The 71,811-nt window shown below is 41.8% G+C and overlaps 2 protein-coding genes across 4 annotated transcripts; both read right to left on the bottom strand.

The window, feature by feature from the left end:
* Positions 1 to 24,747: 24,747 nt before the first annotated feature.
* ASB9 (ankyrin repeat and SOCS box containing 9) lies at positions 24,748 to 40,367 on the bottom strand. 2 transcript variants are annotated; one of them, XM_008494772.2, is made up of 8 exons: positions 40,034 to 40,367; positions 35,212 to 35,291; positions 33,990 to 34,097; positions 32,922 to 33,072; positions 32,230 to 32,364; positions 30,737 to 30,928; positions 27,974 to 28,139; positions 24,749 to 26,387 (listed from the first exon to the last, which is right to left on the bottom strand). In XM_008494772.2, the coding sequence occupies exons 1-7, from the start codon at positions 40,125 to 40,127 to the stop codon at positions 28,015 to 28,017; spliced, it is 885 nt and encodes a 294-aa protein (XP_008492994.2). In that variant the 5' UTR covers positions 40,128 to 40,367; the 3' UTR covers positions 24,749 to 26,387; positions 27,974 to 28,014. The 2 variants fall into 2 exon arrangements, with proteins under 2 accessions (XP_030308429.1, XP_008492994.2); XM_030452569.1 differs by lacking the exon at positions 27,974 to 28,139 and having other exon boundaries at positions 24,748 to 26,387.
* Positions 40,368 to 56,584: 16,217 nt separating this feature from the next.
* On the bottom strand, positions 56,585 to 71,410 carry ASB11 (ankyrin repeat and SOCS box containing 11). 2 transcript variants are annotated; one of them, XM_008494773.2, is made up of 7 exons: positions 71,161 to 71,410; positions 68,047 to 68,126; positions 64,809 to 64,916; positions 62,027 to 62,177; positions 61,655 to 61,789; positions 60,570 to 60,761; positions 56,585 to 57,573 (listed from the first exon to the last, which is right to left on the bottom strand). In XM_008494773.2, the coding sequence occupies exons 1-7, from the start codon at positions 71,408 to 71,410 to the stop codon at positions 57,449 to 57,451; spliced, it is 1,041 nt and encodes a 346-aa protein (XP_008492995.2). In that variant the 3' UTR covers positions 56,585 to 57,448. The 2 variants fall into 2 exon arrangements, with proteins under 2 accessions (XP_008492995.2, XP_008492996.1); XM_008494774.2 differs by lacking the exon at positions 71,161 to 71,410 and adding an exon at positions 69,768 to 69,887.
* Positions 71,411 to 71,811: the final 401 nt, after the last annotated feature.

Below are 71,811 nucleotides of genomic sequence, written 5' to 3'. Positions count from 1 at the left end.
GGCATCGCAATCCCTTCCTGTATAAACATTCACCCATCACTGAATCCCATCTCCTGAATCATTCAGCCAAAGGTCATAATATAAATGGGCTCCTTCACCCATGAAAAGCTGTGCCTGTACATATTGTTTTGAGCTATGCACCCTAATCATAATTCCTGCTGTCAACTAAGATTTTCATAACCCAATACAAGCATTTTGGATTTGCTTTGACAGTGTGCCCTGGACATAACAACATGTTGCCAACCTTGCCAGCATCACTGACTGGAGAAACCAAGTATTAGGGCAGGAGTTTGGGAGCACTTTTTGGGCTTCCTACACCAGAGGGGACACCATTACTGATGCAGAATGGACATGGAAGCTGGAATAACCTGTCATGTAATGAACATGTCCTCAAGCAACAAGGTGTCTCCTGTCCAAGCCTGTGAATAAGCCGATGATTTCTTAGTTCTATAAACACAGCTGAGCCCTCAGGTACAGACAAAGTTGTCCTTTGCTGGCTTCTGTTGGTCATCCAAGTGTGCCCAACAAAAATTACCTTCAGACATGGAAGTATCATGGGGATGTCAGGAGACCTATTGTTACTAACCTTTCTCTGCCCTCTTACATGCTCTCCAGACTCTCCCTCCCCATGAAAACCACGGAGAAACATCTCATACATAAATGTATATAGATATATGTGCTCTCTGGGCCAGAGCCCAGAACCCTGCTGAGCTGAAGAAGCCAGACTGAAATCTTTACTGTGAATCCCCTGACTGAGAGCTGTGGATTCATTCTCCTCAAGGTCAAGGAAAATGAATGTAGCTTTTCTCCTTCAGCAGACCAAAAGATAGCATTTAATATGATATAATGCAGGAAATTGAGTATGAAAACCGTTAGTCAATAAATAAGAGTATGAGTAGTTTAACATTAAAGTTTTCCTTTAACTTCTAGGGGAAGCATACATCAACCTAGCTATACTTCGACTAAGTGATGATTACAGGATGAATATATTATAGAGGCATGAGACAATGATGAGCAGGGGTTGTTTCTGGGTGGTAGATTAAAATAAATGTTCTGAATGCCAAATAGTCAATAAGAATGCTTTTCACCTTTGTAGACTAAAGCAAAATGGCTTGATCATATCCAGTTACCTTACAGAAATGTTTCTCACTGTTGAATGAAAAAATGAGAGGACCAGTACACATTTTGATTCCTCTGTCCTTGAACATGTTTTCATGCAAGGTTCTGATCTGCAGACATCATCACCCATATTAGCTGGTGAAATTAAGTAAAAGGCACAAGGTTTCTGCCCAAATATATACCATCATAGAATATCTTGAGCTGGAAGGGACTCATAATGGTCCAACACGGTGTCCATCGCAGGCCTACCTAAAACTAAACCATATGACTGTGTTGTCCAGACACTTCTTGAACTCTGACAGGTTTGGTGATGTTACCAATTTCTTGGGAAGTCTGTTTCAGTGAAGAACCTGTCCCTAATGTTCAATCTGAACTTCCATTGATGCAGTTTCATTCGATTTCCTCCTGCCTGTCACTGGTCACTCAAGAGAGGAGATCAGCACTTCCCCCACTGCTGCCCTCCTTGAGGAAGGTGTAGACTGCCATGAGGTGACCTCTTAGCTTTCCCTTCTTCAAGCTGAATAAGTCAAGTGACCTCAGCTGCTCCTCGTAAGTTTTTCCCTCAAGGTCTTTCACCATTTTGGTCACCCTTCTCTTGACACAGTTTGATGTCCTTCTTATATTGGGGTACCCAAGACTGCACACTGAGCTCCAGGTGGGGCCACACCAGTGCAGGATAAAGTGGGACAAGCACCTCCCTCAGCTTGCTGGCAATGCTGTGCTTGAAGAACATAAAGACATGGTTGAGCCTTTTGACTGCCAGGGCACACATTGCCACCAACCCAAACTCCAGATCTCTTTCCAGGGGGCTGCTCTGCATCCTATGGACCTCTAGTTTGTATGTATAACTGGGATTAGATCATGCAAGCTGCAGAATCTAACACTTGCTCTTGTCAACTTTGATATGGTTGGTAGTTGCCCAGCTCTCCAGTCTATCCAGATCCCTCTGCAAGGCCTTTGTATCCTTAAGGGTGTCCACAGATCTTCCTAGTTGAGTATCATTGACTGACTTATTTAATGTATATCCAATGCCTGAATCCAGATAATTTACAAAAATGATAAATATATTTTCTTCTTTTTTATTTCTAAAAAACATTGGGTATCCCTGATTTTATAGATCTACTTTTCTCCTTTTAGAACTGCTTTCATTGCCATTCTTTAGGTACATAATTATGTTTGAACATTTTCTGCATATCATTATAGCACCTGAATTTGCCACATCAATACCAGTGTTATATTATTCTTCATTTACTTTTTGAGCCATATGAATAAAATGCAAACTTATTGTTTTCCTGTCATAAAAGCCTTATCTCTATTGGGTGATCCAACTCATCACTAATATTTGGGAGTCAGTACAGAAGAAATATGCTTCAAAAACCTTCAAGTGTTGTGGGTGACAAAATAATTTCTTTTCTAGCACTATCTGTAATTACTAATCATTTAATCTCCAGTTGTTCACTACACACATAAAAGTCTTCAAAGTCCAAGTAAGATGCCAGTAATATGGAAAATAATTTGTAATTCTGCCACACATTCAAGAATTATGTATACATGTATCATGTGTGTTTTTCCAGGTGAGGTTAAAGGAGTTGACATAGTTTTGAACATATTTATTTAAGCCTTTTTAAGGACATTTGGAACAGTTATTATGTGTTATTATTCTAAGCTTCTTTCATATCATAAGTGGGAATACTATCAAGTAGTTTAAAAATTCCTTTCCAAGGTTATACTTTTTACTTTATCACACAGAGATGAATTAAAACAAGTCCAACCAGAGAAGTGAAGAAAAAATAGAACAGAAAGCTATAAACTAGTTTTTTTAACTCCATTAACAAAGCAGTTCAGGAAAAGCCAGAGGGGCCTCACGTTAGTTGACAGTCATGAGAGGGATGGAGTATACTGAGAACAAGATGTTATATAGTATAAGTCAGAGGGGCAGCTTGAGGGGTAGAAAACTCATTTATTCTCCAACAACAGTGTGTAGTGCTTATAAAATATAAACACACTTATTTTTACAATAAGTTATCTTATTACCAGCTTCACATGAATCCCAGGTCACTAAATTATCACATCCCTTTATTGTTCAATAGCTCAAATCTTTCCCACTTCCTTCTTGTGCAGCTGTAAGTCAACATTTTTGACAGCTGCAAAATAAGCTTTATCTAAGAAGAAAAGAGGATGTCACTCATCTATGCACACACACGTATTCGTGCAAACATGAACACGCTTTTCACTGTGGCAAGTTGTAGTGAAATGAGGCAACCAGGTGCCACTAATTGCCAGGGAGTGAGCATGAGCTTGTGTCAAGCCCACCTGTGCCTAATTAGGGCAGGCCCCCACTGCGCATGAGCAGGACCAGGGGGCCAATAAAAGGTGAGGCCTGAGACACAGGCTCAGCTCAGTCCTGGGCTAGCCAGCAGAGAGGCTGGTTGCTCTTGGAGCAATAGCACCGATCTGGGCTAGTCAACTCTGAGAGCCATAGGCTTAGGGCATTGCTCGTGGGTCTCTGCTGGAACACCTGGTTGGACCTTGAAGCGCTGTTCCCTAAGAGAGGTTTGTCTTGCTACAGCAAGTTTGTATAGTAGCTCTATCTTTTAATTAAGAATTAAGAACTTTTGAGAGACTGGGTCACAATCTGCCTATTACATCAATTTATTGACCTGATTGTCAGCACACCAGATATTAGCTGTAAGGACCAAGAAGGCAGAATTTGGTTCTTCCTATTGTCTGTGCTGAATTGTTAATGGGATACAATATAACAATATAAGAATAACTTTCAGCTTCCAGAGTGAAATTTCAGACAGAAAAACCACTGAGAGCTGGGTCAAAAAACCCCACCATTGTCTCAGTAACCCTTGATAATCATCAGCACAGGACTGACTTATGATCAACCTCTAACAAAATCATTCTCCAAAAAGGATACAATTTAAGAGGGTGTCTTGTAGGAAAACAGTCTGTGGAGGCTTAAGGATTCCATATGCACATCAATATGATTGTATGAAATTGTTTATTAACAACTTGCACTCACTTTATATAGAGAAGTCTTGTTTACACCATCTTATCATGCAGGTGGCTTTGTATTCCAATTACACATACCATTCTCATGGAACCTTCTTCTCACCTTCTTCTCATAATTATTTTCCTCTTCTGTTGCCAATTAAGTTATCTCTTTCCCATTAGCTCATTCTCAGAAAGCCTCTAACTAGGCCTCAATAACCATTAACCCAATGTGGCCTAAATTGAAGTAAGTCAGGATTGCTCACAACCTGGATATTTCTGAACTGTTTCCCCAACAGTGTCTGATGGAACTGGTTTTCAACAGGGGCATCTACCTTCCCCCCAGACCACTAAATATGATAAATGAGAGAATTCCAAGTAACAGGAATAAGAAAATTGCATATATTCTTCTGGTTGGTGTCACAATTGTAATCAAGTAATCAGCAAGCAACAGTAAGCAATCAGTTACCCACTTTGTAAGAGTAAGAAGGCCAAGGAATAGAATTCTTACTGAGATTAAGAATAAGGCTTTCAAAATGATTTAAAGGGATTTAGATTTAGTGGTTCTGGGAAAGGGATTATGTGTATTGAGAAAAATAGAGAAGCTTTCCCCATACACATACAAGCTGCAGTGATCAGTTCAGGGACTCGTCACAGATTCTGTGAATCAGGGGACACAAATCTCTCTTTACTCCTCAGTGGCAACAGATTTTGAGGGGATGGATTACAACTCTGATTACAAATATGCCCTGTCACCATTTGCCACCTTCCAGTTTCATAGAAAAACAATGAGAAAGGAGAATTGAAGTTACCAAGATCAGAACCTCAGTCTAGGTTTTAAATAGGTTGGTCCAGATTAATTGTAGCAAAAATTTTAAATTTAAACTACTTTGCAACTACTACAAAATATGTGTTTAACAGAAGTACATTGTAACAGATTCAGCTGAGTTTTTTTGTTGTTGTGGCTATCATTGCAATTTGGGATGGAAGAGAGCCTTCCTTTGCAGTACCCAGGAATGAGAGCAGCACTGTTCTCCCATATTTGCTTTTCCAAGGGAAGGGATGACAGTGAGTTCAAGTTTGTTTATCTGAGTGCATATCTGAATTCAAGCCCTCAGTGGATGTCCCATGTAGACCTTGTGATCTCCCATCTACAAAAACTTCCATTGCCATTGAAGATCACTGATCAGCAGCCTGAAGTTCAGTGGTGATGGATCAGAGTTCTACTCAAGCTCTGATCACAGATGCATAGGAGATAAAATCAGGCTCCTTTACAGACTTTTCCTCCAGCTGTGAACTCAGCTGTTTCCAAGAACTTGATAACTCTGGAGGTACTTTAGCTTTTGTGTCACAAAACCTTTGTAAAAATCCTTTTAACAGAACTAACATCTTAATGTAATTAATGGCAGTTTGATGAAGTCATCTAAGAGTGGTATCTGCAAGCTATTATTGCATCTGAAGGAACATCACACCATAAATTAGAATGAGTATTGTGGTAAAATCACTTGAATAACAGTCTCAGTGACTGTTTTTTTCTTCCATCTTAATCCAGAACCCTTAAAAACTGCATGTTCTTTAGTATATAATGAGATTTACTGCATAAAACACTTTCAGCTGGGACTGCATGATTTGTCTACTTAATATAGCTTCCAGTGCCTTAATTCAGAGCAGTCCTTTAAAATAACTTGAAACAATGCAAACTTCCTACTTATATTTTATTTAGCAAATTTATTTCTACTTGTTGCCCTCTCCATATCTCACTCTTCTGCAATCACAGTGTACAAAAGTTTACTTGAAGCCTGAGAAAGCAGCTGGAAAAGTATTTCATTACATTTACTTGAGTCTCTTGTGAAATAATAGACATGCTTACACAGGAGTATTTATATTGATGCTCAGTTGAGCATAACTTGGTTAAAACAATTTTGAAAGGATACCTTAGCCTACCCACTGATCAAAACTCAAGCTGGAAGTGGTTTAGCTGATTAATTTATGAAAAATAACAACATCTTTCGATTAAAGTTAAGGCCTCAGGATATAATGAACAAGGAAGTTATAAGTACTAGAAACAAATATTTTAAAACATTTTTTTTTCTTTTTTAGGGTTACAGTAATAATTTGAACAGGAGAGAAAAAAAATATTAATTTGAACAAATTTTGGGCTTCACTCCCCTTTATTTCTTCTGCACTAGTGAACATTCTGCTGACCAGGCATCTGGAATGTTGGGTACCAGAATATGTTGCTATGAGGCACTCTCATTTTCTCATGGATTTCATGGTTTACATTTTCACAAGATGAAAATTGAGATGGAGACATCAGCTCTGTTCACCCATGACCTCAGATGCAATTTGATTGAATATTAGCTAATAAAACAGCCTCTGATGAACACAGGCTCACAAAGCATTAGACTGCTGTGATAACTGAAATAGAAAAGGAAAAGATAGAAAAGGAATTTTCTGAATCTACACAAAGATGGAGGGAAAAAACAGAAGGATTCTCCTTTGTCCGGCAGTTAAAAAATAAAACTAACTCTGTTTTTAAAATGACTACACAAAACAAGAAAATTTGGTTTAAAATTCAGTGCATGCTGCAAGGTACTTGTGAAGATTTTCTATAACTCTATATGCCTGGAGGCAAAGGGGTCATCATGTCAAACTATAAAATAGACAGTGTGGGAAGGGAGAGGGGAAAGGGTGCTATATGGTGGCAGCTGTTAAATCTTCCATGTATAAAGTTACCTGCTTTCTATCTGGAGACATGCAATCCTTTTAAATAAAAAGCCCAAGAGTCATTTGTTCTCATAGTGAACACAAGGCTGCTCTTTCCTGGGGGATAACCCTTAACAAAATCTTCCTGAGCCTTATTTCCATCCTCTGCCAAGTCCTGGCAATGCACTTGCCAGCTCCAAGGCAGGCACTTGTATGTGATGGAAGGGGATGTACACAGAAGAGAAAGGACTTGTGTGTATGCACATCAGCCCTTGGTGGGGATTTCACTGGCTATTTCCAGCCTGGCAGACATGGCCAACTCAGGTTAAGCCTGAAAAGAGACACACAGGGGAAAGTTACAAGGTCCTTCACAAGTTATTGTGCTTGTTTTCTGTTACTCAGTATGTAAGTAGAATGATCTAATCTTCTTAGGCTCATAATATCTTCATGACAAATAAACTACACTATTCTTTTTCTCAAGATATAATACCCTCAAACCTCTTCTGTGTGCACACACAAAGATCTACAAGCCAGCTTATCTTCACCAGCTAATATACATGAGGGACACTACAGACTGAATAAATTACATAGCCTCCAGGAAAAATAGACTATACTCAGAAAAAGTTATTATCTTAGATACCAGAGCTTCATACTATCTATTTGGTACAAACAGCTACTCCATCCCCCATCTTCCTGAAAATTCTGTTTAAAAGATAACATCCCTGAACTGGAAAAGGGGCTTTCATATCTCTTCCTGGATGGTGGCATCTTGCCTGGTATGTCACACTACGTGCCACAGGAATTAATCCTCTAATAGACTGGAAAAAACCACTGCATTGTATTATTTAGCAAGAACTGCATACCATGCATCCAGTTCCCCCTAATGAACTTTGGTGATGGGAAAGGGAAGGGCATGACAAAACAAACTGGAAAAAAGAAGAAAGATACAGACAACCCCAAGTGAAATATTCTTTGCCAAGCTCTTCTGATGAATACACAGCTGAATTAATTCACATATAGATTCATCCACTTAATAAGGCAAGCAGCTCTACATATACTTTCACTGGGGATTATTGAAGGGCAGATTGTCATTGATAATGATGACAATGTAAGAAGGCAACTGAGAACTTTTAGCAACAGCTAAAAGTGAAAAATGCATTTCCCAGATCAAGAAGAAGGGTTACTATGGTAGTTAGACTGCAGGTCAATCCTTGATGTACTGTCAAATGCATAGGTCCCTGCTGGGAACTGAATGGCAGAAATGATCAGGCTTGCCCTCTAGAGTCTACTTTTCCTTTTTAATGTTGGCATGAAAAGCTCCCTAAGGAGACTGATTCAGAGCACTTGCTCATGCACTGTTTTTCCTCTCCAGCATGAGCCATGGGGCCTGAGCCACCCATCCTGGTACCAGTGTGGAAAATGTCCGTGGTCAAAGTTACTCAAGGCATCCCAGAGGTGGGGAGGGGATGGATCCTTGGTTGGCTGCAGTGTGAATGTCCCTGTGCCCACCAAACCATGGGTGCTGCCATAGCCTGCTGCTCTGGATGCAAGGACCCTTTGGTGCCTTGACTAGAGATATGAAGAGATACTCGGCTTACCTCCACAGGGTAATCTAATCCTGATAAAACACTGTGCTATCAATGAACACTGGCCATTGAATTAGCAGTGAATTATGAAATGTATCACTAAGATCAAAGGTATCAAGATGATTTGTCAGCTTAATTTTGTACATACTCAATGAAATCCAGTCTTCTTTGGGTTAATCTCTACAGAAGCTTCCCTATTTTCCTCCCTGTTTAGCCTGGAGGGTGAGTGAATCAGCCATCCAGAAGATCATGTCCTCCCTCTCTTCTTTCTTTTTCCCTGGGAGAGGGAGGAAAGAGAGGTCTGAGTAAGCCTGTCACCCTAAGGTTGTGCAGGCAGTGGTTTTTCACAAGAGAGACAGAGAGTAGCCACTTTATACATAAAACTCCGTGGCTTTGTTTGCAGTGTCTCTTAGTAGTACCCTGGAGCTGCTGGACCCCCCATCACTGGTGGGGCAGAGAAGCAGTGCCATAGGCTGGCCCCAAAGAGCTGGGTCAGGCTGGTGGGCACAGCAAGCACTTCTTGGGATGCTCTGGGCTTTGTGGACTCTCTCCAAGTCCTTACAGAGACAAGTATGTGGGAGGCTGCTTCAGGTATGTGCTGCCTACCAGGGCTAAACTCTCTCCAAGGTGCCTGATTTAAAGCAGTAGGCTTGGTGCTTCTTGCATGTGAAACCAGAGAGTGCAATAGACCTGCACCTGCCAGGAAAATCAGATGGTCATGACCAGACCTTTGTAAGTAAGTGCTATATATGCTTTAGACAAAATCCACAAAAATCACCAAAAAGTAGATGTGTGGGGGTTTTTTCCCTTATTCTCTGGTATCTTAATATCTGTCAGAGGTTTTTCTCATCCTGGCTGAATGGCTGGTTTTGCACACTTGATGATGTTTATTGCTAAAGGCAAAGGTGAGCAAGGCTGTAAATAGGAAAAAAAATTAAAGCTGCAACTTGCAACTTTGCTATGGTAATAGTTTACCTAGGGAGGCTTCAGAGCTGAGACTGCAATTTGCTGTGCCATCCCTGAGGTCAGAGATCACTCCCAAAGCACACAGTATTGATTGCTCCTTGTCCTCTTCAAATACCATCATCCTGAATAAGTATTTTGCATTGGCTACTGAAATAAATTATCAAGGGTTTCTCAAAAGAACAGGGGGATATGGCCTTGAAAAAACAGATTCTTCTGGAAGCAGAAACTAAACAAATTCTATTTGAAATTGAAGTGCAATTGATCATCAGCAAGGCATTGCGACCACTCAGCTAGAGATATGGTAGATTCCCTGTCATTTGAATTTTTTTTCCCCTCTATGTCACATCCCTCCGGAAGGGATAGTTTGGTGAAACCAATTTTTCATTCAGGAATTACTGAGCACATCCTCAGTGTGGTTTCTGCAGATAAATGACCATGGTAAAGCTTTTGTAGATTTAAAAATTACTCTTTTTTGAAAAACAGTGCCTGGTACCCCATAAAGATTTACTTTGCAAATCAGAGAAGCACGTGAGCAGAGGATATTTCTCTATCAGGAATAGAGAACAGTACACAGTCCAATGTGTATATACAATCAGTCAGCTCTGAATTGCAGCTACAGATGTGTAAAGGACTCCACTCATGCATTCTTGCCTCCCTTGTTAGCCTGGACTAAAAACATGTAGCTTGCAACCTTTTTTGATCTGCAAACCCCTAAATATTTCCCAATAAGCCTCTCAGTAGTTTTCATGGCAGCTTGCTGAGAAATTATTTGCTTTTCCTAATTACCATATCTGTATGCTGTAAAAATAGCCATGGGAACAGATTTATGGATCTGAGTCCTAAAAACCATTACATTGAATACCTTTTATTCTGATTGCATGACTGTTGTGATTTCATGGACTGTCATGCTTCTGCTACCCTCTTTAGCCTTCAGCAGGCATCCACGTTTGCTCACATACTACAATTTTCACCCTGTTTTTTCCTGTTGGATTCTCCAGAGTCCCAAAGTTTTATTAACACAGCAAAAATGGTTTGTACACAGGGAGAAAAAAAAAAGCTACAATAAGCCTAAAGAAAATAAGATCAGTTAATTTCATTCAAGTTGAAGGAAAAAATCAGTCTACTTTAACTCTGCTTATCATATTTCATACCTTTCATTTGCTAAATCTATGAAACACCTACTGGGTTCTTACTTTGTTGTTATATTGTCTGCTTGATGTAAACAAAACCCCATTCACTGATGACTTTCTTGTTTTAGTGTAACCTCTGCCAAGACAGTAGGATGCTCTCCTACTGACTTGTGCCTTATGCCTGGTTATTTATGTCTATGTAGGCAGTTGATATTCAAGGTGAGCATGATGTAGCAAAAGCATAAAGCAATTTAAAAAAATGTTATCCAGTATCTCTCCTAGTTTTTGCTAGGGACCCAATACTTATCGAAGCTTAGCATTATCTGACAGCCCTTCAACTTTTCTGAAATTAACATGAAGCACTTCAAAAAGAAGGTTTAGAGATGGTGGGACTGCCTAGGAATGCAGGGTTTTGTAAATCATTTCATGTGCCTCCTTAGTGTGGCTGTGGGTAAAGCTCTTTGGTTTATTTCTCAATTAACCGCTTTTTACTTCAGGAGCTGCATTGGTGCTGGCTTCAGAACCTGCTCCCTGGATTTTGAGAGCTTTGTCATGTTCTCAGATGAAAAACTGGGTTGCAGGGGAAAAATATTAAAGCAAATAAATTGTCATGACACAGCATCCCATGAAAGAGATTTGGAGAGCAGAGGAAGCTTGCACTCCTATGGATGTGCAGGCTCAATTTCATTCTATGTAGAAAACTTGTAACTTAATGGAAATTGTAAGTTTACCTGAAGACATTTAGCTTGTATAACTTTTGATGTGAATGCATCAGCAGTCTATAGAAGGGAGTAATTCACAGTTAAGAAGCAACAGCAAGATAACAAGACTAAAGAAGATGGGATGACATCCCATAGCCACCTACAGCAAGAACCTTCATATTATTTTCACAGTCCATATATCCCCTTTTCTTTCAGGGATGAACCCTGAAGTGATAAAATCTCTGAGTGAACAGCCCTAAATTCAAGCTTCCTAGCAGAGCCATCAGATACATTTGCATTCATATTCCAAATCTGACTAATAAAATAGATGATGATGGCTGCTCTGCAGAAAACACTAAAGTAAGAACTGAGGACATAATTCAGAAGAGGGGCTCTTACCCTTAGTTCTAAACCTCCCCTTCTTTTTGGCTAGGGTGCATTCTGGGACTATAAAGTAAGAGAAAACAAGCATAGAGAAGAGAATAGTGTTGTTAAGAAACAGTTCTAAGTGTAGGTATTTGTTTAACCTATAGCCTTTTGTATCCGAAATGAGAAGCGTGAATTTAAAGCCTCAATATATAAACACTTTTTTCTTTTCTTTAGATTTATGACTGTTCATTGCCTTAGTAGCAGAGTAAATTTTCTTTTATGGATCAACTGAGAAATATAAAATGGCCTGTTTTCCCTAAAACAGAGAATCCAAATAGAGCAGTGTTTGCAGGCAGTCTAGAGCTGCCCATACCACAAGTATTTAGAGTGTTTCCTGAAAAATGGCAAAGGGATTTATTTCAAAACTGCTATTAACAAGTGTAAGTTTTGGAGAGAAGCTCTCTTCTGCCTTTCCCTTAGTGGTCATTAGATAATGAATGTCCACAAGTAGAAAAAGGCATCACACCTTTCTGAACATGAATCCCACTTGCCTAAACAGCAAATCTCATCTCCAAAGCATCTTATACTAGCAGAGTAACCAATGTCACTCAAAATCTGTCTTTGTGGATGCTTTCTTCAAGAATGTCTTGCTGAATGGACATCATCTTACACCATCACTGTCTTTTTCTTACAAAGGGTGCCCTTCGGAGAAGGTATTACTCAGCAAGGTCTGCACCCTACAGAATGACTCAGATCTCAAACTGCTTACATATCCCAACGTTCCCAACAGTGAAGATGTTAACTTATTGTCAGAGGCAAGAAGGAATGTTAACAGAAAAACGTGGACACGGGGCTACTAAGACAATATTTTTTGTGTTCTATCTCTTCAACCACTAAAGATGCTCTCCATGAAATTTCAGGTAATATTAAGGACAGTCATCAGAGGAAAGAAGATCAATTCTTTTCTTGTTCAGATCATACTCTTCTGCTTTGTTGCAGTGTGCCAGTGCTCAGCCATTCTCTCAGTAAAGGGTTTTCTTGTGTTTAAGTGGGCCCTCCTGTTTTTCAGTTCATGCCCACTGTCTCCTTATGTGTGGGTCTGCAGAGTAGCTGGAAACTAAAGGCTAGAAATGAGGTGTCATTCTCACTTTCAGGTGATGCATTTTCTTTCAGTTCCTTTCCCTGAACACTACTGCCCATGGTGTTCTGGACAGTGGAGCAGAGAGCAGCAAGCACCATTCCTTTGTGCTCTCTCACCTGGTGTCTGTAGTCTTCTGGAGCACAACAGAATCCCACCTTTTTAAAATGAGAGCAAGATTTGTGAGGTAGGCACAAAGTGGAAATGACTAAAGTGGGAGATTAAATAGAGAAAATTAAGTCAGAGAATGCCTGGAAGGAAATAAGAGCTGGAGCTTGGAGCATGGAGGTGCCAGAGTGAGGTGGAAAACCTGTGGAGAGAAAATATGGAGAGGGAGGCTGAACATAGGAAAGATGCAGGAGAACTGGCAGGAGATTAGTGAGGGAGGAAGAATCAGGGATGAGTTTGGGGACAGGGTAAAAGAAGCATGAGCTTCAGTACACAGAATCACAGAATCATAGAACTGTCATGGCTGGAAAGAACCTTCAATATCACCAAGCCCAGCTGTCAGTCCTACACCATGGTAACCACTAAATCATTTCGCAAAGAGCCACATCTACCCATTTTTTTAATCCCCCCAGGGACAGCAACTCCACCACCTCCCTAGCAACCAGTTCCAATGCTTCACCACTCTTTTGGTGAAGAGATTTTTCCTAATATCTAATTCTGAATTTACCCTCGTGCAACTTGAACCCATTTCCTCTTGCCCTATCACTATTCAGTAGGAAGAAGAGGCCAACACCTGCCTCACTACAGCCTCCTTTCAGGTGGTTGTAGAGAGCAATGAAAACTTGATGTGTCCTGAAAGACAGGCAAAACCAACCAAGTCTGCTGGGATTATTGGTTTGCATTTGACACCTGTTTTGCATTTCTCCTGTCACTGACTATTCCAGGAGGAAGGGAGAAGCAAAGAGGAAAAAGGAGGGGAGAAATGAGAGGAAGAAAGGAAAGAAAGAGGTGGCAGAAGAGGGCTGAGACCAGAGCTCACCATCTCTGGCTATCGGAAAGAGCAGCTCCAACCTTCAGTGTTCACTCCTTGTCCCTCTGGTCCTCTGGAGCTCAGAGGAGCTGCAAGCCCTGTAAGACTAATTTCTTGTGGGAGATGGAAGCTACATTTTCTGAAAGAAGGATCAGATCCTGGCACAGGGTGTTGTAGGATGTCCTGAAGCTGTAGGTTTTGCTTTGCCTTTATAAACTGTTCAGGGCATATTGCTAGGCAAGATACAAAAAAATGACATTTAAAAAAGAAGCAGCCAAGCTGCTGCATGTTCTGCATGTATATCTAGCTTGATTATCAATTTCTCACAGTTGCAAATGAAATGAAAAGCAGTTGCATATTAAGTATTTACAGGGCTATAGAATAAATAAAAAAAAATATTGTGGAAAAAATTAGGAATCTTGCTGTGACTCCACTCTGAACAACAGAGACTCCTTGCTGGGAAGCTGTAACAATACATTTGCTAATGCTTGTGAAGAAGACAGTCACAGCAGTGACCAGCCTCAAAAAAAAGTGCTGGAAGAAATTAATAACCTTATCATCAGGGCATGGTTTGAATAGCCCATAATGAATGAGGCAGGGTGCCAACATGCTGAGCAGTAAGAAGAAACCACATTACTCCACACATACCTGCCTTGTAGATGCAGGGTCTGGAGGAAGAGCAGCCATCATGCAGTTAAAGACCATGACAGGATTCATGCAGGATACATGGAAAATGAAATGAGGCTGGAATTACTCCTAGGCCTCCTATGTTAATTATAGCGTTACTCCTGGACTACTAGCTTTTTAGGGATTCATCCTGAAGCCTTAGTCCTTGTGATTATAGTGAGCTGGTATGAGTTAGTAAGAAATGCATGAGAAAGAAATAAAAAGGAGAATAAATTGTTTCAAAGGATTTCTTTGGCTTCATGCATGTGAAAAATACTATAGACTTGAAGAATGGGAGTCATGCAACATTGGTGCTGCCTTTCCCAGTAGTATTCAGATTAAGTCCAGTAAACACTACACCACTAACATCCAAAGCTCTCTGGAGCTCAGTCCTCTCATAAAAAAGACAGGTCCTGAAGGTGTCAGAGTCCCAGTGCATGCCTGACTGGGTGGGTTAACCTGGGTGCTTGCCATAGCCCCTCATGGAGAGGGGCAGGAGGACATCAACATGTCTGATGGCCCACAATCCCTCCCTTCCCTTCTCCTTGGCCCATCTCTTGTCTACATTGTTTCTCTGGCACACAAGATATCCCAAAAATATGCACACCTCATGCACTGCATGACATCTGAAAGAGACTCAACTGTGTGGCATGTATGTGCCACGCCTCTACCATATTAAATTTTAAACCCATCATTTTTAATGTATCATAAAAACAGCTGGCTAGGCAGAGGAGAGAAATTCTATTGCTGTAACTCTACCAGTATATTATAGACAGACCTTCACAGAAAATAACTCCAAATCTCCTCTTATGTGACTAAGTTCCATGGTTTTAGCTCTGTGGGAATATACTTCACAGCATCCTTGATGCCTAAGGAAAAGTGGTGCTAGTGGAAACAGTCATGCCAAGTGAACTTTGCACTGGGGCTAATAATGCCTTAGGATTTAAACATCAGTGTCCTGAACTGCAGCTGGAGGTCAGGTGAAGCCAGCCCTGTCTGAAAAGTAACGCTGCTATGTTCTGACAGAGTCCATTTTTTTGCCAAACAACTGGGCAATTTGATTTTGCAGCAGCGGTAGCTTCAGCACTCTCCAAACGCAGCTGAGTGTACTACACAGTGCTTTAATACAAACCCCAACCTTGAAGTCAAGATATCTTGGGAAAAAATGTGTGTTTTGGAGAAACAGCTGAAGCTTCTGTGCAAAGCAGAAAAGACCAGCAAAGCCTCCAGGGTTTTCCTTTACAAATGGGACGGGGAGAACAACGGGTGGGTGGGAGAATGCATTATATTGTCTTAATTCTCCTGTTGATGTTCTTCCTTCTCAGCAAAGCTGTAGGATTAATATCTTCTTTTCTTTTTCACCAATATTTTTGTCATGTTTTTGCTTCTTTTCTCTGGAATAAGCAGGACATCTTCATGAAAGAAACCAACCAAAATGTGCTGATTCCTTTAATGACAGCTTGACACCCTGTCCTTGCTCATTCATCTATTGAATAAATAAGCTTACAAAAGCTTTGGACTTTTTGATAGACAAAGACTGTTAACAATATCCTCTGGTTCTTAACTGTACAGAGAACAACACTGGCAATCAGATCATACCACTACATTTCAGATGAGTACAAAACATTTTTCTGCCTCCTTGGTGGGTGAGATTCAGGTACATACTATCTCTGACTCATACCCCACTTCCTCCTCATGGGAAAGACACCAAGTTACATTGGTCTGAAGGAAGCAAAAGTATTCTCCAGTCTGACCCCTAATGTTTGCAATGGATGGAGCGGAAATCAAAATGTGTTGTGGCACCCAGGCACCCAGGTACTGTTCAGCCTCAATAAAACCAAATCAACCATAAGCTTCTTTTCAGCAATTATAAAACACTCCCCAGATGGGAATCCTTAATTCCAGTTTTGCCATGTACAGCACCTAGCATATGAATCAAATACTGCCTTTCAAGTGAAGATGCATGCAGCTAAATCCTCAGGTCATCCAGGTGTCAGAAGCACAAGGTCCCCTGTAGCCCCCCCTTTGGGAGAGGGAAGGTGCATGTAAACACCTTACGCTGTGGAGTAAGAGGAATTTGGGGATTTCCTTGCAGTTAATTCCTCAGATCTGTTTGAAAAAACAGCAGGACTGCATAAAGTAGTGAAAGTGCTAGTAGACTAAGTCCTGGCTACCCATCAGTCCATAGGGTTTTTCATTCACACTCTGGTCCAAACAAAATTTGTGAACTATGGCACCTGAATAGCTTTAAAGATTTGGCTGTCAAGAAGAGAAATTGCATCAGTAATTTATTTGAAGCATGAACAACAGTTACCAAAAATTACAGGTATCTCTTTGTCTTGGGTTAGTTCAGTGGTGTTTTGGAAGGTGGGGGGATAGGGGCAGTGGGGTGGCTCCTGTGAGAAGCTGCTGGAAGCCCCAGCCTCTGCCCATGCTGAGCTGGATGTGCCTCTGGGAGTAACATATTCAAGAAAGGGAAAATGAAATTGCAAAAATTAAAATAAAAAGAGACCTTTAGAGCATAGGGAAGGAAGAGGTGAAAGAGCAACACCAGAGCAGACACCAAGGTCAGTGAAGAAGAAGCAGAGATTCAGTGCCCGAGCAGAGATTTCCCCACATCCCACGGTGAGATGGCAGCTGTGCCCCTGCAGCCCATGGAGCAGCGCGGGGGGCAGCCCCTAAAGGACCACGGTGGGGTAAATGTGGATTTGTAGCCCCTGAAGTGTCACGGGTGGGCAGACATGGAGCTGCAGCCTGTGAGGGATCCCAGAGAGGATCAGCTGTGTCTGTGCAGCCGTGTAGGAGCCCGTGTGGGAGAGAGGAGGTGACTGCTCCCGCAGCAGCCGTGACTCTGTGTGCAGCCCAGGCGGGAGCAGTCTGTGCCTGAGGGACTGCACCTGTGGGAGGGACTCATGTCCCAGGGGTTCCTGAAGGACTCTGCCGGGAGAGGGACCCCGCCTTGGAGCGGGGGAAGAACGAATGTGGGGAGTCCTCCCCCTGAGGAGGAAGGAGCGGCAGAAACAGCGTGTGGGGAACTGACCCTAAACCCCCCCTGTGCCCTGAGGGGGAGGCAGCAGGGAAGGGATCCGGGACAGGGGAGAAGGGAGGGGGGAAGGTACTAAAATCTGGCCATGTTTTCTTTCTTCTGGTAGATTAAACTAGACTTTTTTCCCTTCCCAAATTGAGCCTGTCTGGTTTTTTTGCCTGTTACTGCAATTGGGGAATGCATACCTCTCTGTCCTTGTTTGGATTCCTGAGCCTTTGGGTGGATTTTCTCCCCCCTGCTCCACAGTGGGGGTGGGGGGCGAGCGGAGGCCTGGTTGGTACCTGCTGGGCATAAAACGTGGCACTAGTTTTGCCTGAATTTGTCTCTCTCTCTCTCTTTCTTTTTCTTTCCTTTTTTTTTTTTTTTTTAATCTGCCTTTTGGACTCTTTCAAAAGTGCTTTCCAAATCCCTTAACAATGTTCACATTCATGCCTCATACTTGTGACAGTTTAAAAATACTAATGCTAATGGTCACCTTTAATGAGGTTAAGGGAAGAAAATTGCCTCTTAAGTAACTCCAAATGCTGCAAAGAGCTGCAAGTTTTTCCCTGGTGATTTTATCTTTGGAGATTCAGCAGCTGATACTCTACAAAACTTGTTCTGCCTGTGGGCAGTCCTAATGGTTCTCAAAAGAAGTAATCCACACCAAAGCTTTGAGCTATAAAGCAGAAATCTGCAGGAAATTAGATATGTTTTGCTGGTAGTGGAAAGAGACAAAATCCTGCAGTAACTTAACTAGATTTTTTTTTCCATTTTTAAATGATTGAAAGAGATACATAAAATGTAAGAGAATGAACTTGCGTTCCCCATAAACATGAAAGGGCACTGTATACTAACAGTAGGTTTCTGGGATAACCACAAAGTAGAATTTAATGAAATTGCTTCAAAGAAATGCAGCAATAAATACATGTAATGACCCAGCAAAAGAGGCTAGGAGGCAAGGTGCTTCCATAGAGATGAGTCAATAAGTGCATTAGTGAAGGGAAGAACAGCATCTCGGGGAGAAAATTGTTTGAAGTGATAGGAAGGAGAGCAGAAATAATTTGTACAAAATTCCAACAAGGAATTTTTCCCCCTTCTGGCTATATTTGAATATCTGCACTTTAATAGAAGACACCTAAAATGGTATTTAAAGCATTATGCTTTTACTGTCAGCCACAGTATCTTCAAAGGTGATGTCTGATACAAAATGAAGTTGTTCATTCCAGCACATACACACTGTATTACCAACAAGCACACAAAACAGAGTGCTGCTGAGGGAACAGCAGCCTCAAGATGACCATAGCTGGAGCTCACTGTTAAAATATGCATCACTTAAAATGGGGCCCATACTAAATGCACTGAAACTCTTGATTCTTAAAATATGGCCTTTCAATACTTAAAGAGGGCTTATAAGTAAGTTGGGGCCAAACTTTTTGCAGCATCTGTAGTGTTAGCAAAAGGGGTAATGGTTTGAAACTAAAATGTGATAAATTCAGGGTAGATACAAAGACCAAATTTTCTACGATGAGGATGGGGAAACACTGGAACAGGTTTTCTGGAGAGGTGGAAGATGCCCCATCCCTGGAAACATCCAAAGTCAGGTTGGATGGGGCTCTGAGCAACCTGATCTAGGGGATGTGTCCCTGCCCGTGCAAGGGGCTGGCACCAGGTGATCTTTAAAGGTCCCATCCAATCCAGACCATTTCTCTGCTTCTCTCTGGTGCATGGTTTCCACCCAGCCAGTTACAGCACTCTCCCTTCTCATGGGCTCAGGCTCCAAGGGTGATTTCTAGCAGAGCAAGCCCAGAGGCATGCAGGTGATAGCAAAACAGAACTCCAATATTCTTTCCTTTATGGCTTTTTGTGGAGCCAGAAGAAGCTGATGAAGGAGCTGCATGTACATACACCAACCAGCTGAAATTTGCTGTAGTGAAGAAGCACAAACACACTTAAGTTTATGATGTTGTTCCTGCCCCCTGTTGTGTTTTTTTTTCTTGCTGATATTTGCAATATTCTAGACAGCTCCTGTAGAAGTTTGAGAGAAATGAGAGCACTATTAAAGTACCTGACTGTTCACACAAGGCAAACGCACATTTTCAGTAAATCGTTTATGTGTCTTTCTAAGTTACCTAGAAGGATGTGTGAAGATCTGCCATAGTAATTCACAGAACAGTCTACATTTAAAAGGCCCAGCCTACATGTAGTCAGTGTGGGGAAGGCCTTTATTTCAGTCATGAGGCTGAATCATATGCAATGCATTCATCTCCTGGGCTCTAGACTGTGGCAGGTGATACAAACAAACCATTGTAGAGAAGGCATGGAAACAAGGCACTTCTCTAAAATCAGAGTTGCTCCACAGCATGGAGCACAGATATCACAAGTCCTGGCTGTTACACGAAATGGTTTTGTGAAGTCCCATGCTGCATGGTTTTTAGGAGAAGATTCCAAGGAACACTCTTAACCAAAATAAATTATGCAAATGATTCTTGCATAGAGCTGATATCTAGACAGCAGTAACAGCCAACCTGTGAAATGAGGAAGCCTACAGTAGTAACTATTCCCACAGAAGGGAGAAGGGGTTCTGAAGGGTATTATACTCCAGTACGTACTTATTCTGAACACCAAGGCAGATTTCAGTGTCTTATCTGTTAATTATGTACAGTTCCAGTAGGCATGGAAATTCCATTTTCTGGAACTGACATTTTTTCTGTCAAGTGTTAATGGAACCTCGGGGAAAATACTTTAAGCAAACTGCTCTGTAAATAAGTCAACGAGTAGAGCTAAGACTAGGAGTGCTGCAGGATACCTCTAATTACCATGTCATTGACAGCCAGTGACCAAGCAAGAGCATTTGTGTTCATTTTTTCTAGAGTTCTCCAGTGCTTTCTTCACAGCATCTGTGAAGTGTAAAAAAGTTAGTCTTCACCATAAAAGGAAGATAAATATAAAGCACAGTTAATCCATCAGTTAAGAGAAATGCTAAGCATTGTATGCATACTGCATTTTGGACAATGAATGCAGCAAATCCAGGCAATAGTAGGACAGTAAAAATCACAGCTTGCATGGCTTTCAGATGGAAGTGGCAATGATGGGCAATTCCCTGGACTACATGAGCCTGAGGCTCCATTCACACCCAGCACCAGGACTCTCCTAGCTCGATTTTTATCCTCTCTTGCAAAACTCTTCAGAGGTGTGTGCCAGCGATACCATCTGCTGGCTAAATGCAGGAGGAGCAGGCAAAGGCAGCAGGACCAATAGCCCCCATGGCAGACACTCTTCTCCTCACCCTCCTGGCCCAGGAGGGCTTCTGGTTCCTGGGGAAGCAGCCAGCCAGCCCCAGGGAACCACTGTGGCAGGGCAAAGGCAAAAAATCCCTGTTTCAGCCCCCCAGGCCAGAAGTTAATTCAGTCTCTCATAACCCATATCTGCCTTTTGGTTTCTAAGAGTTGGGGGCTTTTAATCATCACACTGAACAGGAAAGAGATGCCTTGCCTGACCACCTTCTTTCTCAGCTGCCCAAGCACACAGGTGAGCAGACCCAAACTCCAGACTGTTTGCTGAGATCAGGAACACTCTAGTTTTCATTCCTCAAAAAAATAAGATCCTACTGTGCTGTGCACTTTGCTAGAGCTTTGTATATAGCAGTTCCTCCTTCAATTACAGATAAATGTGCAAAATAATTAAGATTATTTTTATGGAATAAGATAACTGAAGGGAGGGAGCATGTGCAAAAACCCTTCAGTACATGAATACATGAGCTCAAGGAGTTTTCACTAGGTATTTCTTTTGGATTAAACTATCTGGTTATGTGAGCCAGGAAGAGAAGTTTCTGAGAAACACTACAGGACACACACAGAAAACAGCTGGGAAACATTAGATAGCTCTGGCACTTTTCCCCCTCTCCTCCCCCCTCTCCCTCCTCTCCCTTCCTCTCAACCCTCCCCCCCTTCCCTTTTTTTTCCCTCTCACGGATACTTTATTCACAGATAGAATCACAATATTTTGTTCACCCATCTTCCATCCCTGGAGTCTTTGGCTTGGAGGAGACAGAAGCCAGAGGACTATCAAAGAAATACCAAGAATAAAGTAAAGAACAATAGTTTATTTTCTCAGATAAAAATTAGCTGGAAACTCTTGCAGAAGAATAGGTGTGGAGGAATTAGCCATACACAAAATGGAGCTGTAGATCTCCTCTTTATAGGATACCATGGATATTGAGAGCTTACAAAGCTACTGAGACACAGAGATCCTGAAGGCACCACCAGCCCTTGTGCCCCATGCCAGCCCCCTGGACTCTCCCCACCCTACCCCTGGCCCAGGTTTTCCATCAGCCCCTCAGGGTCATCAGTCCCTGCCCCAGTGATGGCCTTATTCAAATATCTGGTCTATTTTTCTTATGTACTGAGGCACTATCAGTGAAAAACTATTAGTGAATTCAAGTCAGACAGTCTTGCTGGATAAATTGGATGAGGAAGAGGCTCAGATTCACAAAAAAAAAAAAAAAAAAAAAAAAAAAGGAAAAAAATAGGAAAATCTATCTCCAAAGCACCAGGGAAAGCAAAGATAGAGATTGATTCTATTTCATTCTATGAGGGAATCTGAAATTTCTTCCATCACCTCTAAAGAATATGTCCCAATAGGCCAACTGGTAGACAGTATTTTTCATGTTTTGTTCTGCTTCTGCAAGAAAAATGAGCAATTTACTTGACTTGGATTGAACTGCTTGGGGCTGGCTTTGTTTATTTTCTAACCTTGGGAATAATAAAACTAATTTTAGCTCGGAAGGGAGAAGAAGCTACTTCTTAACCTTTCCTCTGTGAAGAAAGAGTTTTGGCCCCCCAAAATTGGGAGCTATGAGCAAAGCTGTTCCCCTCCAGTGATCAGTAAGCAACGAGAGTAAACTGGTACTCCCAGGGCCTGAGAAGTGATTTGCCTTTTCCATGGACAAACGATTAATAGACTTAACTCCAAGGAAGCCAGGATGTGCTTGCACCTTGAACCCACTGAGCTCAGGAGTAGCAATGCCTTTATCACCTACTCTGAACCCATGAATATGAATGCAGCTCTTATGGAAAGGGAGATCTGTAGTTCTCATTTACAAGACTTGGGAAGGCATAGGTGCTGCCTCCCAGCTTATAGGAAAAGTAATATATAAACAGTTGGATAAAGAGTTTCTCAGCCTCAGACCTCATTCACCAGTAGGGCACAAAAGGGGAACGATGTACCAAGTGCTTCACTTTTGAGGATGACTGAGGTGAAGCAAAGCAGGTCCAGGGAGCTTTGGTCCATACAGAAGTTCCCAACACAAACAGTTTCTGGTTATGGGCAATTATTTAATCAAAGGCAAAGCCAGTACAGCTGATGTTCCTCAAAGTAAGTTCATTAAAAAATGCAATTTAAATGAACAAGACAATACAATGCTTGTCTTACTCATCTTTCCAGGGTCTCTATAAACCTTCAGGATTCAGAGTCAGTGTGCTTTCATTAGACAAAGAGCTGCTTTAATTCACTGTATTTAATATCACTGTATTTTTCAGACCATAGAAAGGAAAACTCTAAGGATTTCAAAAGCCCCAGACTCAGCAGAGATTCCACAGTTTAATTTGCAAAGTGAGACATTTTACAGATTTCAAACTCAATTTTACTTCACAGGCACTAAAGCCATGAATCTACACCCGTGTCTCTTGAACTGCTGATGATTAATTAGTTTCAGGGCCTTTAAAAGTGTGAAGGACAGTAGTTCAGAAAGTAAAGGCTTTTTTTAAACTTGTAATAGATCAGAAAGAAGACCTTGTTGCATGGTGACATGATCCAGGTATTGTCCAGGTATTTTACCAAGCACTTGGATAGTGATAAAATAAGGGTTACCTTCTTGAATAAGAATCTAAGAATTTTAATTATTTCCTAGCAGTAGCTCACTGCTGTAGTTTTAAAGAAAAGTGGGCTCCCCAAGGCATCCTAGAGAGCACTTTTGCATCAAATGTTTCCTGTGTGCATGAAAGTGAGTATCCCTTGGAGCACTGAGCTGAGCAATGCATCAAGGAGTGACAAATAATCACTTGATGTGCAAAGAAATAACTCCTGGGAATTTTTATTCAAAACCATCAGGGTTCTGGCTGGGACTGCAGAACAGGCAGTCTCCATTTTACCAGATACAGTGCATGTTAAGCACGAAAAAGTGGCTTTAGAAGCGTCAAGTCCTTGACCTGTGGATCTCAAAAGCATGAGTCTAAGAGGACTGAATATATCCCATGCTTAGGGGTACAAGCACTCTCTTTTTCACTATTTTGCAGCTGGCCTGTCCCATTTTGATAAGCTGGTAATGCAAAATTTATTTACTTCTTAGCCATACTGGAAGGAATTCATGTTAGTGGAGAGACAAAAGGACATGGTCTTCATATTCTCCAAAGCTGTGTATTTCATTTACTGATATTTGTGGTTTCCATTTAAGAATTAAAAACCAGAACCATGAAATAGCATGAAACGGGCAGAGCAGCTGTGGATCTTGCATGCAACTGTAGTATGAAGAAACAAGTCCTGGGATGTGGATGAATTCGCCAAGCTACAGCTGAAGAGCCAGAGCATCTTTGCAAGTATTTGCTTCCTCATATATCTTTCGGTAAATCAAAAGAGAAATTTCTCACGTAAATGAGTTATCTTCTTTTGTTAAGATTTTGGTTGCTCAGTGCAACAGTATTCATAAGCAGCCCTGTACCTGACAGAAACAAAAACCTGTAAAGCAATTTGCTGTCATTGCTCTCTCACTTTCAGTTGGTTTCTTTGGGCAGAGACTTCCAGAGGTGCATTTCATGGAGAGGGAATTTCTGCCCTCCCATGTCTTTCCAGCCATTCCACTGAATACTGGAAGTCATCTTTTGAACTTCAAGTTCTACTGGGATCTCTACACACTAGCTTCCAGTAAAGAGTTCCTGCTGTCCAGGCACAAATAAGGGCACCTTGACTGTTAGATGTACCTCTTGCTGAGGAGGCAGGAGAAGCAAACTCATAAAAATAAGTAAAAATAATCAAATAAGTAATAACAATTAAAGAAACAACACAAAAAAACCCAAACAAACAAACAAACAAACCCACCAACACCAAAACCCCTTAATGATGTTTTCTACTTTGTAAAACCTAAGGCTCCTTTTCACTAAGCCTCAAGTGAGCAGAGAAACAATTACAAGAGTCCAACTCTACCTTAAACTGTCAGCAAAAGGCAAGGTGTGCAGAGTATTCACATCTTAGTGTTATCTTTACTATAAGTCTATTTAAGGCATTATCCTGTACACTATTTGCATGTAGCCAGTATTGCAGACAATTAAGAGTTCAGTCTAAAAATCCGTAGCATCAGACAATACATGAAATTAGTGTTACCATTTAAAAAATAAATGAAAATCTAAAACGAGTATAAAAATTTCTTTTTAAGCAAATAGCCTATAAAATTGTGGATTTACCACCATTAAATTGCTAACAAAATAGTAACAAAGAATCCAATAAAATACATTCCTGACAATCTTTCAAGTCCTGCATTACATTTGGAATGGTTTCAATTACAGAAAAAGTTCAAACCCTCACCTCTAATGAGCTTATTCAGCTTGCCTCTTCTACAGCTTCTACAGTTTATAACTGTATAAATGTGGATGCATAAAGCTGCATTTAGCCAGTGTTGATCATGATTTATATTAAAATAAATAAGCACACACAGTGAGGTGATACAAGATGGGAGTACAGAATTCATCCTAAATACACTTGATCAGAGGGATTCAAGTAAACAGTGTCGCACTATGAAATTTCCAGAAGAAAAGCAATCTAGAAGCAACACTCTCATAGCCTTGTCAGAGCAATTTGCTCCTGATGTTAATATTACTCCAATAAACCCATTGGCTGAGGTTACAAAGTAAGATGCTTAAAGGTAAATGATAAATTAGTGCGTAAAAAATGGTTCTTCATAATCTAAAATACAATAATCTGAATCTTTCAGATGTCTCACCAGAACAGGGTTTCTTCACACATAAATCCAAAAAAAAGCACTGGGTTTGTTGTCTGCTGGCTCAATACAGATTAAGCTTAACCAAGATACTAATTTTAGAAGGATCCCCCTTTCCCATTCAAAATGCCTGGTTTTATTCAGCTTATGAAGATACAAAGACAGATGTCTGTTGTCTGTTTGTCTTCCCAGCAGGAGGAAAAGAATGTAGAAGGCCATCTTAAACCATTCAGTGGATTTTTCCATGGCTCATATTGTGTGATGGATTGGGTGAGAGAAGTGAAGATTTTGAGGTGTTTCTATCACAAGGTGAATTACAGACCCAACTGTGTTCATCACTTTGACGTATTAGGGTATAATTCAGTGTCCCACAAAACCAACAAAACTTCTCTTGCTGTGTTTGGTCAGCACACACATAAAAAAAAAATAAAAATCAAACAATCACACGTGATACTTATGACAAACAGTCACATTGGCCAGCTGATGATTTAAATTGTACCTTACATCAAATATGAGCATCCAGGTTGATCCAAGCTTATTAACTTCCCATACACAAAAAGGCCTGCACACACTGGCACACTAGTTGACACCGAAATAGGTTTGTGTATTTGAAGGCTCCTGCTCTCTATAAATTTGAGATAATGGCTCTGTAAATCTTGTTGCTGGCATTACTAACGTCATCACAGTTTTGCATCCAACCCCACTCTTCCAAGAGTCTTCCCAGCAAAGTCAAGAAGAAAAGGATATCCATATTCACTGAAATGGGTGGCCTGTCCCTCCACAGAGGTGATGTGACAGTAGCCCCTCAAGAGAAGGTGGGTGCCCTGCTTCTCACAGGTGGTGCAGATGCCCTGCAGTTCAGGCCTGGAGAGAGGGTAACCTGATGTGCAGAAAAGCCAGAGCTTCAGCATCCTTGCTTCCTCATGTGTCAAGCAGCCAATATTACCAGAGCCTGGCTTGGGAGAGCCCAGAGTGGTTGTAACCATGCTTTAGGTTCTGGCAGCGGGATGTTCTTCTGGGAAGGAAAGAAAAACACCTGGTATTAAAGTTTAGCTGGAGGAAATATTTGTTCCTAGGCCCTTGGTGGAATGAGAACCACATATGTCATGTTTGTTTGAGAGAAACTGAGCCAGTAGCTCAGCAACCAAACAAAGACCACAAATCATCCATTACCTTTTTGATTTAGAATTGACTTTAATTTCAGTGTTTTCATTGTTTTATGATGACACATTAGAGGTGTTGCTATTACTGCTCCCACAGAAAATGCTATGAATGAGGTGACACCTCTCCCAGAAAAAAAAAATCTCACTCTTAAGATATGTTTTCTTGGGTGAGGAAAGGGGATTGAAACTGTTGTCTTTCTGACGCATGCTGAGAAGTGCTTAGGAAATGCCATCTAATTCACAGGGCAAGAAGTGGGATCACTCAGTGCCTGCAACTGACAGCCTGTTAGCCTGTGCCCTTGAAAAACAGTATATTGAAAGGAAAAAATATGTACTACTGAAATGTACCTCCCTCATGTCCCAAAGTATTGGGAATAAGTGATTTTATTGGATGATTAATGTTTTTCCCCGCATTATTATTGCCCTGTAGGGAGCTGACATCAGCAGTGATCTACTTGATGTCAAGTCAGAAATATATGTCTCGGATGCAGTTTGTTTATTGGTGCTCATCTATACACAGTGTGATACACTTAAAAAATAAATGCTATCTGCCAGAGAGCCTTGCTTGTTTTGCAAATAGGTTCAGTTGGGTTCTGTACTGTACTGGGTACTGATCTGTACTCTGGTGTGGGCACAGCCCTCACAGATATCAGGCACATGAGGACTGCTTACAGAAGGAGTAGCTGTCATAGAATCATAGAAGGATTTGGGTGGGAAGGGACCCTTAAAGGTCATCTAGTCCAACCCCGCTGCAGTAAGCAGGGACATCATCAATTAGATCAGGTTGCTTAGAGCCTTGTCAAGCCTCACCTTGAGTATCTCCAGCAGTGAGGCCTCAACTACCCCCTTGGACAACATGTGCCATTCTTCCACTACCCTCATGGTAAAAACCTTTTTCCTAACATCCAATCTAAATCTACTCTAATTTAAAGCCATTGCCCCTCATTGCCCTTGCAAACAATCCATCTCCAGTCTTCCTGTATGCCCCTTCAGGTACTGGAAGGTCACTATTATGTCTCCCCGAAGACTTCTTCATGCTGAACAACCCCAGCTCCCTCAGCCTGTCTTCACAGTAACCTTAATATACTTATGAAGTGCTTTTTTGAGCTGGGCTGGGGTAGGTTTTTTCTTTGTAAAGTGTTGGCAACAAGCCCTCTGAGACTGTGCCAGGATACAGTAGAATCAAGAGATCTATTTTATAACACTGTGTTCATTTTTTAAACTTTCTAGAGGGCTCTTCAGTCACATTTTCAAGCTTCACCATGCAACCATACAGAATTATTACTTTCCAAATGATGGATTTAGTGGGGATGGTGGAGGAATGAACCAGTTGGTCAGTCTTGTCCTTCTTGAACCCAGGGCTTTAACAGGCACCAGCAGCAACCATAAATTAACATTGCAAGTGCTGACATGGGATGAGAAAAGAACTTTAACTAACCTGGCTGCGTTATTAACGGCACCATTTTGAACATGAAAGGTTTAAATGTGAAGAAGGAAATGTTTCAGCTCATCCGGGAGGAGAAGTCCAGCTATCTTTTGATGCTGCTTGTGTCCAAAGCACCTCCTGATGCACAAACGGCACAACTGCATCAAAGACAGAGGCCCTGGAGAGAGAGCCAGGGAAGAGGTTACACATGTGGCTTGTAAAGTCAAAACAGCAGCTGGGCTTCCCCCACCTCCTGCAACCCACTCCAAGGAGGGGGTGTGTGGCCCCCAGGACCCTCAGCAATGGAAAATCAGACCTGCTCCCTCCAAAGGACATCAGGCTGCCTGCAATTCAACAGAACCCTGGTCACCCTCTGTCATTGCACAGCTGCAACCAGTATTAGCAGCGTGGCCTTTTCCATTTTAAGCTGCAGTAGTGTGAAGTGGTTTATGCTGTTTGAGAAGCAGAGATGATCAAAGCTTCCTTCAAAGTCCTTCCCCATTCCCCCAGTGAGATGACAGAATCATAGATTCATAGAATGGTTTGGGTAGGAAGGGATCTTAAGGATCATCAAGTTCCAACCCCCCACCAGACCAGATTGCTCAAGGCTCCATCCAGCCTGCCCTTGAACACTTCTAGGGAAGGGGCAGCCACAGCTTCCTCGAGCAACCTGCTCCAGGCTGAACAACCCCAACTTCTTCACCTGTCTTCACAGGGGAGGTGCTCCAGCACTCTGATCATTTCAGTGTCTCTCCTCTGGACATGTTCCAGGAGCTCTGTGTCCTTCTTATGTTGGGGACTCCAGAAATGGACACAGTACTCCAGGTGAGGTCTTACAAGAGCAGAGTAGAGGGGGAGAATCCCCTCCCCTGACTGTCTGTGGTTTTCTTTTGATGCAAATATGGAGCCCACAGCTTTCTGGAGATATATTTCATAAGTATGTGAGTACCTATGTGTCTCCTGCAGCACGGGAGGAGAGGGGCTGTGTGTGGGAGTGGGACAGGAGAGCAGCAGCTCTGGTGCTGAGGGGCCATGGGGCTGTTGGACTCTGCCAAATCTCCCCATGAAACCAGAGGGCTAATGTTTACAGCACTGCTCCAGATTGTAACCATTCCCCTGGCCAGAGAAAGTCTGACTCTACTCAGAGAAGGGGATGCTACAGAACATCATTAAGAAATTATTCAGCAGCAAAATGCCCTTTTGGCATTCATCAGTTCTGCTTTTAATTGCTGCATTTCACTTAGAAAAGCTCCTTACAGCCCCAGCTGTCAGTCCAGCCCAGCCCAAGCAGCACTTCTCAGGTTGGCTCCACAGGGTGTCCCTGGAATGGTTTTCTGTCTCAAATCCACAGGACACACGCAGTGCCACGTGAGTTAGGAGCCTGACACAGCAGGGATTAGAGCTCAGAAAGATCACTGCTCTCTGCACCACAGATTAGGCTGGGAAACTAAATACCCCATGCTCATATGTAACACCCACAGTGCTGCTGTCTCAAGCTGTTATCTTCAGGTTAGTATTTCAAGTAGGGCCTGATTAATGACTTTATTATTCCAGTATTACCGTGGTGTAAAACTTTTTGTGACAGCAATCACTTCAACATGTAACTGGAGTAATAAAGTCATGGGCCACACCGTCAGCAACTTCTTTAAAATAATGAAAATTATTTAGAAAAATGTGCACAATTTTCTGACCAAATGAGAGCATCTAAAAAAGAACACGAGTACACCGGTGATTATACATGACAGATCTCATTCTAATTTTCCCAAAGATTGGTAAGACTTCTCTCCATAATTCATTACTCATCCCCAATAAAATAAAACTGACCTGAAAACGTTTAATTTACAATATAAGTACAAAATAAGACCTTCTTTACTGTTAAGCTTACAGTTTGATACTGCATGATTATCCAGCATGTAATAGTGTCCATTTAAAAAAAGTCTAGTTTAGAAATTTACTGACATATATTTATATTCATTATATTGTTCTATGCAACTTTCCTTAATACTCACAAAAAACCTAATATAGAGTCTTCCATCTGAAAGGTACTTTTGCAACTACATAAGAGCTTGGTCAAACAATAAACAAATTACTTAATTCAATTAATGAATTAACTAATTAAACAATAAAAATAGGGACAAAAAACTAGAAGTGTTTCTATATATTATTTTTTTTTCAGTATTACATACAGTAAAAACTTTCTGGTTGCAACTTTGTATTTATGCTTAGACCAGTATCTAGCACATATCTGATCCTCAAAATACTGTCAAACAAAAATCACCAAAACTGCTGTTTACCAGCTAGTCTCAGCCCCCACCAAATAGGATTTTCTGCCTGTGTTTGTTGGCATATTCCAGATAACACTCTTGGGTCTACTCCTGTCTCACATGGAAGGGAATGGAGAGACTCCTACTTACTTCACTACTTCTAGTTAATCAGGAAAAAACCTACAATTAATTTCTAAGGAGCATTTTGCTTTTTCTTTTTTTGATTCAGAACTCTTTTGCATTGTATTGCAAGCTCCATACAATTGCTCCCTGATGCAGAAGGTTCACGACCCAGAGGTCAAAAGATGGGTTATTGTTGTTATCATTCCTACTGTTAATGTACCACTATATTCTGATGCTAGAGGACATCTTCAGTGTCACAATACTAGTGAATGGAGATAAGCTGAGTTATCTTCAGTGGTGTGGTGCTGGTAGCATAACACTAGCTAAGGGATAGCATAGCCTTTCTCAGCAGTGTCTTTGAAAGAATAAAACAAGTGCTAAGGGCCACCTTCTTTCTGCAGGAAGAGTTGTCCCACAGGGCTGCTGTGTGGGACCAGCTCCATTGGCCTCTTCCCTTCAGCATTCTTCACCCAAATATCTGCTCCAAAGTCAATCAGCAGCATCACCAGCTCCTCGCTGCATTTCCTGGCAGCTGAGTGCAGAGGGGAATCCAGGCCTTTCCCACTGTTCACGTTTGCTCCTAAACACAAAGAAATGACCAAAAAAAAAAAAAAAAAATTATGACTACACAGAAGCCTATTTCCATCTCCTGCTCTAGCTGCTCTTTTTCCTCACTAATTCACAAATTCTGTAGCATCCACCCAGGGGTGGATTTCCTTATGCTCAGGCTTGGTACTAGAGTTTTCACATGTGCAACTTGCACTGGTTGGGAAGCAGTGGGGTTGTCACCAAGAAGAATATCCCAGAGGAATGGTGCATGAAGAAGTCCTTCATCCAGTCCAGCCCTTGTGTATCTCTAAGTGGGACAAAGTTGTAGTGCCACCTATGGCCCACCTTTGCTCACCATTTCAGTACTCCCTCCCTTAAAATACATACAGGGTTTCAGCCTATTTTAAACCAGAGTCTTAAACTGGTGATGTTTTCAGATGCCAGATCATTTATTGGGGAAAATATGTGAGGGTGGAAAAGTTCTGGAGGTCCTTGGTAGAGGAGGATATAAGCACCCTGAAGATTGTTCCCTCATCCATTATGCCGAGCTAATGGCCCTTAAAATACAAGAATGGTGAGCTGCAGAACCAATTTAAAACTACTTGGGTTGTTTTTATAATAGACATTATCCTACACAGAAAGTAGCAAACAACAAAATGTCAGAAACCAGAAAATAATACCCAAGCATTTAAAATGTAGATTGTAAATTGCATTTGATTTCCTACAAAAAAGATCACTGTATTAAACTTTTGTAGCAGCTATATTGCCACTTTAGGTTATATGGCCTGTGGTTACAACAGATGACCTACCATAGGTAACAAAACATGGTCTTTTATTACCAAGTGTTTAAACCTATAGATAGGTTTGATGCAAAGAATACACAGCTGAACACTTTTCTGTGTTGGAAATGCTTCACTCTTTTTATGAACTCAATAGGAATTAAAACGTTTGCAAAAAAACCCTATATAAAAATGATGGAATCAATTATTTTGGATAAAGAGGGAAGAAGAGAAAAAGAAAAAAAAAAAAGAAAATTTTTCCTGTCCACTTCAGATAACTGCAGCACCACACAGACACTGGAAATTATGTTCTAGACACCACCAGTCATGTGAAGTCTAGGATTACTCCTCAATTTGTTGGGAGCTGTAAAGCTGAGCTTCTGGGTCAGGAAGACCTGTGTTGCCCTACTACCCCATTTAACCCAGGACTGCAATTAAGAGCAAAACATCTCAGATGTTTTTAGCTCCTCTAAATCTCTGATGCAAAGAGAATCTGCCCAAATATGAACGTTACAGGATATGAAAGTTCATCCTCCCTCATTTTTCTTTTTACCTGACTCAAGCAGCTTCTTGGCACAGTTCACTTGCTGGTTCTCACAAGCTACATAAAGCGGAGTACCCAGATGTTTGATGTTGTGATCTATATTAACCCCATGGGATGCAAGGGTTTCAACACATTGCACATGACCTTAAAAGGGAAAAGGAGAAGTCAACTCAAAAAATCAGGCATTTTTTCAGCAGTTGAAATTATCTATTGCAGTGCAATTGGCAAAAATTCAATGTTTTGTCAAGAGATGGTAGAGCAAAATTTTTTATCCACACCAGTCTTTCCAACCTAGAAAACAAAAACTGCAAAGCCACTGCCGGGTCAGGAAGCAGTCCAAAGCCCTCACATTTTACCTGACTCACTTCAGAAGTCTACCAGAGATGAGATGAATCAGGTTTTTCTCTCCACTGCTTTGGAAGATAGCCAGATGACTCCCTCAGATGTCCACATTGTTAGCAGCTGATTTGGACAACACGTCCCCTTGCAGGTATCACCAGAGGAACTCAGAGGCCCCGAGAGCCCAGAGAAGCTGCCCTCAGGGAGCACCAGTGGTGGAAGGAACTACACCACTCATGATGAGACCAACTAGGAAGGTATTTCACTGACCCAAATGAAGAAAGTTACCTTCTGTATCTCTCTTTTCCACTTCAACAGGTTTTTCACAATATGGAAAGGAGTTACAACGCTCATGGAGTTACCTCTTTTAGCAGCTTCATGGATGGGGGATGCCAGGTCACAGGGTGGGTGCAGGCTGGCTCCATGCTGCAGCAATAAATTCAAGCAAGCCACACTGCCACTGACACAAGCACAGAACAATGGTGTGTGCCAGTCCACAGTAACTCCATTTACCTGGGGAAAAATAACACAATAAGGCTTTTTTTGTGGTTTCTCAGTATTTCAAAATAGATTCAAAATTATCCAGTTTCTCAACAGAAACTAGGGTTCTCAACAGAAATTTAGGTTCTCAATACTTTTAATTTACTTCCTTATAAAAACTTTGTCTTGATTCTGAAGATTACAACTTTTTATTAAAAAGATCATAAAAGAAAATCTTTTGAGAAATTGCCCCCAGGGCTCTCCTCCCGCAAAAGAATGTTTCACCAGTGCTGTCAGGGTGTCTTGAGAGTTACCAAGTGAAGTGTGTACTTATTTCTCAATTATCTGAAACACACCTGCTTATAGCCCTTTTCTGCAATGGCCCATTTTTAGCTGCAAGCCCTTCCCTTTTTTTTTCTTTCCAAGTTTAAACCAAAGGCTAATATATGCAAAAGGACTTAATTTTCTTATTCACTATAACTTCACCATTAGCTTGAAAAGTAAAAACCATGAGGCATATTTATTTCATCACTTTAAATGCCTGTTGTTCTAATTGTCTCCCAATTTTATTATCAGCTGATCCTAAGAGCCCTGCAGCTCTACTCAGTACTCTGTATACTAACATCAATGAGGTTAGCGTGTGCTGAAAATAAATGTACCCTTAAACGTTGCAGGATTGTCAACTTTTTGAAAGAGGAACATCCTCTTCTTCTTTCAGTAAATGATGAGAACATTGCACCTCCATCTAAAGAGCAGTAATAACTATTGTTTATAACTGTGCTTTTTTGATTGCTTTATTAAGAAGTGCATTTTATAACATTTGTACCTCAAACAGGGCTAAATACAGCATGTGAATAACAGGTACATGTTGACATGGAATAGTACCTCACCTAGCATTAAAATGCAGCAAATTAACACTAGAGACAATGCTCTGTCCATCATGCACCCACCTGAGCTCCATGTTTTAGCAGGACACTGGTACAAGCAGCATGACCGCCCAGGCAGGCTTCATGGAGAGGGGACACCTGGTCTGCTGTAACAAGATTAACATCACTCCCCTGGTGAAATGATGGAAAATATCATTACAACCAGCTTCTGACTCCCCCCCACCCCTCAAACCAAACAAAACACCTCCCTTCTAGCTTTTCAGTGTTATATAATCAGACCTTCCTCAACTTCCTGGAGTTACTCATCTCAGCAGGTAAGCAGATAAAGAGGATGTGTGCTTCAGCTGGAATGGATTCTGACACAGGATGCCAGAGGCCATGCCTTCTGTATGCTTCTAATCAGTGCAGAAAGCTCTAGGCTGTGTACTGTCCAGTGGGGCAATACAAACTTTCAGAAGCTCAGTATGATTTTATTTCTACTACACCATGAATAGAAATTTAAAAAACCCCACAAAAAACAAACAACCCCAAGCAAAACCTGCTGCTTTTTTTATATCACCGATCGATCCTTCTGACCATCTTCCAGCTGAGTCTGTGTTTGTTTGACTGGATCAAATCCTGAAGTGTTTATGAGTTTTTTTCTTACTTTGAGCACTGAGGCACACTCTGGAGGAAAGACAGCCCCTGTACCAGAAACCTTTGGTTTGATTCTACAGGATCTTTTTTTCTAACAATCTTGGTGCTCCAGTAGGTTAAGCTGGATGAGTCCAGTACCCTTTGCTGTTCTATCAGCTCCTCCACAGGCTAAATCCGGGAATGTCAGAAAAATGGAGCAGTGAGGTTTCAGAAATCTCTATACCTTAGCTGTGTCCTTCTGCAGCTGGAGCAGGGACCTTCAGGCACATCAGAAACAGATGTGCTAGGGCTGAGCTGAAGCCTCAAACAGACTGTCCCTCATCCCAGGGCATGAAAATGCTGCTTCCAGTCACAGAAGATGCAGAAGGAAGCCCTCAGCCACCCATAGGGCCAAGCAGCTGGCTTCTATAGCCTGCACCAGAAGTAAAAGTGTGACCTAGTATATTTTGATATGTCAGCAGCTTAGTTCACAGAACTTGTGCTGGGCAAGGAACCACTTGTAGCAAAAAAATTGATCTCTTACACCTCGATTTAACTGCATTCTGGTCAAAATGGTTTTCTCACCCTGGAAACCTCACAGTAAACCACAGTCTAAACTCAGCAACTGAGCAAACCCAGCAGAGATCCCATTAACCCAGCAGAAGGGTACCTGCTTGATGAGTTTCTTCAAAGTAAGCAGGCGCCCATGGACAGAGGCATCATGTAAAGGAGACCAGTCTGAAACAAAGTCTGTATAAAAAAAAAAAAAGACACAGAAGAGGCTAAGAGTTCTGAGGACTGTTTCATCAGTGTTTTGTACTTCAACTATGTGAGCCCAGTAAATATCTCCAACTTATTACATATGCTGCCAGACTATCTATGGAGCATCTGTCAGGAGGGAGTGAGCCAAGACGATGACTTCTCTCTGGATATGTTTTTAACTCACCTCCTGTTGGTGCTGAGCAGCTGTGCTCCCCTTCAGAAGATGAGACAGGGATTTGCAGAACATCACCTTGCTCTGACTGAGCTTGTCCCTCTTTTGAATTGTTTCCATGCTTTTGCTTTCCCAGCCTTGTTACCAATTAACTCAAAAGGGCTACATTTTGAAGAGGGTATGGCTGCTCAATCATTTACCTCTGCTCAGAACTGGCCAGGAGTCACCAATACCAAACAAGAGAAGGTACCAAAGTACAAAGAGACCAGTTGTGTTACCTGTTGATTTGCCTTTCAGTGTTCAGCGTTTGGTGTTGGCCTGTGCAGCAGTGCACTTTAAGTAGTAGCTGTATTTTTTGTGCTGTTCAAACCACAAAGTGGGGTGAAGCACATACATACAATACAAATATTAATATTGATGATTAATATATAGTTAATTATTAATTCATTACAATAATTAATAGAAAGGGATCTTCACTATTACAGATTTTATGGCCCTGAGACACCTGACAGCAATGATCCCTCTGGGAGATATTTACTTCCTACAGAATTCATTGCCTCAAAATCCAGTCTGGTTGATGTCAATGGCTCAGTTTCCCCCAGGGAAGGAAGAGAAGCATTTCACAGTATCACACAGAACCACAGAATGGTAAGGGGTTGCCAGGGACCTCTGAGGATCATCTTGTCATCAACCACCTCTCTCAGCATTTGTGGATGAACCCCATCGGGGCCATGGATCTGTGTGTATTCAGTTTATCCAGGCAATTTCTAACTCAGTCCTCACTGAGCAGTTGAAAATCATCCTCCTTCCAGTTTTGCTCCTGTATTTCCAGAGTCTGGGATTCCTGAGGGTTGGTCTTAGTTGTAAAGACTGAGGCAAAGAAAGCATTTAACAATTTATCCATCTCTGCATCATCTGATACAACATCTCCTACTTCATTTAACAGGTAGACCCACATTTTCCCCATTCTTTCTTTTGCTGTTACTATACTTAAAGAAGTCCTTATAGTTTTCTTTCACTTCTTTAGCCAGGTTTAGTTCAAGGAGAGCCTTGGCCTTCCTTGTTCCATCTCTACAAACTCTAACAGTGTCTCTAGAATCCTCCCAACTGAGTAGACCCCTTTTCCACTTAGTGTGAACTACCTTTTTCCACTTAAGTTTTTCCAGGAGCTCCTTGCATATCCACACAGGTCTCTGGCCTTGTCTACTTGAGGGGCTGGAAGGGACCATCAGCCCTGTGGCTATGCCTCTTCTGAGCACAGGAAAGAGTCTTTTTCCTGCACTGTCATCAGGGACAAAGTTTGGTGCCTTCTCCTGCTCGTGACCTATATTTGTTACAGCTGTGGATCTGTCTTCATCTTCAGATCATAAGTTTGTTGTCAGGGATCTAAGAAGGTGTTTGATGATCTACTAACCACGGTCTACAGAATAAGTGTTTGGTGTAAACTTTGAGACCTGTCATCAATTCCTACTGCTGCCTCTGACTATGAGATACTGACAGAGATGGTGCAGAGTTAGTAGGCAAATCTGTGCTGACAATTGAGCAAGGAGGATAATGCAGCATTGAGCTTTAAGCAGGTGAAGATGTGAAGGAAAATCAGACACTGACACAGGTTGCCCAGGAAAATTGTGGCTGTCCCATCCTGGCAGTGTTCAAGCCCAGGTTGGATGGGGCCTTAAGCAATATGGTCTAGCAGGAGGTGTCCCTACCCATGGCAGGGGTGTTGGAACTATGTGACTCCTTAGGGTCCTTTCCAATCCAAACCATTCTGTGATCCTATGATTTGGTCTCAAAGACAGAAATGGTCCCAATTTCTTTTATTCAGCAGTACAGAACTAGCGAACAATATGAGACTCCAAGAGTCAAATGAGTTTTTCCAGTCTTGTATTACTTACGTTATGAAAGTCAAAGGGGAAAAAAAATTCCCCTGAAGAAACTGAGAAGTAACTCAGACACAGGCACAGAAAGATTCATCAACTCTGATTCATATTTGAGAGAAGCTGCAAAATTGGAAGGCCAAAATTGAAACCCCTCTACAGCTTTATGGGCTGTACTGATTATATGAAATAAACAGAGGAATGAACTCAGGAAATCTGGGTAATGTACATGAATTAGTTTTAAAGAAAGGTTTCTATTATTATTCTTTGTTATTAGCATCTTCTGAGCTCTGCTTGCCTCCTGCTGTGTTCCACGGCCATGTCCCACAGAAGATACAAAGTTCCATTGAGGTCATAAACATCCTTTAGCTTTAGCAAATGGACAGCCATTTCCAGAAGCTGTGGTTCTGGTCTCATAAATGATAGCCAAATGAAGCTGCAGTTATTAAAGGACAATGTTATTCTTTGACCAAAATAGCTTTGCTTTAAGTGATGTGTGTCAGCTGATGCTTATCTGACCATGTTGTTCTTGCTGATCCTGTCTGTGTTATCATTGGTTGTGTTTCCACACACAAAAGCTCTGAAAAAAGCTTTAGATTTTCCCATTTAGAAACTAATGTCATTGCCTAATATGCACGAGTTGCAAGGGAAGAACGTCTACAACAATTCTAAAAATCTAGACTGAGGAACAAGTTTTGTTAGCTGCAGCTTGATCTTTTTTTGGCCACACAAATACAGGTGGGGCTTTGTGCAAACTACCAAGTTGCTGTATCAATGTGTCAGCATTCTGGGGACAAAAAGGGAGGTGCCTTGCCATGCCATCACAACCATGTGCAGAATCTATCCATCTCAATGCTTCTTTGAGAAAAAGCAGGTTCCTACTGAAATTCAAAAAAGAGACAGACCAGACAATAGTCATTTATGGACTGGCCATTAGCCCTGTACAATGCCAGAGAGGAGGAGGCATCCACAACTCCTCTAGTTGACCTTCTCCAGTGCCTCACCACTCTCACACTAAAAAATCTTAATAATGTCTAACCTAAATCTTCCCTCTTTCAATTTAAAGCCATCACCCCTTTTCCTATCACTACATGCCCTTGTAAAAAGTCCCTTCCCAGCTTTTCTGTAGCCCTTTCAGTTGGTGGAAGGTCTCCTTGAAGCCTTCTCTTCTCCAGGCTGAACAAACCTCAACTTTCTCAGCTTGTCCTCATAGGAGAGACGTACCAGCCCTCTGATTATCTTTGTGGAAAATGCTCAGTATTTATACTGTACACAAGCCTTTAATTTAAGCCCAAGCTAATGCCAGTGTTAACTGCCCATTTACTTTTAAAATCCTGAAACAGTGGTTTTTGGGAAAGTTCTCAAAAGACTTTACCCACTAGAGATTCCTGTGAAGGAGCAAAGCTGTTTGTAGAAGGGTGGCACAGCTGTGTTCACTGCATGTACCATCACAGAAACAAGGACTTCTGCTTGCCAAAAGTATGCAAAACTGCTCTCTCACAAAGAAACAAGGCCATTCATCCAAATTTGAAATATATTCACACTGTAGTCCATGGGCAAGCCTAGTCTGGCCTGCAGACCTTCAGCATCTAGACATCCAAAACCTCCTGGCTTTCAGTGGCATTGGGTCACCTAGCTCCCCTTTCACCACTGAAAATCACAGCCAGCCCAGAGGTTACATTAAATCTTTGGTCATCCTTGATTACACTACCATCGCTTGGACACATGAGCACTGGCAGTGTGGTGTATACAGTGGAAACCTTATAGCAACGGCCACACAAACCCTGACTGCTCCCTGTGGACAACAGAGCATTCATTGGACCTTTCCAGAAGAGCACTCATTTTTGTGATGATGTCTGAAAGCATCTTTTTCCAGCCTATGACAACGTGGAGGATGTTGAACACCCCAGGCTTGTCCCCGGACTGTTTTCCTTCCACATGGTGCAGCTTGCAAGGGGCACTGAAATCTTTTTGGCAGAGGTGTGCTCTTGCATACATATCTACATCAGGATATGCCTATGGCACAATACACAACAGTATTGCAAACAGTATTTTTCATATTCTGAGGCTTTCCTCTAAAGTTTGTGATGTCTGTAGCCTGAGCCAAATACATTCCTGCTGTAACTCACCAGAAGCACTTATTGACTCTGCTAGGGAGCAGGCAGACAAAAGAAAAATCATCTGAATTCTGATTTTTAAAGGACCAAATGATCTGTGTGAAAAAGAAAAAAAAATGGAGAAAGGATGAGGAAGAGAAGAAAAAGAAAGAAAAAGAAAAGAGGAACTGAGGCAGTGCTGAGCTTCCAGCTGGCACTGATCTAAGTAAAACATGGCACATTGCACCTTCTTTTTTCAGCGTGCTATGGTTCAAGTACTGCATTTGTTTTCACTTGTAGAAACTGTACAGAATCAGACCTTTGTTTCTGTGATACATCAAAAAAAAAAAAAAAACCAACAAAAAACCTCCAACCAAATAATCAGGTTTACATTGGAGCACCTTATTAAAATCCCTTCTGCAGTGCATGAGCATGGAGATGTTGTGTGGGACTGACTGCAGACTTGCCCTGGAAGGAGAACACCAGGAGAATCACAGTATCATAACTTGACACTGTCTTCTCCACTGCTCCTCCACCACTATTGGCAGAGGTGAAAGCTGGTGGCAAGGCAGGAGTGTTACTTACCCCTCATCAGCGGGTTTGATAGAGAAGATGCAGATGCCTGGATTCCAGTTCCTTGCAATTTGTTGGCACTTTGATTTGTTCCTTCCTCATCCATCTCAGCCCTGTCTGTCCAATTTCTGGTTTGTTTTTTTTCACTTTGCGGTCGGTCTCAAGAGTTCAAATTCCATCGTCCCCAGTGAGCCCCCGGCAGTGGGAGTGATCTGCTCAGCAGACTTTGCACACAGGAGTCGAACAGACCTTGCAGCAGGCTGGGACGTGGTGCCAGCAGCACTTTGTGGAGAAACTCGAGTACCTGGGTTGGGATTTAATGAAGCAGCTCCCTTAGCTGTCCTGGGAGGCAGCCAGCGACCCGGTGAAGCCAGAGATGTGCCTGATGTCACATCCTCTCCAACACAGCACCCAATCGGGGCGCCTGCCGTCCGTTTTTATCAGGAAGGAAATTCTCAGTTTGCCAAAAAAGCAAGACAGAAAGAGCCAGTTTGACTAGTTGAGCAAACTCTGCCTGCAGGGGATTTGCAAAGAAAACCCACAGAGGTACGAGGGCGCGCGAGCGGATCCGCACCACTCCCGAACAAGTTGTTTGTGGGAAACTTTGCTGTGTGCCTCCCTGGACACTGTACACTGCAAAACCACCCTTCTTATCTTCCAAGCCCATGATGACATGCAAGAAAGGGAGTGCTGAATGCCTGCTGTACAGCAGTGCTCATCCTGTACCCTACGGCTATTAAAACCATATGTCTGGGGAGCTGCTCTTCCCACTGGAAGCCCTGTGCTGTCTCCTTGGAGTGAAAATTGCAATAGCTCATTTCCTTTCCCCATAGTCTGACCAATTTCACTGAGCTACAGTCACATCAAGAGTTTTGTATCTGAGCAGAGCCCTTTTATTTTGAAGCAATTTCTTTGTCTAAACCAAGTGTCACAAACCTGACAGTGAACGAATAGCAAGTTTTTTTTCAGGAGGAGCTCCACCTCATTTCTCTGGGTCTTTTTGCAAAAATTCTTCTTTCATGGACCATCTCCATTTGCACTTTTTTCTTTCCCATAGTTTACAAATGGAAAATCCCTGAATAATTGCTCATCCATGCACAAGTGCAAGTAAGGCAGAACTTCCATGCAAAAGTCTAACCCTTGTAAATAAAAATTGAGGGGTTTGTTTTGCTTGTTTTGTTTGTTTGTTTTATTGGGTTTTTGTTTGTTTGTTTTTGCTTTCATTTTGTCAATTAGAGCAGAAATTGCATTTATGTATTTGGAGATACAAAGCTGCTAATCCTGGGCTAATTCTGATCCTAACTCATTGAAGCCTAAGCAACTGGGTTTCATTTTAATCCCTATCTGTAACACATACAAGAGATCTGGAATCATGTTGAGGTTTCTTTGACCATAGCTTTAAAAACAGCCAGTTATATTAAAAGATAAAAACAGCAGCTGAGTGTTCATCCACAAGCCATGCAAGAAATCTGTGAGGAGCACAGACCTGTCAATGAAATATGGATGAGGACAGGTCCTGCCCCCTTCTCCTTGGAATGCCCTCCTGATGCCAGACTTTAGCCCCTCATGCTGGACCCAGGCTGACACTGTGGTCTGACTGGAAATTACATTTGTGTCTTGCCAATTGAAATAAAAAATATTGCAAGGAAAAGCAAATGGGAAATGGAGAAACGGGTACAGATACTGGTTTTGATAATTAACATGTAAAATGAGGAATGGTAGAACAATTCTTTCCCTTTTTTACTGCTTCAGTTTAGTGGCTAGATTGCCACATCTAACATTTAATTGTATCCATCATGGTATTAGCAAACATGCTATGCTGCAGTTCCACCACTAAAAGGAATCAGCACGTGTATCCATATATATGATAACAGGGGTTACAAACTAGGAGCTTTAAATTCACTCACAATAAGAAGGAGTGTCCCTTAAGCCCCTAGTCGCCCACAGACAGGGAGACTTTGAACAGTTGGTCCTGCGCTGAATGTTCAGGGTATCCATTTGATCAATCTAGTATTGGTTGCACATATTTTGGTTGGGTTGTGTTACATAAACCTCTACCTTGACAGTCAGCCTGTAGCCTGATCTCCCTGGATCTTCCAGGAGGCTGGTAATGTTGCACCTAACTGGGCCAATGTTCCTACAGCCCTCCCCGTGGGGCTGTACATCCATGCCCTCCAACACCCTTTCTAAAAGGGAGGCCTCTGAAATCCTCACAACATGTTAGTAGTCCACAGGAATGCTTTACTCTGGGCTGTTGGTGTCTTGGCCCGTATGTATTTTTATCTCATGTAGTAAATAGACACAGTCTTCACAAAAGAAGTTTCTGGTTTGATCACTCTTATCCTCAGGCAACACTAGAGAGGCAAAACAAGTGTGAAACAACAAAAAGAGCAGGATCCAGTTTCCACATCCATTCCTCAGAACTGGGATTGCTTTCAGGGCTACACTCTTTTGGCTTGATTTCTCCTTTGGATCATGGTATATAACTAGACACTTTAACTAGGCATTTGTTGCCTGGACTGTTTCTGAAGGTTTTCCCTAGTCGGAGCATTTTCAGCCCCTGTGATGACTCCCTCCTCTTTGTTCCAGCCTGGAAATGTCTTACATTACAAAACCTTACCTGTCTACTAAAAATCTGCAGAAAAATGCCCCTTACCTGGGATGCAGCTATCCCAGATCTTGGTATAGGCAAAATTTCTCAAGGCATTAATAACCTTAGAAACAATTCTACCTAGAGTTAAGCACTCATCTGTCTCTGGTAGGAGTATGAGGTAAGAAGAGACAACAGGTAGTAACTTCAAATCAACAGAACGTTCATAAGATCAAAAAAATTTGCATTTAAAGTCTTCAAACAAGTACACTGCTTTTATTTCAAAATGCTCCTGGTTTTGCATCTGAAAGGGCTCAAGGCTCACACCTTGAGCCATTAGGTGTGAAATTCATGGAAGTGGTAAATGATGAAAAGAGATTATAACCTCTGTGCACTCAATGAGGGAAAAGCCACCACCTGAAATAAATTCTGCGGTCCCTGGAGCCACCATATGGTTCGACCTCCCCTGATACCTGCCTGATCCATCGACGTTGTTGTCTTGCACAGCAATCTTTTGTAGGGCAAGGACAGTGCAGGGGAGGCCAGCACAGGTCCTTTTGTCCATTAGGGTTTAGGTGTGCCAGGGAGCTCTGCCCAAGCTGGGGATTCACTTCATACAGCTCTATGTGTGTGTGTACAAACATAGTGTTCTGTATGATATTTGTGTGTGTATGGGTGTGCCTGTACAAATATAAAACCAAATTACATTTTTGACCCATTTCATTTAAAAGCAAGTTTGTCCCACCTCATGGTGGAAGAATAGGAAAAGTACCTGCTAAATGACCTATTAGGAGTGGACACTTTAGCCAACACCCAGAATAATGGGTTTCCTTGGCACTTATTAAGGGAAAGATGGTCTGCTTGGATTTGCAAGCTGACCCCAAAGATATTAAGGAAACTGGCTTATGGTCTCCCTCTTCAATTGGTGGTTGGAGGTTTTGTCACTTCTGGAAATGCTTTTGTGGTCCTCATCCATGAGGAATGAGATCTTATTTTTAAATCATAACTCCATAAATGTTTTTCTTGCAGCTTGTGAAAATGGGGGTTCCTGGGTCTCTTCACCTTTTGCATTGGTCTTGTGCACAGTCTATCTCCAGCATGTGCACACCTTCTCAAAGAATTATTTTCTGCTTGGCCAGACCTCACCTTTCAGTAATTTTCTGTGTCAAATACACTAATAAGACCAATAGTTTTTACAGTTCTAATGGGCCTAATTAAAGTTTCTGCTGTTTAGTAGAGGCACAATGAGTAGAAAGGCTGAAGCAGCAACACAGAGAAGAGAGCAAAAAGGAAACACTGCTTTTCTTCCAAAAGGCACAACTGAATGCCTCTCTCCTTGATGAGATTTTCCCCACTAAACTATGGGCGGCCAGAAAAAAATATGAGGTTCCCAAAGCCTCCATTGTAAAGCACATACCATTCTCCCGCAAGATTAAGGCCATATTGATTATGCCTAGATTGGTAACAAAGCATTGAGTCCCTGGACCTGTGAGCTCTAGAGACTTTCAGAGCAGAGCCCTGAAAAAATTGCTTTATTTTGAGCACAACTTCTCCCTCATTTCATTTGTAAGAGTGGGGCATGCTCAGGGATGAGTGTAGTCACCTTCTCTTCTTACTATGAATCGTGCTCATCTCATTTATACCATAGATGTTTTTATGCTGATATGCAGTCAGATTACAGCAGAGAGCAGCTAGAAAACACAGCATTTCCAGAGTCCGATGGACATTAGCTGTCCCTTGAGCTCTTACTTCAGCTGGTAGCTCAGGCATACCTAAAGAGACAGAGTGCCAGCTTTGGCCTGGTGTGGCAAATAACAACATTTACCATAATATTATTTGCCATCTAGAACCATTTCCATTTTTGGCATCATTTTGATATGAATGGCACCATCAAGCTAAATGGAATTTCCCAAATAAAACATGCCACAGTCAGCAGATTCCTGTATGGTCTATTCAGTGTTGCTGGGTGCCAGAAATATGCAGGAAAGATTTGATTTATTTACCCTATTTAGGTGCAAATCTTCTTTGGAAGCAAGGAAAAAATCCTCTAGCAACAAGGGAACATGTTTTAACATTAGCCTGGATCTCAAGGTAAAGAGATACAACTTCAAAAACAGATCACAAACAGCTTACACAACACAGAGACACACAAGAAATTTTACTCATTACAATAATATTTTTCATTTTAATATCACCTACATCCCTAAGTTCTACGTAAAAGGAGCTAGCTACAGAAATCACTTCATTGGTATTCAAATGCAGCCATCTTGGTGGAAAGAAGTGCACACTGATGTTGAACCTATGAAGCTCAATATTAATGTTTATGTTTTCAGCATACGTTATAAACTAAATCACATTTGTTTCTCCTTCAAAATTTTAAATTTTTATAAGTCACTTAATGATTTTTTTTTCTGTCTTGATTTTTATTCCTGCTTGCTAATCAGTTTTTAAATTGGGCACTTCAATTATTCATCACAGAATATACTTCATTATTACTTACTCTTTGGGGCAAATATAACACTTTTATTATTATTAGCACAGATATTGCTACGAACAGTGAAAACACACTGCTGGAAAATCTGTCTTGGCATGCAAATTCAGCACTGGTTTCTTAGAATGCAAACCACATAATTACAGAAACATTTGTAAAATTGGACATGAAACATGGGATTTTTTTTTAATTTAACTTCAGAATGAGAGCCAGAAATTCTAGCTTTCCTTTAGAGATAATGAAGAGAAATAGGCTTTTTAAGACCATGATTTGTCTGACCTCTTTTACATGGCAACATTTTCCAGTGCCCGAACTACAAAACTTTGACTTTGGGGCTCCTACACCTCAGAGGGGAAGATTTTGACAGACAGCTCCAGCAGATGTAGCTGTTATAGTCTAAGCTGTGGTCTCCTGCTCCATTCCCCCCCCTCAGCAGAGATTACCCACAGCCTTACAGGGGATGGCAGCACTGACCACAGACTGATGCCACAGCTGGCTTACTATATAGTCCATGATATTAGCTCAAAACCCCATAAAAGCAGTTTTCTTCTCCAGCCTGTAAATTTGAGCCCTGAAATGCTAGCACATGTCCCTTTCACAGCTAAGGCAGTATTTTCCAGCTGAAAAGTAAGGCAAACATCTGGGACAGCCACGTTTTAAATCACAGCAGTAAATCTGCCAGAGCAGAGCTTTTCCGCAGGGCTACTAAATCACTGGCACCGTTTCCTGAGTTCCTGGGTTTTCTTTGGAAAGCTGCTGGGAAACCTCTAAGCAAACACAGACTGAAGAAGTTCTCCATTGGAAAAAAAAGTGCAGTATTTTTCCCATTCTTGTACCCCTAATTCCATTTCTTCACACCAAGTCTCTTCAAAGGCTTTCCTCTTCTTACAGTTGTTCTGAGCCTGTAGTTTTCATTTTCCCTTCCTCACCCTCACAAAAACTTCCCTTTGCAAACATCCCACTATCTTGGTTAGCTAACAGACTTTTGCATGTAACTTTTGTTCCCTAATGCAGGTTGGCAGCTTTGGTTCCCAACCGAGTCTCTAAACCAAAGCCAACAAACCCTGAAGGTAGTAGCAAATACATCCTGGTGTCAGTAGCATCTGGACCAGTGCTTCAACTTCTTGTAGATGTACAGAAGCACCAAAATTTCCCCGGGAGCAGGACAAACTTAGCATGAGAGCTTGTACACAAGTTTCTTGTATTTTCTTTGTGGCAGAGACAATTAAGGGCATCCTCCCTGCAGAGAGAAGAGCAGCAACGCTCCATTTTTCACCACCTAGTGCAAAGTGTCTCTCAGTGAACACCTGCATGTGCCTTTTCATGCTGCAAAACAAATCTTGACATTTCTGAACTGGATTTCAAACTTGCACTCTACAAACCATGAAAAAAAAATCCAGACACTAAAGGTTTTTGGTTTTATTTTCAAATCATTTTGATTCCAAGACTTTCTTGACTTTTGGGGGGGGACTTTCTGCCTGTCTTGTGAGTTGTAATCATGGTTTCTCAACACTACCAAGGTTACTGGCATGATGAAATGATCTCATGACCAGTACATACCAGTAAGCAGAAGGTACATGAGAAATGTGGTGGCTTTTTACCACAATCTCTCAGAATTTGACAAACTGTAGGGTAGTATCCAAGACCAAGTTTAAGTGAAACCCAAATCCAAGCACAGAGCAGATTTCCAGTTCTCTTTTCTCCTATTTTCTATCTTCTCATTATTAGTTTTGAAAAAATAGAGGGAATTTTTTGACTTGCTGGCAAGCCTTTTTGGTTCCCAAACATTCCAGCATAAAACTGCCATTTCTGAAGAAAGTAAATTAATTTCCACAAACATATGCATTTTGCAAGGAAAACAATTTACTCTAGGAAAAAAATGTAGTTGTGTAGTGGAAAAGCAAACCCAGTGATTAGAGCAGCATGGAGAAAACCCAAATTTATCATCACCAAGCTCAGTGCCATTATGGTCAACAGAGTTGGCCCTGCTGAGCAGTGCAGATCCCATTCAGAGCATCTCCCCCAATATGCAAACTGCCAGCAAATGCTTCCTCTTATCAGTCCTAAAGGCCCATTGTGGGTCTTATCAAGCTAAGCACCTTTCCATGTCTCCATTTAGTTGCTCTCTCATCCTGCTGCCTATCAGCACCAGGAGGTAATGAGAGTAACAGCTGAGGACTATCAGAGAGCAGATGGGAGGGTGAAAAAAGGCTCATGAAATGGAGCTAATTAAAAGGCTCCTCTGCTTCTCTTTTTCCCCTTTTCACTGGGGTTGGATGTTCACTGTTCATCTAGCACACTGCATTGCAGTTTAGTTTTTCCACTCACACTCATGGGCTGCTTTCTAGCCCTTTTTGAAGTCTATCTCTAGAAATTTCCCTCACCTGACCTATCTTTCCACACTTCTGCCTGTGGAACAGCCAACACGCTCCAGTTGTTCTCACAACTATGGCCTCCCAAAACCTCATCAGGGAAGTTACTAACACCTTGTCACTGTTTCAAAATGTAGTTTGTGAGCTTGCACAAAAATTAGCCCATGATCCCCTAAATTTGGCTTTCAAAATGGCCTGCAGAAAGCTACACTGCCAGCTCAGCTGCTTGGGCAATACAGGCAGAGAGAAAATGTCCCTGGACCTTGCATCTGGTTCTGTTCTCTCCAGCAGCCTGCTGGCATAGCAGGTGGTCTCATTTTATTTTTGGCAAAGATTATTACCAAATTAATGAAATTAGTGAAATTACTCAACTGTTCTGAATAACATACTTGTGTCTGTGCCCTGGAAGGTGGCATGTGGTGCCATGGAGTGTTTGTGGAAGAGCTTAAGTCAAGCCCATAGGTTCTGTTCCCAAAGTTATTGTCAGTCCTAAGAAATCCACACGCTTAGCACTGGATTGATTGCCTGCTCAAATCAGGAGATAGCCATATTTTCTGTCTTGAGAATACAAAGCTGGGGCTGAAATAAGCAGCCATCTACTACAGCAGTAGTGTGCCTTGGTAGATCTGTTCTTTGCTGTCCCCAAGCACAGCTTGGCTTTTGTTTTACCTAAGGCTGGAAATCCTCTGAAGAAGCTAATGGATTCACAATCTGCTGATATTGTAGGCATAAGAGTTGCCTTTTCTAAAGGTTTATGATCTGAGCACAGTGATGAGTATGCAAGGTTGTCCTAGTGACCATCCATCCAGCTTGGCTACTTAGATGAAGAACTGAAGTTGTGGCAGAAGTGACATCACCTCTGGAAACCAATGCAGAGTGCAAGGCTCACCTGAAGCTGCAGGATAGAGACCAAAGTGTGTGCGAGGACCTCCTGGCCCTCTCCTTCCCCCAGCTGTGGGCGCATCCCTGGTGCATGACAGGCTCCAGCCCACTTCTCCAAAGGCTGCACCTAACCTGATACAAGGGCCACTCTGCACCAGGTCCTGGGGTTGTCTGCCATGTCCCAGAGCAGGAATATCAGAGCCTCCCCAGGACCCTAGCTGCCCTTTGGGAGGAAAAGTTCTCCAGGCAGCCCCTACCCTGGCAGTGGTGCGGAGAGGTGGTGAGGGGCAGAACCATAGGCTAGAGATTTATACTGGCAAAGAGAATTTATCTGTTATAAGGTCCAAAGGATAGGGCTTTTTACTTACTAAGCTTAAGACATATTAACAAAAAAATTAAAAACAAGTGCTAACAAGTGATTTCATGGTCAGTAACAAAAGTATATTGCTTCCCAAGCTGCTGCAAGTGTGCCAAGCCTAGGTATTTCTCATTCTTTTACAGTGAGTGTGTAGCAGACTGGGACCTTTTCTTTGAAGAGTGAATAATTTAAGCTCAAAGACTTTAATAAGTGTCAAACAAGCTGCTGTCCCCCCAGACACCCAGCAGAGAAGCTCTGGTGCCTTGCTTACCATAGCTGCCCACAGTGGGTGGGAGGGGAGTGCTTGGGTGGGGCGAACAAGAAGGCACTTCTAACAAAATAGCGTGGCCAGGCTTAGGGTGAAACTTGGTACTCAATTGACACCAGTAGCCTGTGGGAACCTGCTTGTGGAAACAAGATGGTGTCACTCATTAATATCATTTTAGAGGAAACTTTCCACTGAAGTCTTGGAAAGCCCCAATCCAAACAATCCATTCCTCAGTCACTGTGTTATTCAGAATGCTGATATATGCTTCAGATATATGCCTTGCTGTAAATCTGTAGAGGCAGAAAGCAAAAGTAGCAAACTAAAACTATCTCACTCATGAATTAGGAGCCATTATGAATATTTGGGTATGAGTGGTCTTTGACAGGTACTCAGTGAGGAAGGGCACAAAGCTCCTGGGACAAAGCCAAAGCATCTTTACACACATCACAGGCTACAGGCAGCAGAAACTGCCTCTTCTGAAACTCATCTTTTGAAAGTGTTAGAAGCAAGCATCTCTCTGCAGGATAATGGGATACAAATAAGACACAAGGAATGTGCCTCTGGGCCTATGTCAAAAATATTTCATCTTACATTGTGATGGAGGCAGTATGAAAAGAGAACAGTAGTGGTTCTGTGCATGCAGAGTTTGAGGATGATCTTTAAGCAGTAAGCAATTCACCAAGATCCATCTGTGGACAGAGTCTTTGAAACATACATGGGGATAACTATAACATTATTTACTGTTTGAAAAATGCTGTAGATTGGCAAAACTTTTAGTTATTGGGTGCTCTGTTCTCTTATCATCTCCCTATCCTTAGCCAGTGTTACACTACTACTGAAGTTCTTCATTTAAGACTTCTATTCCAGTTGCCATTGTTCTATTCCAGGTTTTTTTTGGTTTGTTTTGGTTTGGGTTGGGTTTTTTTGTTAGTGTATAAAATGTGAAGAAAGCAGGCCTTGTTTGCACTGTTAATAAACCTTGTCACCCTCAGGGGGATTGCTACACCATCCTTCAAAGAAACACAGGGCCGTTGTCACTACCTATAACCATTTGCCCACTGCGACCAGAGTAAAATGAGTATTTAGTCAGCATGTGGTGTGCGAAAACTGCGGGGAACAAAGATTTTTAACATCCTAACTCTAAATTAACTTTCTCCAGGTTTTAGGAAATTCATACATCTCCTTTTTCCAAATAAAAAAGTGTAATGCATGTTCCTCGCCACCCTCAGGGAAAAAAAAAAAGAAAAAAAAGGTTGGGATTAATGTTTGTGAGGTTGGGGGAGCACAATGTGGGCATCATACAATGAATAAGTCATAAGGATTACGGAGTCTTTAATTCCTCTCTTGCTATAAGAAAAAATCCTATTTTCCTCATAAACCCTCATGGAACAGAAAATAAATGTTGGAACAAGCTTTCTCTGGAAATCTCTAAACCACCTTCTCTTCCCATCCTGCTTAATTTCTACACTGTCACAGCATGCTAACCTCTGTAGCCTGCAGGTAATGGCAGATGATCAACCATCCACCACAAAAACCCTGCTAGCCAGTCCCTGCTAACATGCAGCTACAAATATGGCAGAGTGCTGCAAAATTCACCTACCACATGCCAGGAAACCCAGCATGTAGTCAATATAGCAGATTTTTTCACTACTGACCTTATTTTTCATCTTATTTTCTACAAGCCTAGGTTACTAAGGCTTTGAGCTGGCATCACCCTTGGGTGCAGCACACTGCCTTGCTGAAAGCAGTACCAGCTCCTGGCTTTGGGCAAGAACAGATCCATGGAAAGGAGATCCATGGAAACAGATCCATGGAAAGCATCCCTTCATCCCAGCACCTCCCCAGGGATGGGGTCTCAATGGCAGCAGAACAGCTCCTGGGGAAGTCAGCCAGGCAGAGGAGCCTGCTTGACCTCCAGGATTTGGGAAATCTGCTGTAGCCCAAAGCAGAGTCCTGGTTATAGCAGTTTCTGAGAGAGGTCCTGTGGCTTGAGGTACAGAGGAGACCAGATGAAAAAGCCACAGCCTCCAGGCCTGAAAAGCTATTAAAGGGCAGGATGTTTCTTCTCCCAGTATTTTCAGATCTTTACCATTGAAACTTTACATCTAGGGGAAAGGACAAAACTAGAAAGCCCTGCATATTACTCCATTAAGTTATTTTTTTTTAAAAAAACACATGGGTTTAAACCCAAGCCCTCCTTTACATGCAAAATCTGGTTTGGGGGTGGCATTTTTTCCCTTGTTCTTAGTCACCACAGAGTTTGGTACACCTTGTAGTTAAATGCTTAAATACTTTCTTACCATAAATACCACTATCACTTTTTTACATAGCAGGAATATAATTGTATTTCTCAGACCTCAGTTTTGCAATTGAATGAAAGGAAGCCAAGTTGGTGCCAGTGAGTCTGGTGACACATACTTTTAGAAGGTAATACAAGACACTAGGTGCATGGCAAAAATTGCTATAGTGACTATACGCTGGGTTTTGGCATTTACAATAGTTTTGTTCTGACTGCTGTGAATCAAAGTTCTGAGTATAAAAGTTTAATTTGCTGAGAAATAATTTCAAAGCCTTTCACATGTGAAACTTTTCCAGTTGCTAGTGAGTATATACATTAGTTGCAATCATTTTCTGACTAATATGTTGCTTTTGGCTGACTTGTTAAACAAAGCAGTAGAATAACCTGCTCTAACTCATCTCTCTCTCTCTCCCCTTCCTGATGTTGTTCTCAACAGAACATGCAAATTATGCTTCCTTCCACAATTCCTAGTACCTTTTATTGAGGATTTTTCAGTTCCAAAACTGTTGCCTTGTTCCATTTGTTTGTAATAATGAGTTTCTACAAATGGTATAAAATTCAAGGATAACGGAATGTTCAAGAAATAGAAGTCTATTAGACAGAAGGTCTGAGTGCATTAATCTGTATTTGACATTAACATACTATACAGCTCTTGCAGAAGATTAAAAAAAAATCATAGTGAGGAGCAATTGGTGTGTGCAAAAAGTTAATTTCTGAAAAAAAAATAGACAAAGACATCATGAACTGTCAGCCCAGAATATAAATCAGCCAGATTTTTCAACCAAGAGTCAGTGAACATGTTTCATTTTCATTAGTATCAGCTTTGCCCTAACACCCTGCTGGGACACACCACCAGAATTTCCAATCCAGTAATCATAGAATCATAGAACTGGCTGGGTTGGAAGGGACCTCAGAGATCATCAAGTCCAACCCTTGATCCACTACTGCTGCAGTTACCAGACCATGGCACTGAGTGCCACATCCAGTCTCTTTTTAAATATCCCCAGGGACGGAGAATCCACTACTTCCCCGGGCAGCCCATTCCAATGCCGGATCACCCTCTCCGTAAAGAATTTTTTCCTAATATCCAACTTAAACCTCCCCTGTCAGAGCTTAAGTCCATGCCCTTTTGTATTACTGGGAGCTGCCTGGGAAAAGAGACCAACCTCCCCCTGGCTACCCCCTCCTTTCAGGGAGTTGTAGAGAGTGATGAGGTCTCCCCTGAGCCTCCTCTTCTCCAGGCTGAACAGCCCCAGCTCCCTCAGCCTCACCTCACAGGACTTGTGCTGGAGAGCAGGGTTGTGTTGCAGGACAGAGAGGTCACGTCTGGGACAGAAAAGCATTGGGACTCCCCTGAGTCTCTCACCCTGCTGAAGAGTCAGCAAGCAGAGGAGAGCAAGTGGCTGGGAGAGGAGTTGCTTCCCTCCACCAGCGTTGGCACAGGGACAGCACAACACTAATTTCTAGCATAGAGGGTGAGAAAAAGTCTAAATCCATGAATTGGGGGTGGAAAAGCCTTGAGTTCCCTGGGAGAAGACAGAGTCTGGAGGAGAAGAACCCCTGGTCTCCCCAGGTGAAGTGGCACAGGCATGGCCCCTCAGAAGAGGGAGCACAGGAGCAGATAGACAGATAGACAGCCACCCTCTGAGCCCGTGTCTGTTTGGGAAGGTGGGATGTCAGTGCCACAAGGCAGACATGGGGAATGTCAGCTCCTACAGTATGATCACAAATTTCTACATTTAGTATCTCCCTTCTGTTTTCAACTTCACTCTGTAAATGAGATCCAGATGGATAGACAGAAAATCAGGGACATCTGCTATGAAAAGGTGAGATGATTTCCTGAATGTAGCTTGAACCCAACAGTAATCTGGGTTCTCTGTCAGGAGTAGAAAACAGGGATCTTTAAGGTGTCAAGTTAGAATGTCACTTAACTGCCATGAAAAACATTGTTTATTAAACCTTTTCAAAAAGTATTGCTCTGTTTATTTTCACTGCTCTATGTCCCTGAGGAGGTGGCCCATTAACCAGAATTATTGCAGATGAGATTTAGGGAAAAAGAGCTCTCAAGCTACAAGGAAACCTATGGAGCCAGGTTTTGAGCCACGGTGCTGAGATAGCAAGAATGGGACAGCAAGAAGAACATCCCTGCAACTGTTTTTGCAGATTTATGCAAATTGTGAAGAACATCATCATTCAGTCTCCTGCTGAGATTAGACTGACAGAAAACCAGTTATGTGGAGCCAGGAAGCCAGCAAGTACTCGGGTCTTGCTTAGAGGTAGCCCAGACAGCATCCAGCACTGCAAAATGCCACTAGCTCTGTATGAACATGGGGGACAACAGAGTCCTGCTCCCATATGGACACACCAGCTGGGGAACCTGTAAGCAGGACATGTGTCACGAGGATGACAGCTCTTTGAACACCAGTGCACTTCCTCAGGGCTAGAGAGGAATGAGATGTGCAGGTTTGGAGCAGGGGCTCCAATACTGCTGTCTGGTGGGACAGAATCAGGAGGAGAAGAACCCCTTGGTACTTCACAGATGGCAAGGAGAGAGGATGGCACTGGCTAAGGTGCCTGCTGCTGAAGAGGTGGATTTCTCAAGGAGGAAACTGAAATCCATTTTCTTAGTGACAGAGGAGAAATATCTGGATGCAGGAAAAAGTTGACCAGGAAAGACATGCTTCTGAACAAGAGCCCAGTGGTTTTAAAAAAGTTGCAATGGGAAGGAAAAAGAACTGCAAAACATTGTGTATTTGGAGTTACAGGAATGCACCTCCTGGTACAGAGAACATTGATAAGAAGATTATTTTAAAGATAAAGATTGGGCTGATATAAAGCTCATTTTATTTTGTTTTGCTTTGGATCTTGAGGAAAGAGATGTAATGAATGATGGCCTGAAGTCGACACCTGATTAGGTTGAGGTCTGTGAGGTCCTCATCACTGGTGTTTCTGAGTCCATACTGGATCTTTTATAATGAATGAATAAGAAAACTGAAAAAGTGGCTCAACAGATGGAGAATAATAAGAGGAAGTATTTTGGGTTTATGTTGCACATCAGTAACCTGCTTAAGACACTCCTGCATGATGCACTCAGGACCAAGGACTTTAAGGCTAGAAAGAGTCCATAGCCCAAACTTGCACTTTACACTGCAAATCAGTGTTTGTACCAAGAACCAATAAGTGTTTGTGGTTCAGAAAAACTTTTCTGGTAGCCAGAATTTTGTGTAGTTATTTGTGTTGCAGCACTTTTCACTAAGGCAGATGGTACCAGCAGTTGTAGGCTGTAATCTGATACAGATGTGGTTATCACAACGAACATTATAGCACAGGAAAATGTCTGTGTTCTCAGGAAAATTGTGTTTTACCCAAATAACTGGTTTCTGTCAATGACCATAACATGACAGAGAAAAGGCCACTTACTTCAAAAGAAAGAGGCCTTCTGAGGTTAGTTAGCCCTTCTCCTGCCAGGGGAAAAGCAGCTGTATCCACACCTGACAGATGCTTTTGAAACTTATTCTGAAAAATTGCCAACAAGCTTCAGAAGTCTCCTAGATTTCCTTATCCTCACATAAGACAGCATATTTGCAAAATTTGAATACCTCCTCCAGCTATTTCCTCAGTAATATCTCTGTGCATTGTTACAACATAAAGTACAATGAAATTTAAATAGGTAACTTAATCTTTTGAGATAAGAGCAAGAAGTAAAGGTAGGTAAAGAAAAAGTAGGTAAAGAAGAAGAAGATAAAGTTTCTAATGAAATGTCAATAACAGGACTTCTGAGCTTCTATTCTGATTTATTAAGGCTTCTATTTTGATTTATTCCCTCCAGACTCTGGCATACAGAATTTCAGGAAGAATGATGTCTCCAGGAGGAAGCAAAGATGAGGTGATTTTTTTATGGGAAGTTAATATCACTAATAAATATAGGGCAGCTTCTTCTTTATCTTAACATAAGCCTTTCTGAGAGGCCGAATAGACTGCATTTCCTAATGAAGATACAGTTTTTCAATTTAAAATCCTATGAAAGTGAAATACTGCTTTCATTGATGATTGCAGTTTGGTATTACAGATTCTGAAATGGATCCCATAAATTGCCAAAGCTTCTAGATTGCAATGCATGTCTGACAAACCACACAACCCATGTTCTGCCTCTCTATTTAGATAGTGGATGGTATTCTGACTGCTGCCTTATAAACAGAGCAGTTGAGCTGGCAGTAAAGCTAAAACTGAGAGAGAGTTGCTGACATCAGATTAATACAGACACTTCTTTCTTGATAGTATGTGATTTCCTGAAACTCTTGAGAATTTAGAGTTCAGATCTCTGAGATGCATGATATTCTGCATTATACAAGGTCATTTATGTTACTGAACTTTATGGGCAATAGTTCTTGCTGTTAGATTCAATGTGTTCATATGCAGGCTGAACACTACATGCCTTTTTGACTGTAACACTGCAGATCTGGTCCCATGAACTGCTAGGAGCATGATTTATCTTACTTGTGCTGAATTAATCAAAGAAAATATGGGAAATGTTAGACTTATGTCCTAGAGAGGGAAACTCTCCTGGTGAAATAAAGGAGATAGCATCAAACCAGAGAGGCTGCTGCTGGGGGAGCCGGGAGAGGAGCTCAGAGGCTGCTGGGAGCCAGTCCTGTTAGTCAGGCTCCAGCAGACCAGTGCCCCCTGAATTAAGATGTATGGGCCAAGAAAAGTGGTATCAATCATGCATAACCACTATGTCTCAAAGCATGAAAATGTGTCATCAGTTTTTCAGACCTCTGGGGCTGAGCTAAGTGGAGATGGACTCTCCTTTTAGCTCGACTCCCTATTTTACAGCTAGTGAAACACCTGCCTGTCTCATGGCAGAAGTTTACCAAAACTTGGGGCTGAAAAAACATATTTCCCCTCAGAACAACCCTCATGAGAAAAACACAGAAAGAAAAATTCTCACACAGGCATTGCACCAGTGGCTGGATGCCATAGTTCTCAACTCAGAGTTCTCATTTTCAGCTCTGCTGAGTCCAGGCTACTTACCCTGACAATATTTAAACTAATACCACAGTGGACAAAGTCAGAAGACTTTAAAAATCACTTCTCACAGAAAGGTGATGAAAGCCTCTAGAGTAGGGAAGAGAGAGCAGACAGACCTGCAAACTGCTTCTCCTGGTGAGCAATGATCCATCAAGGAGAACATTTAAGCCAAGCACAACCCTCCTGAGAACCCTGCTTCTCTTTTGCTTTGCAGTCCAAGGGCTTATCCTGAGAAACATCAAAGTGTGCAAAGCCCAAAAGAAGAGCAGCAGCTCACTCTTTTGTGTATTTATATACCATGCAAAGGACAAATGTTGAAAGTTGATCTGTGAAAATATTTGCAGTTCTGCCCTGGAATTCAACAAAGAAATATCATTCAGTTAATAAATACCGCCAGATCTCAGTTGACACAGCTTAGGAGGGATTTTTTTTTTTTTCTTTAGAAGAGGTGAGGAGTTTTTTAAGACTGTCACAAATTTTTGTGTGCTTACTCCAAATCCCTTCACCTGTCTTGGTAATACTATTTGCACTTCAGAGGACAAGATGTTTTAGCATTGGTGGTATCTGGGCTCAAGTTAAGGGAATGTGCAGTCATTGGACAGCCAGAGCCTGCTGGAATTTGCTGCAGTTCCAGTAGACTATGGGAATGAGGTGGAGGGTGTAAATTCAAAGCAGGCAAATGATGTGCAATATATTAAATACACCTGACATTAGGCACTGAAGGCTTTCATTCTCACTCTAGTGGAAGAATAACAGCCACTATCTTAATTTTGGCAGTGAGACTGGATAAACAAGAGGAAGAGGCTGCACAGACACTATGGGAATAAATATAATAAATTCAGGGGAAAGCTGTGTGAGTCTGTGGGCTGATGGACATGTGCATTATGTCAAGTGAGCTGTCCATGTACTATGAGTTTTCAGGCTGGCATGAGTGGATGTGGAAATAGACTGTGAGGGAACTGTATCCATAATATCATTCACTGCCTGTAAAAAAGGAGTTTTCAATTTTTGCACTGTCACGTAGCGGCTGATGTTCGGTATCTGATGTTCAAATGATGTCTTTAATTTTTTTTGTCTTTGATATAATTTGGAGTAACCAACCATTTGTTCCTCTTTCTTTAAAGATAGTCACAGACTTAACGATACAGAAGAAAGTTCTCAAGTGGCTCGGGTAGGTGCAGCTTGTGGACTGTATACAGGCACGACCGACCCAGGTGCTTTCTGATACTCAACCGGCACAGCTGGGCAAGGCTGGCAGGACCTGAAAAAAAAAGTAAGTCAGAAAGCAACAAACACAAACAAGATTTGCAGACCTTGCAAAGCACTACATAATGACTTGCAGAAGTCATGAAGAGCTAAATTTTTTTATTGCTCATATTTAACTTAAGTTGTCAAAACTGGTTCAGCAATTTGAAAGCTGTGAGTACCAAAAACATTTTCTGCGTGCATGGCTAGGCTTTTCTGGGTCTTTTCTTGAGCAAATACTTAAAATTCTATAAGGTGTCTGACTTGGAGGGAGAGAACAAGGGTGGATAATGCTTGATCAAGAAATAAGACAACTCCCAGCAATGTTCTGAAGGTAAAGACAAGAAGGATTATGAGAAGCTGCAGAGGAGCTCAATGTGGACTTGCCATGACAGGGTGGATGTGCAAACATAGTTGTTCATATATACAGAATGTGCTTCTTCCAGCTGCTAGTGTCTCAGCAGCTACCTGCCCAGGTAGTAACTGCAACTCAGCCTTTTTATGTGACCGCATTGCTCCCCAGAACAAGTTCTTAATGTGTCATCCAGTTTTAATTTAATATCTATTTTAATGTCTGACTGTCAGGAAAACATCTCGAAGATAGAAAGCCCTCAAATTTTGTGCAAAAAGGCACCCAGGATAAAAAAATATTATAAAGATAACTTTTAAAAGATACATACACATGAAAGAAGAGTCTTTCCTTTGCCTCGAGGGCAATGTTGCCTCATATGAACAACTCCTATTAAACATGGGAGTGCCCACTGGTAGGGAAAGTGACAGTGGACTCATTGAGGTGACAATGAGGCCAACTTGGGCAGGGGGATGCACACCACGCTGCTGCCCTGGTGGCTTTGCTGTGGGGTGGCAGGGCAGGTGCCCCCAGTCCAATCACAGCAGGGAAGATGAGGGGCACACCAGGAACAAACCCACCAGATAAGAGGCTGTGATTCTTCTCCAATTTCATGCTTACATGTGCAAATGCAGCTTGCTATTGAACATGTCCCTGTCTCCCCTTCATTTTCCTCTTGCTGGAACTGCAGCAGATTGAATCTTTATGCCTGCTCGGAGATGCTTAGTTTTGCAGCCCTGTCTCAGCCCTGCCCCACTGGTCTGTGGCCAAGCAGCAGCAATCACAGCAGTGCTTAGGAAGCAATGGATAGAAATGTGTTCTTATAAGCCTGTTCTTACATCTTCCAGGTAATAATAACAAACACATAACCTGTGCATTTCCTGAGGGACAATTTAGGACCCTAACTATGCTGATAATACCCCTCTGAGAAAAAATTAATAGAAAAATACAGGATATTTAGAAAGGAGCATTTGTACTACTGTCATCAGTTGTGAAAAAAAAGCTGCTATCTCCCAAAGAAGTCAAGAAAGAAGAAAATTTAAAATTTACCGTCACTTAAGAGCTCAGAAGAGAAGCGATTAAAAGGAGCCATCTAAGTAACCATGGCACAAAAGTCAGTGATTATAAAGAATCTTCAAGATAGGTCCCTGAGGTCCTTATTTCAAACAGAAGGCTCTCAGAAAACACAGAAGAAGCAGGTTACAAAGGAAGTTGTAGATAGTAGATAAGGCAAAGTATCTGAAAGCAGGACTGAAGGGAAAGGTAAGGAAACTAAGGAAACTTCATTTCTGAAAAGTGAAGAGCTGGTAGGAGCTGAACTGCCCTCAGACTGAGCTGAACTGTCTCTCAGACTGCAAGGAAGGACAAGGTGACAACATAGAATCAAAAAGGTCCAGGAGAAGAAAACATTAATATAGGACTTCTTTCTCTACACAAACTTTCACCCACACGGGGCAACTGGTGCAGAACTGCCAGCACTGCCTTTGCTCACAGAGCCTGGCATTGCTAAGCCCTGAACATCTCAAATGCCAGGACAGAAGTCACAAGGGGTGAGAAGTATTCAAGCAGAAGTCCCAAGAAGATTTTATATGTGAAAAATTAAAACTGCAAGAAAAGCCATGGAGAAAGGGAATAGGTTAGATTATTAAGCCAATGTTTCATTTCCTCTCTAAAACCCACCTGTGTGTGGAGGGCTGGCACAAAGCCTGTGAGCAATGCTGACAATATTAATTTACCACCCAAGAGCTATTTTGCAGCTCGAAGAGGGCTCTCTGTGAACATCGTGCTTGGCTTCGCGGGGGGGGGGAGTGAGGGTGGGCAGGCTGAAGGACCAGCATTTATTCCCCGTGCAAACACAGCCACAGGGGACATAGATCAACTAACAGGGCACCAGTGAGCTGAAAAAGAGGGAGGTTAGAGGAGCGGGTGGGATTTAATTCAGAGCATCTGTGCTGCAAGGGTATTGCTATTGGATCCACCAAGTTCTGGCTGCACGTGGTACTGCTGGAAAAGGGCAGAAGTGGATCTAGATTCATTTCTGCAGAGAAGTTTCTTCCCATAGGATGGAAAAGTAATCTAAAATACTGTAGAGGTGGAAAGTAAGCTGCAAGAGGTTTGTGCTGGGATTGTGGCTCCAGGAACCACATGGAAGAGCTGTGTGCCGTGAAGCTGAACAGCCACCTGGCAAAGAGGTGGCACCTGCCTTCTTCTGGTGATGGAGGGCATGTACATTCATGTCACTTTTTCTGCAGGAAGCAGGACATGGAGCCACAGTGCTAGGCTGAACACAAGGTGGTGAAACTAAAATATTATCAGTGAATAAACTCTCACAGCACTTTTTAATTCTTAGCCCTTAGAGCCCATTTAGATTAATAACTATAATTTTTCTTCATTACATGGGACAAAAAAGCACAGAACAATGAACGGCTCACCATTTACTCACTAAATCCCTAACACTTGGTGGCAGATATATAGAAACAAAACAGATATCCCTCATTCATCTCTGAATGATCTATTATGGGCTCAAAATTGTTAGAGAACCTAATAGAGCTAAATACAGAGTCCTAGTTTCAGGAGCAGTTAGGAAAAAGTACTCAGGTAAAGGAAATAAATCTTGTTCTAATTAAAAAAAAAAATAAAATAGAGAAGGAGGAAAACATTACCTTCCCGAAGCAGAAGCACCTGCTCTACTTTGCTATTCGGTATGGCAAGATCCAGGGCACACTTGAATTCAGCATTTCTGCATTTTGGGTCAGCACCATAGTCTGTCAGCAAGACAACAACCTCCTCACTGGAATTCCTTGCCGCTGCATGGAGGGGGGTGTCTAACAGCTTCCCCGCATTGACGTTGGCTCCTTGAGTGAACAAGAGTGCAATGTTAGATCAAGGAGGCAGCAGGAACTGCCCAAACCAGCATGACACAGGCTGGTTTCCACCAGTAGCCTCAATAAATTAAGGGATTCCCTCATTTCTGTCAAGAGCAGCAGTGCAAACTCAGGAGTTCTAATACCTGCTGTATAAATGTCCTCTGAGACACCAAACCCTGTCTATGATGGACAGAATTGAGCAGCTTGACCTTCAACCCAGCTGATTTTGAAACCCTGCCATATACTCCTTGAATTTATTAATAACGTAAAATCTAACATAGATCATATTAATTTAATTACCAGGGGAAAAAAAGACCCTTTAGGTATCTCACTGCCAGAACTCCAGGACCACAGAGAGCACAGTGCTTGCCCTGGGCTATCCAGGCACAGCAGGGCCACACTTCTAGCAGGTGTAAGTCAGCTAATGTACCATGACAGCAAAAATTTATGCTAGCTCATAGGCTGTGCCTGGACCTGCAGAGATTGCTCTTTCAAGCAGCTTTACTGCTATCTTCATCATCTACTGAGAAGCAGGTGAAATTAATGCTTAGCATAGCAGTTTATCATAATCAAGAGTTGATTTTTGTCACTAATACCAGCCCGCCAATATTATCTGTGCTTCCTGGTACCATTCTATAAAAATAAAAGTATTTTTATTTTCATATTCAGTTAGGTTCAGAGAGGTGTCTGTAACTAGGGGTTTTTTATTCAGGAAATTATAAACCCTTCCTGAATGCAGGTGAAATTTTTAATAGCCTCAAACGAATCTCACAGACTCAGGATGCTATTTGGGCACTTTCCAGTGAAGAGGCAGCATGGAGAGACCAGCAGCCCTGGCTCACACGACCACAGCTCTTCCTCAGCCCCTTTTCCAGGTGTACCTAGCTCCAAAAGCTTCTTGACACAGTCTGTCCTCTGGTATGTGCAAGCCACGTAAAGCGGGGTCCCGTGCTGCAGGTCTTCTTGGTCAATGTCAACCTGATGGGCCAAAAGGATCTCCATGCACTCTCTGTGACCTTTGAAGAGAAGAGGCATCACTGCAGTGCTGCAGAGCAGAATACACAGAGGCACAACCAACGAAGCACAAGAGCTGGGAAATAAGCCAAACCTATTCATCTGTACCAGTATAGACAAGCTAGGTTGTTTTTCTTCTTTTTTTTTTTTTTTTTTTTTTTTTTTTTTTTACTATTTTGGCATCGATAGAAGATGTGTTCCTCAGTTCTTGTTAGTTTCAATCACAGTCTGAAGGTTACCTCTCTTGACTGCTTCATGAATGGGTGAAGCAAGGTGGTTCCTGGGCTGTGGGTTGGCTCCAAATTCGAGCAGCATGTTGACACAGGCCACGCTGCCACTGCAGCAGGCATTAAACAGGGGAGTGATCCCATCAATGGTGACTGCATTGACCTGGAACAGAAAGATGTGCTCAAGATCTCCAGTGCCAGAGGAACACCCTTGCAGCATGCCTCATGTGCACACCAAAATTGCACCAGCAAAAGACACTTGTCTTGAATCACAGAATTTATTTTGTTAACAGCTTGTAGCTATATGTGGTGGCACAACATCTGTAACATTCTCCTTTGAGGTCTGCCCCCTTTCCTGGATAGATAGTGCCATAAGGCAGCAACACTGCCTGCTATGAATGCCTCTGGAGTTTCTCAGAAAACATAGATTTTAAGGTTTTTTTAAAGGGTGAACTCAAGAATCTTCATGACCATCTAGTCTGCACCAACCTCAAGCTACAGCACACTCAGAGGAAAATGGCTTTGCTTTTTAAGTGAAAAAATTTACTCCATGCTTAACTCTTTTTACCTGAAAACAAATTTCCGTCAAAATAAATTTTCATGGTCTTAAATCTGAATTGAAAGGCACCTTCAAGAGTTTGTGTTCATATGCATGTGTGTAAGACAAAGAATTTCCTTCCTCCATCTCTGATGTAAAGCCCTGGAAAGAACCACTTCCCATTACTCTCCATGGGGACACATTCCTGGCTTGGGGTGGGCACAGTGCTGTAGCTGTCAGGTTTAGCTGCCTAGCAAGCTCTCAGAGGCCATTTATGCAGCAAATCTGCATGCCTTTTATTCTGTGGCACACTAGAGAAGAGTAGTGGATTATGCAAGCACCCAGCAATTTGTGCAGTTTCCATGTCAGGGAGAAGAGGAAAGAGCTGGGGGAGGAAGGGATTCAGGAGTCCTGTGCCAACAGGGAAGTTTGAGGACTTTGCTATCAATGCAGACAGAGGGGCCACATTACAAAGGGGTCAGAACACCAGGGCAGACATATTTTAGCCCACACAATTTAACTGCCAAGATATTTTGCCTTTAAAGCAGAGGAAGGCAGTGATGCTTAAGAACCTATTGATTTATGCTGAGTAATTCAGCAGTGGACCACCTGCAGTTGATACCTTCCTAGATTTGTCCTTGAGCTGCTGACATGTCCCTGATGCCATATGAGTTAACTCCTTTTCTCACAAGGTGCTTTTCCCACCATTGCAAACCAGTCCTTGCCACTTCCAGTGTTTCAGTCCTTGCTGTCTCCAGCTCACTGCAGTAGTGCAGCAGCCAGTGTGAGGCCACATTCCCCCACATGAAGATGCATTTCCAGGTTAGGCAGGCACACTGGAGGAGGTACACCAAACTGGTGCCTCTTCTGCTTCTCACCTTCCTGGAAAACCACAGAGAGCAACAGACCTGCCTGGAAAATAACCATTACAGGGCCAGGAGGTGGGCAAGCACGTGTGATATGGGGAGATCCCAGGTACCACAGCATGGGGGACATCTGTCTGCTCAGCTTTTGCACCTTGCTCTTCCTAAAATTTCAAGGCTCCCACTAAGGCTCTGTTTCAACAGTACCATCGCTACAGATTCAAGTCTATTCCTTGATCTTCCTCCTCTCCTGCTAATTGCTGAGCTAAACCATTCCTCATCTTGCACAGCTTCTAAAACAACAAAAAGAAAGATAGCTATGATTTGGGGATATTTGTGTCAGGCAGATTACATGCTGCAGCCCTGCAGCCCAGTAGTGCCACCTGCCTCCCCCAGTCTCACCAGGCAGATGTGGCTGGAGCTGCTGGAGGCACTGGTGGTCTATCACCAGCATCATTTCACATTGGTTTCACTGGTAAAAGAGGAAAGGCAGCCATTGTGGAGTAAATGGTTTGGTAGGACAAGGAAATAACAAAGAGCATAGCAATAAAGAAGAGTAATAGAAGGATACATTTTTTCCCCAGAAGTTACACAATGGGCTATTGAACGCAGTTATGAACAGAGACCTAAAAAACCATCAGACCTATAGCTCAGGAGCAGGCTGATTTCTTAGGAAAGCAACAGGTAGCTCAGGAATGGTTCTCTGTGTTATAAAAAGGCAATGCCATAAATATACCAAAATCAAGTAGAATTGAACTGAAAGTTTTTTTCCTTTCATCTGAGGGTTTAAAATTTGGCATACAGTCTAAAAAGTTGATAAATGCATTTTTTTTTTTGACAGAGTATATCTTAGCTGTCTGTTTTGGTGTTGCTCAGTTATATAAATTCCACTTGAAAACCCAGTTGAATAAAATATATTCTTATATATTTCATTCATTCCTGTATTGCCATTTTAACATGTATTCTACCACAGGTCTAACTGGTGGAAATGTTACTTTATTAACAGATAAAATGTTTCATTGCCTTAAGCACATTCATTTTTATTTACATGAGACTCCAAAACCGCCCCACAGAAAAGCAGAGGGGGGATGAGATAAGAAATTTTCTTCAGGGTTATCTTCTTATTCCTTTTCCTTCAGACATGACTACATTTCCCATACAGAAGGAAAACAACGGCGTGACCCTAGCAGCCACAGACAGAAGGGCAAATCCACCACCCACAGAAGCAAAACCCCTCTTATTTGGGTTTTTTTCCCCCATTTCTGCCTGAGATGGTCCTGTGCATTCTCAGCCCAGCCCTGCCCCCAGAGGCAGCCCATCCAGCATCCCCACTGATACATGGAGCATCCACACTTCAGGCACCCACAGCCCCCCCAGCATCCCTGGGACTCACCTGAGCACCGTTCTCCAGCAGCACCTTTGCACAGGCTACGTGGCCACCCAGGCAGGCCTCGTGGAGAGCTGACACACGGTCAGTTGTCACCAGGTTCACATCGAAACCCTGAAACACAGGGCTGGGGCTATGAGGGGAAAGCTCTGCCCATATCATCCAGCCCCGACCCACCACCCCCCCAGGGCTGGGATGGGCACAAAGTGGGGCTGGACCATGGCAAGGGAGAGCCATGCTGCTGGGGATGTGTCCAGGGAAAATGCATGGTTTGGGTTAATGCTCTCCAGTGCTCATCCTTAAAAAGGGCAGCTGGTGATGGTGTTAAAGAGGAAGCAAAGACAAGCTGTGTCTCCTGTTTCTAGTTCTTCACAATGCGTGGTCAAACACAGGGAAGACATCGCATTACTTTGACTTACAAGGGTGGTATAAGAGCAGAACCAGGGCCTACAGCTGGTGGGATTTACCTCCCGGAATGGGGATGCCTCTAGCTCAGGTATCTGCAGCTCAGCAGGGACACTCAGGTCCCTCAGTGGGGAGAAACAGGCACCTTACAAACTGATATGATTTATCCTGTTCCAAAGTAGCTATTTCTAGTCCATCAGATGAATTGTGTACTAAAATTATTTCCACTGATTATATGAGGTGCCCCTTATGGCTCATTCAGAGGTAGTAAGTACCTGGTAGACCTGGTAGACCAGGTACTTACTCTTATTTGACTACACAGGAAATATTTTACACTGGAAGGAACAGAAACATGATTTATAAATGCCTCATTACAGGTATTTGTAAATATTTGCATTTATAAGAAACCAGACACGTTCACAATGGGGAAAGCAATTATCACATTTGTTTTCTTCAGAATTAAGCTAAGTCTCCTGGTAAGTAAGATTTTGTAGGTGTGCATGAGAACAGGCCTGGAAGCTGCTGCATTTTCATCTCGATGTCTTGTATTTCTTAACATACTCGGGCTCTACCTAACATGCTATAAACTCAGCAGATCACAAGATGGCAGCAATGCCCTTTTTGGTACGCAGAAGCGGCTCCGAGAGGCAGAAGTCTCTCTGAGCAGTGTTAATATCAATCCCCATGTAAAGAACATTACAAGCAGCCACTGTAACCTCTTTAAGAAAGAAACCCTATGATAGAAAAATAAACGTTTTTTCAGTTACATAGAAGTATTGTTAATATAAAAGCTGTCACTAAAAATTTTGTGTGCATTACAACAGTGCTCGGGGATTAGATAAAATCTTGGAAAAACATTGAGGTTATTCTATTTTCTAATTGTATATAAGTTTTGTAGTTAATCATCAGCACATTTCTTTAAGAGGAATTTCTTCCATATAGCCCTAATAATAAGAGGAAAGCTATTATCAATCACTATATATATATGCAATATACATATATATATATATACACACACTATATATATATATTTATACTATCAACCTGATATAGCTAAGGATGTCGCTGCTTACTGCAGGGGGGTTGGACTGACTGTCCTTTAGGGGTTCCCTCCCAACTCAAATTATTCTATGATTCTATATGTATATACTATAACATTTGGTAATTGCAACAGAAAAAATAATTATTGATATCTTAAGCAAAGCAGCAATCCTTTCCACTGCAAAATGGAGATCAAGCTATAGATTTTACTACAGATGTCTGCCAAACACTGCTCCTGTTAAACCTTGTTTTCAGATGGTTATAAACTTTTCCCAGTGTATGTAAAAACCTAAATTCTCATTTCAGTGCCAGAGTAGGCATTGGTGAGTACCTGAGCTCTTTTGAAACATCAGTGCTCCATCATCCTCTTATACACAGACATCCCCTGGGGAGCAGAAGCCTCACTGGCTTTCTTGAAACTATGGAGCTACACAGCAGAGACTTCTGAGTGTCAAGTACAGATCCATAATTAATTTTAGGCTTCTTGTGTAACTATGTAAGAAGCAACAAGCACTGATTATGCTGCTCCATGAACACTTTCATTCCTGCATTTATCAGGCTCTGATGAATCATTTCCAATTCACTCTCTTGCAGACAGTGCTGCCTTGATCTGATTTCATCAGCAAGGACCCTCATCCTTCACTCCCCAATGAAATGTCTTTGGGAGAAGGAGAAACTTTGATTAATTTGATGATATATAAAAACAACACTGAGTGTTTCTCCAGTGTATAATCATAACCAGCATATGACAGGGGCCTCTAGTGTAGAATCACAACATTATGTGCCTTTCACTAACAAAATGCTATAAGGAAAACAAAAACAGAGATAGAGGACATCAGAAAATCAGCAAAGCCCTGAATGAATGACCATTTTTTCTTATTATCTCTACCTTCCATCACTTCCTTTTCCACAGAAGTATTTTAATCAGCAGGTGTAGGAAAAGGAAACAGGGATCAGGAAATGGGAGGAGAGAAATTGTAAACAACAACTTCTTTTAGCTGCCACCATGCTTCAATGGATGTCTGGATCTGAGAATTCTACACTGGCAGCTCATTCCTTGAGGATGTTGTCCATTTGAGCTATGAATTCACTGATAAAATTATCTACTTGACTATAAGAAGTCTGATAGCCAAGTCAAGAACTTACACTTGGAGAACTGATTTCCCTGCAGTTGCCTTGACTGGGGCTGTGGGAGGAAGAGTTGCTCATTCGTGCCAGGTGAGGGCACTGAGTTTATTCAAAGGTGTTAAGAAAGATGCTTGGCAAAGTACGAAGAACTGTAATTTGTCCCTTTGCAGCTGCCAGCTATTGTGTCCAGCTTCTTGTCTTTTGTAGTATATTCTTTGCATGTCTTTTTTTCAACTGAATGCTTGGTTTCACGTGGAGCAGAAGGGTTTCAGGGTGCCAGCTCTCTTGGAGAAGACCATGCTTGCTCTTTTATAAAGCACGATGTACTTTTACAGCTCCCTACCATTTTTTTAAAATTAGTATATATATATATATATACATACATATATATTTATATATACTGTCTCTAATCACAAGCCCAGTTTGCATGGTTTATCACTGAGCCCAAAGGTCATTTTTTTATCATGTAACACTCTTTGTCCTGGGCTTGTCCCCAGTATCCTACCTAAACAAATTAAAACATTCCCAAAGACACACATGCAGATATGTTATTTCTACAGACATATTTTTTTTTGCCTGCTGCAGTCTATTACCAGCTCACCAACTCTCAGATGTAATTCAACAGAAACCATGTGGCTTCCCAACCATTTCTTTACCTGTGAGCTTTTACCTGTGCAATCAAGGTTTTCAGAGAGAGGAGGCGTCCCTGGAAGGCAGCATCATGAAGAGCGGATCGGTCTGCCCAGCTGCCTGAAAGGGCAATTGCATAAATGGCAGCTCAGATAAGCATCAAAAACAGATTCTGAGAGGACAGGTGGAAAAAAAGAAAAAGCTGCATGTAAACACAGATCGGGACTGAAATCAAATGTGGAACCAACAGTGAAACTGTTCAATGAATTGATCTCAGCAGAGAAGTTGAGGGATCAACACTCCTGAGAAAACTGGCTGCTCGCTAAGGGACCAAAGCAAAAGCTTCTTGGCAGAACTTTTAAAAATAGCTAAAAACATGCTTCAGCACAGATCACAAGTTTCGTGTTGCTGGGACACACCCAGGGAGCCTCAGAGCTCTGAAATTCTCCCCATTCCAAACTACATCAGGCTCTGTCTTTCCTAGGGAGCTTTTGTTGCAAATAATATTCCAGCTTCTTTAAGACTCTCATAACAGGGTGACACATGCACAACTTGTCCATCAAATGAATTCTGCTTGCAGGTTTTTTTCATGAACTGACAATTTCATCAATAATATCCTCCACCTCAGAGTAGCAGGTAATGGTTTTCATCCTCCTCACTGGAAGATTTCAGAAAAGACATGGGAAAATAAATTTTGGCTGAGGTGATACTTTTCTTTCTCAATCATTTTGAGTTGCTGACCAGTTCAGACTCCTGTTTGTAGGCTAGCTGGCCCCTTTTTCTTACCTATTCATGTACCAAGAAAAAAAATTCCTTCAGGTACCTACAGCCACAGTCAGTCATCCCAGGTTAAAACCCTGCAACTCAAGTAGAGAGTATATTTTCTTACCCTATACAAAAAATTTGTAGCCATATAGCCATATGTTGCTATGTATAGCAACACAGTGTTTATTATTTCTCCAAAAGTCTACAGCATCTAGAGAACCACAGGACAGAGAGCAATACTATTGTTTGCATTCATGCTCTGCTGTACTGCAAACCCATGAGCACTGTATTTAAAACCCTTGTCCTGTTTGATTTTTTCAGATACTCCACACACCAGGGAGAATGGAAAGGGTGATTTATCTCCATTTCAGGTGTTACCCAAGGCAGGGAGAAATCAATGAAAGGCACAGATGTATCCCTGGGGACTTGAGGCCAAGGACTTGAGGTTTTCAGCCTTGGCCAGGGGAGTCCCCTTTTGTTACCCAAGAACTGGGATGCACTTCAGCTCATGGGGTTATGGTTTTAACTATAGTTATTACTTTTGTTTTCATTTAAGGAGCTGTTGCTGGGCTCCTAAGGTGAAAAGCTAGCAGGGAAAGGCCAGCTGGCACACTATATGACTATGCTCCTAAGGACAAAGTAGAAGGCACCAGGCAAAATGATGGAAATAGGAACCAGGTAGGGAGTGAGAAATATTTTCCTGAAAAAATAATTATTAAACCCTTCATCATGCAGGCAAGATCAGTTCAGAAAGTTCCTGCAAGTGACAAAAGACAGGACCCTTATATAGCAGGAAGATTCAGAAGTGACTCAGACAATTGAGCTCCAGTGGCTTATTTAAGCTTTTACACATATAGTATAGACACATATGGTATAGCATGTGCAAGTGTATATATCACATGCATGTCACATGCATTAATAATGCCATTTACAGTGCATGTATATGCACTTGCATGCCTCCTCAGGAATAAAACCACGCCAACCACAGCAACCTACCTCCCTGAAACATGTGGCAAATATAGTTCCCATATGGGGCACATCTTCGCTTCACAGTTGGGAGTGACATGGCTGCAAACACTGTGTCTTTGGGAATTTCTACAGATAAATGAAGGAGCCCTGCTGCTGCACTGCTTCACTGCGAAGGGAAAGGCTGGGATGATATAATGCTCTGGCAATTGCATCACATGATCTTATGTTTTGAAAGATTACCCGGAACGGCTTTTTGCGAATGGTAACTTGCAGATAAAAATACACCGTGGGCTGCCAAACTTCAAGAACCCACTCAGAGGAAAAACTGCTGTTTGCCACGTGTCTGGCTACAAGCGCGTGAAGGCACGCTTGGAAAAAAATGACACCAATTAATGACTGAGATCACATTCTGGAAAATAATAAATAAATTCATAACCCATACATGTCTGTATATAAACGCTTTGTAAAAAAAAAAATGCTTTGCTGAAGTATATCTCTTGGCCAGGTCTTAAATCTCTCTGGTTTGTGTGTCTATCTTGCCCCACCCAGGTTTCCCTCACGTTCATCACCAAGCAAGTGCCCAAGCAATGAGTCACAAAGCTCTCTGATGTCACAATGCTGGTAAGAATCTTCTGGTAGGAAAGGAAAGCTTGATGAGTAGTATGTTTAAAAGACTGTGTCATTTTAATTAGTGGAATTACTGGGCATGCAAACTAGTGTCTACTTGTTATTATGCTAGTGATATGGAGGAGTAAAATCACTTAGGAAAGAAGAAGAAGAAAGAGAAAGGAAAAGGGAAAAGGAAAGGGAAAAAGGAAAAAGGAAAAAGGAAAAAGGAAAAAGGAAAAAAGAAAAAGAAAAAAAGAAAAAAAGAAAAAAAGAAAAAAGAAAAAGAAACCCACCCCCCCCGATATACTAAATAGCCTAGTAAATACAATATATTGCCATGCCGTCATTTTTTCAGAATAATTTTAACTGTATTCATCTCTATAATTTGATTTAACAAATCGGGGGTCCTTTGCTTGGGTTAATCAAGTCATTATTTATATCCTCTTTTCTCTCAGGAAATCAACATGCTATAACTTTTCACTAAACATTCTCTAGCAGTAAAGAGAGGCTACTTAGCAAAACCACCTGTAACCCCATCTAAAGAATGCCTAGCTTCTCAGAACAATCTTGAGCAATCGTTGTCCTTGTTTTAGCTGGGTAAATGTGGGGAGTCTCATATTGTGCACACCTAAACCATGCCAGCACATTCTGGTGCTGCAAAGACCTCAGAAATGGAAGGCACTTCAGGTTAAAACATTCACTCATGCATTTAGCAGCAGATTCCTCATTTCATGGCAACTCAGTGATTTAAATCCTCAGGTTACATAAATGTAGCAAATACAGATTTAGAGTGTTGATATTTTTACTTTACCTGGGACTATTCCATAGATTTCTTCTGCTATCCTGGCAGCCTCCTTTCTGTTGCCTTTAACAATATAGAAATGGGTCAGCAAAGCCAAGGAAATCTTAATTAAAAGCTTGAAGCAAAACAAAGCAAAAATGGCAAAGTAAATGTTAGTGAAAGCTTGGAGTATAGAACTGCTCTCCATTTTGTTTTGCTCTTTGAACAGTTTCACAGGTTGGCAAAGTTGCCCAGGGCTATTCTTGGTATTGTATGTCATCTATTTTAAACCCTCCAGAACCTGCTGTTCCTCAGTTGCCAAAAATACATTCTGGTTTTATTTGGTATGGGCTATTTGATACTAAATAACAATATGAAGGATAAGCTAATTTGAATATCCCATGCCATACAGAAAACAAAAAGAGAGTATTTTGTTAGTCCACATTAATTAGAACAGATGTTCAGATAGATGTTCTCCATACCACCTGAAAGCTTACACAGCCATATCATATTTTCTGATGTTTCAGTTCCATTTACAAAGCCTGCATAGGGAAAGGTAAAATTGTTCAAAGATACTGCAGGAGGAATACTTTTCTGTCTTTCCTGTCTTGGTAACAGGCCTTGCTGGTACTCAGGTACAGAACAAAGGCAAACATATCAAAGAAAAGTACTATCATGAAA

Source organism: Calypte anna, chromosome 1 (genome assembly GCF_003957555.1).
Source record: "Calypte anna isolate BGI_N300 chromosome 1, bCalAnn1_v1.p, whole genome shotgun sequence".
NCBI lineage: Eukaryota > Metazoa > Chordata > Aves > Apodiformes > Trochilidae > Calypte > Calypte anna.
This window is presented reverse-complemented; position numbering and strand designations above follow the sequence as displayed.

Coding starts and splice junctions, on each gene's coding strand:
- ASB9 (XM_008494772.2), bottom strand. CDS start 40,127: ATGGATGAGGAAGGAACAAATCAAAGTGCCAACAAATTGCAAGGAACT. Junction 35,292..40,033: donor ATCAAACCCGCTGATGAGGG/GTAAGTAACACT, acceptor TTTTTTATACAG/ACTTTGTTTCAGACTGGTCT. Junction 30,929..32,229: donor CAAGAAGCTGCTTGAGTCAG/GTAAAAAGAAAA, acceptor CTTTGTGTTTAG/GAGCAAACGTGAACAGTGGG.
- ASB11 (XM_008494773.2), bottom strand. CDS start 71,410: ATGACATACAATACCAAGAATAGCCCTGGGCAACTTTGCCAACCTGTG. Junction 68,127..71,160: donor AATCTATGGAATAGTCCCAG/GTAAAGTAAAAA, acceptor TTGCCCTTTCAG/GCAGCTGGGCAGACCGATCC. Junction 60,762..61,654: donor CAAGAAGCTTTTGGAGCTAG/GTACACCTGGAA, acceptor TGTTCACTCAAG/GAGCCAACGTCAATGCGGGG.